The sequence below is a fragment of the Anolis carolinensis genome, chromosome 3, assembly GCF_035594765.1.
Source record: "Anolis carolinensis isolate JA03-04 chromosome 3, rAnoCar3.1.pri, whole genome shotgun sequence".
Classification (NCBI taxonomy): domain Eukaryota; kingdom Metazoa; phylum Chordata; class Lepidosauria; order Squamata; family Dactyloidae; genus Anolis; species Anolis carolinensis.
This window is the reverse complement of record NC_085843.1, coordinates 232059375-232131463: the sequence shown is the minus strand read 5'-3', so window position 1 is coordinate 232131463 and position 72089 is coordinate 232059375. Positions and strand designations below refer to the sequence as shown.

Here is a 72089-nt window from a genome sequence, read left to right as displayed (position 1 = left end):
ACAAAGGCAGAAGGGGGTTGGACTAAATGGCCCAAGGGGTCTCTTCCAACCCTCTTTATTATTATTATTATTATTATTATTATTATTATTATTATTATTGACAGAAGCACACAGTATAACACAGCAAACGAGATATATATGCTGGATTTTGTATCACAAAATCACAAGTTGAACACTTCCCAAGCATTTTCCTGTTTCTTGCAGGGGGTTGGACTGGATGACCCGTGAGGTCTCTTTCAACTCTACGATTCTATGAGTCTATGATTTAGGACTGTGTGATATATAATTATTATTAACAACATTGAGGCTGGGTGCTCTTGGTGCACAAAGGGAGAAGGGGGTTGGCCTAAATGACCCAAGGGGTCTCTTCCAACCCTCTTTATTATTTTTATTATGATTAGTAAAGGTAAAGATTTCCCCTGACGTTAAGTCCAGTCGTGACCGACTCTGGGGGTTGGTGCTCATCTCCATTTCTCAGCCAAAGAGTTGGCGTTGTCCGTAGACATCTCCAAGGTCATGTGGCCGGCATGACTGCATGGAGTGCCGTTACCTTCCTGCCGGAGCGATACCTATTGATCTACTCACATTGGCATGTTTTCAAACTGCTAGGTTGGCAGGAGCTGGAGCTAACAGCGGCCGCTCACGCCACTCCGGGGGTTTGAACCTGGGACCTTTCGGTCTCCAGCTCAGTGCTTTAATGCACTTCGCCACCGTTTAATGCACTTCGCCACCGGGGCTCCATCATTACAACAACATTATTGTTGTCAGGGTTCTCAGGGTTCTGTCCTAGGATGCTTCCAGGACAGAGCTAGGATGGATCCCCCCTGGAAGTAGCCCTGTGTCATGTGATGGGCTCCAATGGGCTCCTAGGATAGAACCCAAGCATCATGTGATGAGGTCCTAGAACACAGGCCAGGAGACTGTGGGATTCAATTTTGATATACTTTCTCTGTTTTCACATTAGGGACATTTTCACCAGGAATGTACTAGTACAACTTGGTTAGCTAGTGCAATTTTCCATCTTCCTGAGAGTACTGATAGTCTAATTTTGCTAAAGGCATTATTACGAAATTAATTAAGTCTCTTTCAATTGTTATTTTAAGGGCTTCGCCTTATCACTGTATTATAAAGAGTTTAATTTCCTTCACTCACTACAGACTGGCATTAACATACATACCCCTGCTGAGATGTAGCCACAAATCCCAGACTAAACCTGTGGAAGTTTTACTTAATGCTAAGGGGTGTGTTGGGTTGGTGCATCTATGTTTAGGAAGCAGGGTTAACAAGGAGGAAAAAGTAGATTGGGAAGATTGTGGTTTCAACCGGGCAAGGAGGCATGTGTTTTTCACTGATGAATATTATCAGTGAAGATAACCATTGCTTTCATCTTAAAGTGATGAAGTTATATAACTCAGAATATCAAGGCAGATAATCCACAATATCTGCTTTGAATTGGGTTATCTGGGTCCAACTCCATATAATCCAGTTCAATGTGGATTTTATACAGCAGTGTGGAAGGGGCCATAGTTTGAAATATATACCTCTCCAGCACTTTCTATACTACCATCTAAAATCCAGATTATCTGTTTTGAATTTATATGGCACTGTAGACTCATATAATCCAGTTCAAAACAGATAATCTGGATTCTCTACTTTGATCATGTGGCAGTGTATAAGGGGCCACCCAAACTCTGCTTCCAATAGAATATTGCAAAAATCGTACCACTAGGGCAAAGTACAGTTTGGCACAATTAATTCATATGAAACAGCAACTTTAAAAGGTTGTCCCTATTCTTAATTTCTCATGAAATATCTGATTTGTTTTCACTGTTACTGTGTTCCTTCTAATCATTTCTTACTTGTGGTGATCGGAAAATCACCATTGCCTTCCTTTGAGGCAGAAATAATGTAACTTGCTCAAGGCCACCCGGGGGTTCCCATGGTCAAGTGGGGATTCAGACCTTGGTCTCCCAGAGTATTAGTCCAACACTCAAACCACCACAGCAGATTAGAATATTAAAAGATTTTAAATATGTCAGTTCAAGACAAAGTAAATCCCATGTGTGTTTGGCTAGCATCTTCAGCAAGTTTTATTTTATTTATTTGCTTAATTTTTATTCCAGCTTTCTCCCAAGGTGACTAACAATACAAATTTTAGATTTTAATCACTGATGGAAAAATTGGAATAAGAAAAAAGAAAGAAAATATTAATTAAGGGCAATACATAAGATGTATGTGAACACTGGCTCTAGCTGCTCTGTATTATCTGATGAAATGAAGACTTCCCTTGTATTTTCTGAGAATGAAATCCTTTCACAGTTCATTTCTGACACAACAGGAGGTGGAGAACATTTAGCAATAGCTATCACTTGCCAGTAAAATATGCTGCATAATTAGGTCAACAACAAATGTTTCTTAAAGTATTACCATAACTAGCAATAGGATACTGCCATCTAGTGGGTTTAGCGAAGAACAACGACCAGGAAAGCCTTGCACTCCTAGTCACTTTCATACTACACAGTTGTAGTACAGAGTAACTACTTTATCTGTTATGGATGCATCCAACAGTATCCTCGGGATTGTGGTTTGATGAAGCACTACATTCTCTGGTAGAAAATTCTGAATATCTCATTGAACTGCAAACCCCAAGTTTCCATAGGATGTAGCTAGGGCAGTTAAAGTGGCGTTAAAGTGGTATAGTTTTGTAGTGGTATAATTTTGAGTGCTGCAAGTGCAGCATTTTCCCGAATGAAGCAGAGAGTGTTTGAGGATTGGGACATCCGTAGGAACACCAAAGTGCTTGTTTATAAAGCTATTGCCCTTCCAACCCTGTTATATACCTGTGAAACGTGGACCATCTACAGATGTCACACTCAACTCCTGGAAGGATTCCAATAGCGTTGCTTCTGAAAAATCCTGCAAATTTCTTGGGAAGACAGGCAGACATATGTCAGTGTGTTTGGAGAAGCAAAAACCACTAGCATTGAAGCAATGCTCTTATGCCATCAACTCCTCTGGACTGGCCACGTTGTCTGAATGCCCGATCACTATCTCCCAAAGCAGTTGCTATACTCCCAACTCAAGAACAGAAAATGGAATGTTGGTGAAAAGGAAAAGAGATTTAAAGATGGGCTTAAAGCTAATCTTAAAAACTGTGGCATAGACTGGCAAGCCCTTGAGCGCTCTAACTGGAGGTCAGCTGTGACCACCAGCAGTGCTGTGGAATGGAGGGCGAAAGGGAGAAACGTGCCAAGAGGAAAGCATGTCAATCCAACTCTTACCGGGACCACCTTCAACTTGGAAACCGATGTCCTCACTGTGGAAGAACATGTGGGTCAAGAATAGGGCTCTACAGTCACTTACGTACGCTGCCAAGACACTAATCTTGGAAGGCCATCAGACAACAAGGGATCGCCTAAGTAAGTAAGTAAGTAAGTAAGTAAGTAAGTAATAGTTTTGTAGTATAAAAGAGGTGTGTGTTAGAAACCTAAGACCTGTTGTCCAATAATGGTTGTGCATAGAATGAAAACTCATAACCACTGTCCAATGCCCTTTTGTTTAGTCTTTACATGAGTATAGGAAAATCAAGATATTTGAATTGTGTACATTGGTTCTAAAGCAAAGGACTCTGTGTAACAGTCTCTATCATTCTTGTTTAGTAATTTTGGAATGTGGAGCCTACAACCCAACCATTCCTAGTGTTAATCAGTTATTTGGGTTGACATTACACACACACCCATTCAACCCATTCAACCAGTTCAACCCAGTTATTTCAGGTGGTGGAGTTTGTGGAATGAATAATCTCATGTTTTCTAGCATGGGTAAACACAACATCTGGTCTGACTGCACCTCAATAGCCTTGAATCACCGGCCAGAAGAAATGAAAAAGGAGCTTACTGCTAACATTTGAACTACTCCAGCACCATGTCCAGGTGCTGGTGGCATAACTGTGTAATTTATTGTCAGAGGAGCTGCCAAGCAGCTCCTGCCAAAAGATTGCTTGCAATAGCTCTAGAGTTTATATCTAGCCCTCTGCTTCAGGAAGGATTTGCAGCCATGATTTGTACCCTGCCCAGCTCTATAAATACAGATTCCAACTTGTTATATACAGTGACAGCTCTACACCTCCCCTGATGATCTATCTCCTACCTATGCACTTGCTTGCAAATAATTTTGCTTTGAGCTGTATAGTGCTGTTGAGTACAAGGGATAAAACAGGAGTAGCCTGAGAGCAAGATAGCAGCATAAGCCACAGTTAAAGCTTGTGTAAACAAACCTTAGCTTGGATTGAGAGAAGCAAGTTGTCGGCTCTGAGATACATTGCAGTTTCCTGATAGTCCACTAGTTAAATAAGCTTTGCTAGTTAACAGCTGTCTCACTAGTGGACTAGCTCAAGATATTCTGAGGCTTGAGACAAAGGACAATATGGGTTCCTCTTCCTTATTCAATGTATAGAAGTTGTTTAGACTTCCAGGTAAATCTTACTTAAATGCCGACAATCTTCCAACCTATTCAATCAATTTCTGTGCTAATGCCTTTATGTCAAGCTGCTTTGAATCCCCTTTGGGGAGATAAAGCAAAGTATAAATAAAATAATAATAATACTAATAATAATAAATAAATAACTTACCTCAAAGCAAAAAATGAAGTGGTAGTCTCCAGTGGGTTTTGAAAAATCAGCTTTTAAAAAACGTTAGACAGTGTGGAAGGGGCACTGCAGTTTGTTTAGAAGGTGAATTGTCATGCCCGAGGACTTCAAGAATGCTCCCAAGAAATTGTATTGTCAGGAGTGACCATGTGTTTTGGAAGCTGTGGATGACATCCAAGGGTGATGAGGCAGAGTGACAGGCAGCTATTTCAGGCATCAGATGCTGGGGGTGCAGCATCAGATGACAATGATACTGACCTCTGACCATCCCTCCAAAGTCCCTGGTTCAGTCTCTTCTGTTGGAAACAGTGGTGTTGGGTTATCTAAGCAATCATGCATGCATTTTCAATGTGGGATGGTTTATGTAGTTAGTTATGTCTGTTGCTTAGTAACCTGAACAGAGCTGCATTCCAGAGTTGATGACACCATTAAGGGGGTTTTGCATATGAAATGGGAAATGGGTGTATCCTTTCTGGGGACACACAGGAAGTGATGTACAGATGCCTCTTCCTCTTTGCTCCTGACCATGCCATGCTGATGTTCCTGTATGTTAAGAGATATGTAGTTTCCTGAACTGTTTTTCTTTGGAACTAAGATGTTTTTGCCTGTATGACCATCATCATACAAGATTGTGAGTAAACATATTTTTGCTATTTTATTTGATGTCTCTGATGCTTATTTTATGCGCATGACTTTTAAAAGGGAAAGGGAGGCTGGATATTTTGTCTTATTGTTTATTTTCTTTTTACCTCTGCTCACATAAACCCCTAGTCTTCTGCGTTTTTACTGCTCTGCACGAATGTTTAACCATATTGGAATCATAATCTTAACAGGTTATGAAAATATATTCCTATTAGGTTATGGGCTCAGACACAAAAAGGGGATATATTTTTAAAAGAGCAATTTTAAGAGGTAATATTTTGTTTTGACTCTTTGTTTGGAGAGAAGTTTCAGAGCTTCTACAGTAAAGAGAGCTCACACATTGAGAAGGCATTTCCTGCTTCTTTTGTTGTGGCTGAGGCTTAAAGATTGCCTGAAGGCAAAGCCTTTTGTGTTTTAAATAGCCTGGCTGCATGGTCACCATTTGAATGTTTGCAGGCCTAGCCAGCCAGGAGGCTTGACTTTTAAAAAGGACACTTTTTTTCCCCTCCTCCTTTCTCCTGTGCATGTGCTTATCAGAGAACCATTTTGATTTTTCTTTTTGGCTCATTTTTCATTTTAAGCCAATATTTTGAGATTTTGATTTTGATCTTTCTTTCTTTTTGGAATTCCTATATATTTTTGATTGAAGATTTTTTGATTTTTGGAATTCTGTTTGAAAGATGGATGATAGAGAGAGAATGTATTTGTTGAGAGACGATTTGAACAGCCATAATTTTCATTATTGGCATGATAAAGTGTTGATACTCCTTGAGTATGAGCGAGTGTTGGATTGTAGTGAGAGAACATGTCCAGAGTCTAATGAGGAAGCTATTTCAGATTGGAAAGTGAAGGATGCAAAAGCCAGATATTTGATCACTTCTTCTCTGAAAACTAAGCAAATGATGTATGTAAGAGATTGTGTAACAGCCAAGGATATGCTGGATGCACTAAAACGCACATTTGGCCATATTTCAAAGCTGGCTGCTATTGGATTGTTGAAGAGACTTATGAAAACAGAGCTTAATGATAAGAAAGAGTGTGATAAACATTTAGAGAATTTTACAGAAATGCTTGATAAGTTAAAGATGTCTGGTTTTAACATTGAAGATTTTCATAAAGTTGGATTATTAATTGGCTCTTTGGGCAATATTTTTGACCCATTTATGTCTTCAATTGAGTCAAATCTAGATATAACTTTTAATTTGGCCGTTGCAAGGTTCAGAGACTTCTGCAATGATCAGCATAGAAGTTCACATGTGGATAGCCCCAAAGCAAATGAATCAAGTTACATGGCGTCAAGTCGCCACCCTCATAGGGGCGGAGCTTCAAGGGACAGCCCAAAAGGGAGTACATGTTTTAATTGTGGAAAATTTGGTCACATTGCTAGATTTTGTCGCCTACCAAAGAAAGATGATACGCCATCTGGTGGCAATAAGCAAGTAAGGCAAGAAAAGAAAGTTTTTACAAACAAGCCTGCTGGAAACAGACAATCACAAAGAGGCTTGATGGCTGCTCATTCTATTTTAACAATTAATGAGAACAAAGACAAAGAAGATGTTTGGATTGTTGATTCAGGTTGTACACAGCATAGCTCAAATAACTCTGAGAATTTTGTTGAACTGAATCAGGGAGTTAAAGGTGATTTGAGAATAGCTAATGGAGATTTATTGAAAATAAAAGGATCTGGAAAGTGTATTGTGAAATGTAGTTTGCCTGATGAGGTTGCTGTAACTGAGATTTCAGATGTTCTTTACATTGATTCACTTCAATGCAATATGCTAAGTGTTAGTTCCATGGACAAGAAGGGATTTGCAATTCATTTTGAGAATGGTCAATGTGATATTACAAAAGAAGGTGTTTTATATGCCAAAGCTATTGAAAAGAATGGAATGTATGAATTGTGTGTTTCATCTGAGCAAGCCAACATGGTTAAGACACATGTTGATGGAAAGAATCTTGAAATTTGGCATAGACGTTTTGGTCATAGAGATGCAAATGCAATTCTGCAGTTGCAGAAGGACAATTTGGCTACAAACCTTGAGATAAGCAATACAGTTTTTGATAAATGTGTAGTCTGTGTTCAACAGAAAGCAGTGAGTCCCTCTTTTCCAGTCAACACAGAAAAGAGATCTACTAAGATTCTAGATTTAATTCACAGTGATATTTGTGGTCCCTTTAAGACTTCATTTGGAAGAAATAATTATGCAGTTATTTTCTTAGATGATTTTTCAAAGTTTTGTGTTTCTTATATTCTGAAAGACAAATCTGAAGCTCAAGACATGTTGCAGAGATATGTTGCTATGGTGAAGACTAAGTTTGGATGCACACCAAAAGCTATTCAAACTGACTGTGGTAGTGAGTACACTTCACATAGCACACAAAGGTTCCTGGGAGAGAATGGAATTCAGCATATTAAGAGTGTTCCTTATACTCCTCAGCAAAATGGAGTGGCTGAAAGGAAGCTTAGGTCTCTAGTTGAGATGACAAGGTGTATGTTAAAAGATGTAAATCTTCCAGATTGCCTCTGGGGCGAAGCTTTTGCCACTGCTACTTTTCTTCAGAATAGTCTACCAACGAAAGGTGCTACTAAAACTCCTTTTGAGTTGTGGACTGGTAATGTGCCAAGTATGAAACGCATCAAAAAGTTTGGAAGTATAGCTTATGCTTACATTCCCAAGCAGAAAAGGCACAAGTTGGACTGTAGATCTGAACAAACTATTTTAGTTGGTTATGCACCTGCAAATAAAGGCTATAGAGTCATGAACTTAATGACTGGTGAAGTATCTACACGACATGTAGTGCATTTTGATGAACAGAGCAAAGTCAATCTAAAAGGGACTGTGCTAGATTTTTCAGATGAAGAAGAGAATACTACTTTACAGCTTACAGAGTCCATTGATGATGTACCAACAATTTCTTCAATTGACACACTGGAAATGTCACCGGAGTTCATCCAGAGAGGCAAGGAACGCACCACAGATGCTAGAGGCAGTACACAAACAGGAGGGCCAGAAGATGATGCTGGTGAGTTGTGTCCTGGAGTAGATGGATCTGCGGAGGTAGGTTGTCTTCCAGAACAAACTCACAGGTATTCATTGCGTCCTAACAGAGGTGTACCACCCTTGAGATTGTCTTACCTTGCAGAGTCAAAATTATCCAGTGAACCGTCTACTATAGAAGAAATTGAGATGCTACCTGCCACAGAAGCTGAACCGTGGAGGAAAGCTGCACAAGAAGAGATTGATGCTCTACACATGAATGGAACTTGGACATTAACTGAACTTCCACCTGGTAAGAAGCCAATTGGATGCAGATGGGTATTCACATTAAAGAGAGATGCAGAAGGAAGAATAGAGCGCTACAAAGCGAGACTAGTTGCTCAAGGATTTTCTCAGAAGTATGGAGTGGATTATGATGAAACTTTTGCACCTGTAGTGAAACACAGCACCATAAGACTACTTCTAAGTATTGCAGCTTCAAAGAAGATGACTGTACGACATCTAGATGTTAAGACTGCATTCCTGCATGGAAAGATTACGGAAAGTCTATTTATGAGACAACCACCTGGTTTTGAGGACAAGAGAAGACCTCACCTTGTTTGTAAACTTCACAAGGGTTTATATGGACTTCGTCAATCAGCAAAAGCCTGGAATGACAAATTAGATGAAATGCTGAAGCAATTGGGATTCAAGCAAGGAGAAGCAGATCAGTGTTTGTACACTAGAACCAAGAATGGACATTGTACTTTTATTCTGACCTATGTAGATGATCTTATTGTATCAACTGAATCAGATGGTGATTACACCGAGGTTGTACAACATTTGAGCAAACAAGTTGAATTGAAAGAACTTGGAGATGCTACGTACTATCTTGGAATACAAATCAAGAGAGAGGAAGATGGATCTTTTCTCTTGAGTCAGAAGCAAAAGATTATAGATTTGCTGGAAGTTTCTGGACTTCAAGATGCAAAAACAGTAGCTACACCAATGACTACAGATTTCGTGAGAAACAATGAAGAAAGTGAACTTTTGCCAAACAACAACCAGTATAGAACTGCTATAGGAAAGCTCCTATATTTAGCTACCAGTACCAGACCGGATATATCGTCTGCTGTTGGAATTCTAAGCAGAAAGGTCAGTGCACCTACTCAGAGAGATTAGATAGCTGTCAAGAGAGTTGTAAGATACCTGAAAGGAACAATGGACTTACAATTGAAGTTACCAGTAAGTGACAAACCAAGATTGATTTGTTACTCAGATGCTGACTGGGCTAGTGATTCTTCAGATTGTCAATCAACTAGCGGATATCTCTTTATGTACAGAAATGGTCCTATTGCTTGGGCCAGCCGGAAGCAAGAATTAGTGGCTAAATCCACTACTGAAGCAGAATACATAGCCATTTCCCTAGCATCAGATGAACTTTTGTGGCTTCATCAACTTCTGACTGACTTTGGAATTGATGAGCAGAAGCCTATTCAAGTGTTTGAGGACAACCAAAGTTGTATCAAGTTTGCCAAGTCTGAGAAGATGATGATGCGTACAAAGCATATTGGGATAAGGTACCATACTGTACGCAAACTTTCTCAAGATGGAATGGTTGAAATGACATACTGTCCAACAAAGGAGATGGTGGCGGACATTTTGACTAAACCGTTACCTAGAGATGGTTTCCAAGACCTCCGTGTCAAGATGGGACTAATTGTTTAAAATGCATGACAGATTGAGGAGGGCTGTTGGGTTATCTAAGCAATCATGCATGCATTTTCAATGTGGGATGGTTTATGTAGTTAGTTATGTCTGTTGCTTAGTAACCTGAACAGAGCTGCATTCCAGAGTTGATGACACTATTAAGGGGGTTTTGCATATGAAATGGGAAATGGGTGTATCCTTTATGGGGACACACAGGAAGTGATGTACAGATGCCTCTTCCTGTCTCTTCCTCTTTGCTCCTGACCATGCCATGCTGATGTTCCTGTATGTTAAGAGATATGTAGTTTCCTGAACTGTTTTTCTTTGGAACTAAGATGTTTTTGCCTGTATGACCATCATCATACAAGATTGTGAGTAAACATATTTTTGCTATTTTATTTGATGTCTCTGATGCTTATTTTATGCGCATGACTTTTAAAAGGGAAAGGGAGGCTGGATATTTTGTCTTATTGTTTATTTTCTTTTTACCTCTGCTCACATAAACCCCTAGTCTTCTGCGTTTTTACTGCTCTGCACGAATGTTTAACCATATTGGAATCATAATCTTAACAGTTTATGAAAATATATTCCTATTAAGTGGCAGTTGGTGGGTTATTGTGAGTGGTAAATCTGCTGCCATTTTGAATAGGATTAATGAATCAGAATCATAGTTAGAAGAGACCACAACAGCCATCTAGTCCAACCTTCTCCCATGCAGAAACACACAATCAAGGCACTCCTGGCGGATGGTCATCCAGCCTTGGTTTGAAAAACCCCACCACACTTGCAGGCAGGATATTCCACTGATGAACAGCTCTTACCATCAAGAAGTTCTTCCTAATGTTTAGGTGGGATCTCTTTTCCTGCAATTTGAATCCATTGCTCGGTGTCCTAGTTTCCAAAGCAGCAGAAAACAAGTTTGCCTCCTTCTCAATGTGACATCCTTTCAAATATTTAAGTTCCTCAAAGGGTTTAATCTATTTGGAGGGCAAGATTCAGGACCTTAGATAGCTCCTTTTGAGTCTCAACTAAATCTAGGGATAGACTCACCACCCTACTGATACCAGATCCACCAGCTACCACTGCTTGCAGAGTGGATCTGTGGATGCCACACAGGTATGTCTTACACCTGATACATGAGTACAGTGGTTACATGGTCTCATAAGCAGTGCTGTGGTGAAATTCATCTGACTATATAGTTCCCTTCTGTATAGGGCATGACTGGGGGAAGCAGGGAGAGGTTCAGACAACAAACCATCATGGGCTGATCCTGATGGGTCTATTTTAGTTGTAGAAAAAATGCATTTCCAAATACAGGCTGGTATGTCTCTTCTAATACTGGCCATAGCATATCTCCCAAATCAAGCCAACCTTACCCCACCCCCCCTAAATTGACAACTAGAACAATTTTGCATTTGACACAATTTGCAGGACATGAATATGGGAACAACAGGGGTCATCTTTCATCAACAAAGTTGTCTCTTCATTTATTACATGGATATCCTGCCTCTCTTCCAAACGCCTCAAGGTAGCCTACATCTCTGACCCATATTTATTCCAATGATAACAGTGAATGGCTCTAGGTCACTCAGAGACACTGAATGCTCAAGGTCACCCAGTGAATTTCATGTCTAAATGAGGAACTGAATCCAAATATCACTACTCTAGTCTTCTAACTTTCATGTAGAGGTGTATTGCCAGAAGATGCAGCTCTCTAGATAACAGGAAGGGAACTGCATCTCCGGGCAAAACTCTAGTACAGACTTTGTTCTGGTGTCACTTCAAGTTTTTCTCAAACAACAGCATCAGCAGTCGTCCCACTGAATGTATGCTTATTGGTTTTGTTCCTGGAATCATTCGTTTATTCATCTTTTATTGGGGAGATTGTAGTTTTGACACCTGTCTGCAATCAATGCCTGATTTGCTGCTTGTAGCTTTGCTGTTTTCCTATAAGGAATAAAAGAGCAGAGAAAGATTTGGGATCAGTACAGCACAACTCCTCCCAATATTGGGTCTCCAGATGTTAATCACATCTGTTCTAAATAAACATGATTTTTGCCCAATAAATGCCCTGTAGGCCTTAAATTGGCCTGGGAATGTGTGCAAAAGGTGGTGGGAATGCCCTCTACATGTCAAAGAGGTCCTTTGGGTACATTGTGGAACAATCAAATGTGTGTGAGCCACAAAAACATCATTAGAAAGTTGCTCTTGTTCTGCAGACCATACTTGGCTTAGCTGTATCTTATTGACTACTACCCTTGACTTAGCTGTATCTTAGAGATTTTAACCCAGATGTGCATCTAGCTGTGCTGCCCTAAATGGTTGTCGTCTTCAGGAGCTGAACTGAGTAGGAAGGTCCAAGCAGGCAATACGAAGACTTTGGCCTATCACTCTCTGGAGTTTGATGATTGCTGAAAGTCTACAGGAGCAAGGAGTTGCTTCTCTATCACCAGGACTTTGCATGTGGATTTGAAACTGGGCCCAAGAAGGTCTTCTCTGAGTACAGCCTCCAGATCCCCACAACAGCACGACTGGTCTGTGATGCCACTCAACAACAGTGACCAGTCAGCATGAAAAGGCCACTCAATCCTGCAGAAAAATTTCAAAGAGGACTTCCAGATGAAGTTTATCTTGGAAGTGGCTGATTCTCAGTAATTAATTGTGCATCGTTAATTATTTCTTCAAATATTCAATGCATAATTAAGTTGAAATACAATTGAGGCCCCTTCCACACAGCTGTATAAAATCCACATTAAACTGGATTATGTGGCAGTGAGGACTCAGATAACCAGTTCAAAGCAGATATTGTGGATTATCTGCCTTGATATTCTGGGCTATATTATTAGATATTGGACATGCTGATGCCTGGAAATTAAGACATTGCATGTAGCAGAGGAAAAAAATACGAAAGACTGGGGTTTAGAGCAGAGGTAAAAACAAGTATCCAGCCTCCCCTTCCCTTTTAAAGAATCATGTGCATAAAATAAACATCAGAGACACCAAGTCAAAATAGAAAAAGAGTTTACTCACAAAGCTTGCATGAGGTAGATTCATACAGGTAAAATCATCTTAGTTCCAAATATAGTTCGGGATACAGCAAAGCATATTAAAGCCGGAATCATGGAGGCCTATCTTCATCAGGAACTACGTCTCTCCAAAAACCAAAATGAAGGTAGAAAAGTGTGTAAAAACCTCGTATGGAGTTGTGTGTGAGAGCACAAAGAAATTCCCCCTTTTTATATCCAATTCCGGATGCCTACATGACTCCAAAGGATACTCCCCTTAGCCCACTTGCAAACCCCAAATTTATGCCATAAACTTTGGAATGCTACCTTTGGCTCAGGTTGCTAACAAACAAATCAAGTAACTACAGAAACCATCCCACTTTAAATGCATGCATGATTGCTAGAAATCCAAACATATATGGCAATTTGGAATGGCCCTCTAACTTCACAAAGGATAACTTTACTAATTTGGAGTCTAGCCTCATCTCTTTAGCTACTTTTATAGATAGAGAGGTCTGGCCTCACCAAATGATGGAGAAAAATATCATACAATTTGTGTGTACAATCACACTTTTTCATGCTTTGTTGTAGCTGTTGAAGTAATGATAAGGTAGAGGGGATAGGATATATACAGCAGGTCAACTTATTGTATCAATGTGTCTGTGTATCTAAGTAGAAAGTAACTAAATGCGAACTATTGTAGTCATGTTTGAGAAATGGAGAAGCCAAAATCACTTTGCAATTTACATTTTTAAAGGATCCATAATTGTAATTAACTACCTTTGGATGCATTTGAACTGTAACTAATTGCTTTTGTAAAAGCCAAGATTTTTAAAGCTCAGCAAATGCCCTGCAGCATCCACAGCAGGATCTCATTTGTTTTATTTTTCCACCAGATCTTTCACCCTTGTCTTGTAGCAGAAAAAAGACTCTCTTTAGGAAAGGAAAATATAATAGCTACAAAGTGTGTCGTGACTGGTTTGCCTGGAAGAACCCTGTAAATTACAGAACTCATGTTTGCTCTCTCCTGAGAAGAAGTAGCTTATAATGTTTTGAAAGAGGTTGGAGATAAAGGGTAAGAATAAAATGACAGCTGGACAGCAAACGGTGAGCGAGATTTCTGTATCATTATAAAACCTGGACAGTGAAGAAAGCTGAAGACAAACTCATTTGAAAGGAGAGTTCTACAAATAGGATGAACAGATTAAAAAGTCAAACAAATGGGTCCAAGAACAAAACAAACTTGAAATCTTACTAGACTTGCTAAAGTGACTAAGCTGAGGCTTTTGTACTTAAGTTAACTGGCAGAAAAGCCAGGACAAGGATGGATAATGTTGCGTACTCATATTCAAAAGCATGCTGACACCATAGCTGGAGATTCAGTCATCCTGGTGGCTAGTAGCCAAGGATAGCCATATATTTTCCTGATCATCTTTTCAAGCTATTTTAGCCCTTAGCCAAAGTGACTACAAATTCCATATAGTCCAAATATGCCTCCTAAATAACCAACTTACTCATTTACTTAATTCTTACTTATCTCACATGCCCTAAATTATTGGCTCTCAACCTTTTGCACACCACATGCTTTAGATTTTAACTACCATTATGCTTAACCAATGGTTATGTTGGCTGGGGCTTCTGGGCATTTGGCGTCCAAAACATCTAGGGAAGCAAAGGTCGAGAACAAAAGCATAGCAGAATCCCAAAAAGAACATAAAGTTTTTATTCCATCAGCATTATAATATCAACATTCCCTTGTTTCTTAAACAACACAAAGAAACTACTACAAGAACAACAAAAAAATAATGACAAAGAATTAGTTGTTTGTGAGAATGTATATAACAGAATTATCTGTCAAGAGTATGTCATACTGTCTTCTTATGATGCTTATCCTCACTGTTATTCCCACTGCTAAATATGTACACTCACTTGAAGGTTGGATTGCTGACCTGAAGGTTGCCGGTTTGAATCTGAGGAGGAATCTCCCTCTGTTAGCTCCAGCTTCCCATGTGTGGACATGAGAGAAGCCTCCCACAAGGATGATAAAAACCTCAAACATTTGGGCGTCCTCTGGGCAATGTCCTTGCAGACAGCCAATTCTCTCACACCAGAAGCAACTTACAATTTCTCAAGTTGTTCCTAACATGAAAAAAATATGACAAGTATTTATCAATTTTAAAAAGAGAATGGTTTGATAAGCAAAGAGCCAAATGCTGCTCTAAGCTATTGTCTCAGCCATTTATAATACTGGGATGCAAAAGCCGGATGTCTTGCTGCGTAAGTCTGAAACTCTTCTTTAAAATTCTTGTAATGCAAGCTTGTGCATTCGTTGGCATGAAAGTGATCAGCTATAGCAGAAGGTTTGTACTGCTGCTGAGCAAGAACATTTTAAATATAAAAACACATAATGGAGAGAAGGGGCAAAGGCAGACTGAGAATGTGGCATGGCTTTAAGTTTTCTAGCCTGCGGTAATATTGATCTAAATCATGGTATCAGCAGGAGCTTTCTTTCTGGTCCTTTCCACACAGCTGAATAAAATCCCACATTTTCTGCATTGAATTGGAATATGAGTGTGGACTCAGTTAACCCAGTTCAAAACAGATATTGTAGGTTATTCTGCTGTGATGAGACCTGGAATGGAAGAGACACCTCCTTCTCTGATGCCATGCTTCTAAGTGGTTCAGGACACCCAACAGTGACAAGCATGATTGAAATTACCTCTCCATCAAGACTATGGACTGAAGTGCCATGATATCGCCTCTTTTAATGGCCATGTTTTTACTTTGTTGAAGCTCTGTTATTGATCTACTGTGATTGTTATGTATTTTATACTGTTGTATTTTATATTGTGTATTTTATACTATTGTGATTGTTATGTAATTTATATTGTTGTATTTTATATTGTGTATTTTATACTGTTGTATTTTATTGTATGTTGTTGGGCTTGGCCCCATGTGAACCACCCCAAGTCCCTTCGGGGAGATGGGGCGGGATATAAAAATAAACATTATTATTATTATTATTATTATTATTATTATTATTATTATTATTAAGCTGACCTTGTGTATTTGTTTGTTTTAATTGTTAACAAATGACCTGAATAACACTACATCTAGCTTCTAGTTTTACCCTCAACCTAACCTTACTTGCATGGTTGTGGTGAAGACGAACCAGGTTTGCTCCCTTAAAGGAAATGTGAAATAGACATGTAATAAAGAAGCAAATCTATCTTCATTTTGCCATACTACTTTTTACTTTGTAAGAATCTCTTGTCCACACCCCAGTCTTTGGAAGAACACTGCATCATGGTAGTTAAAATCCAAAGCATGTGGTGTGCAAAGGGTTGAGAGCCAATAATTTAGGGGATGTGAGATAAGTAAGAATTAAGTAAATGAGTAAGTTGGTTATTTAGGAGGCATTATGCGAATTGGTTCTTCTGAGATACAAATTTATCCTCTCCTGAATGGAATATTACTTTTTTTTTGGACTGCAGTTCCCTGAATCCTCTAGATAGCATGGCTATTGATAATTCTGGGAGCTTTAGGCCAAAATTAGAACTTTTCCATGTTCTGATCACCACTTGAGATTTCCATATGTCATGTATATATAAAACAGTGCAGTTTTTATTGGTCAAAAGCAATTAGCATTATTTGATTTTATTCATGAAATCAGCCCATTTTGTGATTGCAGACTTCTTGTGATGTCCCTAGTCAGGCCTGCCCTGTGTTGTTTATTCAAATTTAATGTTGTAGCTTCAGCACAACTAACAAAATCTGGAGGAAGGGACTATACATTGGGCCCTAGATATCATTCTGGGGTTTGAGTCCAGAAGCATCCTTTGGATACCAAAATCTTATGGATGCACAAGTCCCTATACACACACACACACACTAGGTACCCGGCATTGGATATTTCAAAAAGTCAATTTTAATTGTACAAAATGCATAAGGTTGTAGATGAACTACAACTGACATCATTCCAGATTAACCCCGAGAAACTCCATCAGTATTTAAAGTTTGTTATGTTAGGTGAGTTTGCTCTAGATGCATCATTGGTGGGGTTCAGTGTGTTCTCTGGCTGTAGGGTAAATTTCAACTACCACTATGGTGAGTCAGTTCCCTCAAACCCTCCAGTAGGTTGTTAGTCATGAGGGTTCTGTGTGCCAAGTTTGGTCCAGGTCCATCATCGGTGGAGGTCACAGTTACCCTGGTTGTGGATGAACTACAACTCCCAGAAAGGAAGGTCGGTTCCCCACAAACCTCTACAGTAATCAAATTTTGGCATATCAGGTATGTGTGCCAAGTTTAGTTCAGATCCATTGGTGTTTGTTGGTCATTGGGGTTCTGTGTGCCAAGTGAGTTCCAGGTCCATTGTTGGTAGAGTTCAGAGTGCTTATTGCAGGTGAACTATACATCCCATTACCTACCTACAACTTCTATAAATCATAGTGAATTCTCCACAGACCGCTCTAGTATGTCCAGTTGCTAATTAATTCCTCTGTTTTCTGTGTGCCATAGAAAAGAATAGGATAGGATTATGGGAGAGGCAGTGGGGAGGTCATGCAAATTCCACACTAATAGAGAGAGTAACAAACACTGGGATGTTGCTGGTGGAGGAAAATCAGAAAATCTAGGATTCAGTTGTCCCCATATGAAAGCCTTCAGATGGTCGGTGGGCAGTATAGTGTTTGTGGAGGACATTGGCAGGGCTCTTGGACATGTTCACAGCGCTCTCTATAACCTGCAATGTCATTGGAGGGAGGGCCATTGGTGTCTCCTGAGCTGTGGGAGCTATAGCTATTTGTGGAAGTGGGAGCTTGTCTGTTTAAGTGGACACCCCAGCTCACACATACATGCATATTTTTACTTTTATTGTGTGTGTGTGTGTGTGTGTGTATGTGTGTGTATGTATATATATATATATATATATATATATATATATATATATATATATATATGTGGTATCCCTAATATAAAGTGGCAAAAACAAGGTATGTTTCTTGTTTTTTTATTATTATTATTCAAGTCATGGATGGTTGAATTCATGGATGCTGGACTGTACTGTAATTGTTTACTAATGATATGGCTGTGAGTTCACCAATGGCCACTAGAGGGAGTCATGACCCAATTTATTGAAATTATTGAAAGTACCATATAACTGAAGAACTGGAAGGAAATCAGAAACCTCAGGCTTATGCTTGGCAATTGCCTGGAGGAAGGTGCTGGTTACAGTAAAAGGTATAAAAATGAATTGTCTCCTTTCAACCTTACGTAAACAAACTAGAGATGAAGCATGGAGGATATTAAAGAGAGAGCTGTCTTTGCTACGTATATTTTTAATACACCAATATCTTCACACAACTACATACATCTCTAATGACTGAAAACATGTGTTGTTGAATGTTGCCCTAGCTTGCCTCTCACTGAAGAAAAGAATGATTTGTGTCTCCCCAAGGGCAAATAGAAAGTGGATCAAGATGATTTGGCTAGTGAAGTTTGTACTTGTTCAGATCAGGTAGGTAGACTAACATATGTCATAATTAATGCAGGTTTAAAATAATGCTGGTGGATTATTGCGGTTCCAAAGGTTTCTAGGAGACTAATGGGAAATCTCAGAAAATTCTGACTCTGACTTGATAAGTTTCAAGTCTACCGAAGTGATTCTTGTAAATGACAAGTTTTCACCCATTGTTTGCCAGTAAAGATAGTGGATACATTTGCACTGTAGAATTAATGGAGTTTGGCCTCATGGTTCAATGCTATGGCATCATGGGAGTTGTAGTTTTACTGGGTCTGTAGCCTTCTCTGCCAAATAGTACTGGTGCCTCCCCGAACGACAACTTCCATGATTCCCTAGCATTGAACTATGACTATATTCTACAATTCAGATGCACCCAATATTTGCTGTAAACTGGGTGTTATGGTGAAAAAAATCTTATGATGTGTCTGAGCATATTTAACATCAATTGGTCAATTTAAGAGACATGGGAACTTCAGTAAAGGGCCTTTTGCCATTCTCATTTCCTTTAGGTACCAAGAAATGGCAAGAATTGTGGATTCCTTTTTAGATACATGCCTTCTTTGTCTTTTCTGGGGTGTACAAACACATTTTATTATTCCAACAAACAATGGCAATAGTTAACATTGAAACAATGACAGAAGAAATTGGTCAAAATAAACAATAAAAGCATGCCCAGATACTTATGCACAAGGGCATTTAGTGTCTGACATATAAGTGAAGCTGTGATTCTGCTTTGGGTTTTAGAGCCAGTTTTAAAGGAGGCACTGAATCTGTTTTGAAACCAGGGTTCAGCACCTTGGATGGTTTGTTTACACTTTTGGTCTAAAGCTCAGAGTGGAGACTCACAGAGGATGCATTTACACTATAGAATTAATACAGTTTGGCACCACTTTAACTAAGTTACATTAAAACTATAATTAAACAAGGGCTTGCCCCTTTTGTGATGTAATTCTCATGGTGGTCTCAACAATGGGAGGAGTGTCATATTGCTCTTATCTTGTCTTTTGCTTTACATCAAATGTTCAGATATGGGCTTTGAGTAGACAGAAAAAACAGTACTTTTCACATCATAGGACAGCAGATTGAAACATTCAGATTTTTCAAAGTAACTACTAAGAACTGTGATAGTTATTTTTGGAAAGTGATGAAAAAAATAGCTACTTTAAAAATGTACCTGTAATACTTAATGGCTGCTTCTGGGTTCTTGGGGCAATAACGCTCAATAATTATATTTATTACATTTCTAAGCTCTAGAACAGCATGATGACTTTCAATATTTTAAAAAAACACACTGTGGCATTTTCTTTACAAATTTATTTCATGGGAGGCTGAGTTCCATGAAATTTTGGACTGGTGTGCTTACAGGAGAGCATGTAGAGTTGGATGTACTGAAAAAGGCAGTCTTAGGGGCTTGCATGAGGAGATTATGTTCCCTTTTAACATTTATATACATTTCGCAATCGGCTGGTGGCAGATTTTGCATTTTAAATCTTAAGCAGTCTTCTTTGTGGAAAAGCTGGAAGTTCATTAAATGCTGTGATTCTGATTGGCTGCTGCAGGCCATGGCAATGGTGGTTTTTGTCTCCTTCATTTTCCTGAAGTAAATAAAAAGAAGTGAACTGAAATAAATTGAATGCAGGTAAGACAAAAATACTTATGATAACTATAAACCTTTGGAACCCAAAGGAAAACACTTAATTCATGGCTTTCTTTGTGGTAAGTCAGATAAGCAGGGTTAAATCCCTAATAAGAATTAGACCCCTTAAATCAGTGGTTTCCAACCTTTTTTGACCAGGGACCACTCTGACCAGGGATCACTCTCCAACATTAGTATCAAAAGGGTTACAAATCAGTTTTTGGTCAAATTTTTATTTGGTTTGGTTATTTGGGGTGCTGATTCAGAAAATTGTATTGGGTAGACCACATCAGCTCTAGTTTCTGATACAGAACATATGCCATCTAGTAGTAGCCATCTGCTCACCCACAGAAAACTATATTCAATTATCTAGAGCTGATGAGGTCTATCCAATGTAATTTTCTGAATCAGCACACCAACTAACCCCAGGAACAGGCCGAAAAATAAAGACACCAAAGCGCCTCCACTTCCAGGCACCACATGGAACGGCTCTGCTTTAGTGGAAGGGAGGTGGAGGAGAAGCAGCAGTCAGGAGACTTGTTGTCGCGCCTTTTGTGGGTAGTCAGCCTCTCCCTTCCTGACATCTCCTTTGCCTCTAAGAGGGTTTCGCGAGGCCAGTCACTCTCATTGCAATGGTGTAGTAGTAACTGTGAGACTGCGGACCATATTTTGATTCTTAGGGATCACTGGTAATCCACGGACCACAGGTTGGGAACCACTGCCCCAAATCGTTAGTTGGATAGTGAATCATCACTGGTAAATCTCCTTGATTCAGTGAGTCAGCTCTAGTTGAGACTAAGATTTGGGCTAAACATTTTAGGTCAGCCTTTACCAATCCAGTGTCCTGCATATGTGTTGGTCTATATCTCTTAATCATGACATGACTTCTCATTGACTGAGTACAAATGTTGCAGAGAGGTGTTTTTGGGTTTTTTTTTTTTTTCTCGGTAGGTGACAAAATCGAGCAGCTAGAGCCTTAAAGCACCTTGCCTTTATATGTTGATGTGTACTATTTCCACTTACTGTGATGTTTGGTAAGCCAGAGACTGTGTTTGGACACCTCATTTTATTCTGCTGCTTGAAGACATGGACTCTTGGCCTACAATTTCTGCCCTGATAAAATCACTGTGGGAGAAAAGTAATGGAAAGCATTTTACCTGTGACAGTTCTGCACTTTAGACCGTGGAGAAAGGTGCTGGTGCAGGATCTGTGCCAGGAAGCCAACTATACAATATGGCAAGCAGTTCCATATTTGCTCTAAGGGCAAATGAGCTTAACAGAAGTTTATGTGTGCTTAAACATTATGCCTAGGTGAATCCTGAACATGGTGCTTTGATGGTTGGAACTTTTTGGTAGCTAGATTTTTTGGACAATTAAACATCGTTGTTATGTGACAAAGGCTCCTCTCACACTATACACTTATAACACTATGATTCCACTTTAACTGCCATTGCTACATGTTATGGCATCATGGGATTTGCAGATTAGGCAGGATCATTTAGAATCCAGAGTCAGTGAAACATAGTACCTCCCCAAATGTTATAACTCAATCCACATTGTTGGATAGCAACTCCTAGCCTAATGACTGGCTGTGGGGATTGGGTCTGATTTGAACTTATGGTTCCATAGCATCTTGAGAAAGTCACAATGTTCTTGTCCCTGTTTTAGAAAGCAGCATCTCAGATTTTTCTTTACTTTACAGTACCTTTTAAAAACCCACTAAAGAATTAATAAGACAATGGCATAAAATCTGAAAAATTCCTTTCGAATTCTCCCATGCCCTTTAAAAAGATAGTACTTGGTAGTTTCATTCTCATTTCCTCAATTACGTTTGAAATGCAATCTATTACATTCTAATTACACAAAAAAGCAAGTTGTTTTATTTGCTACAACTGGTTAATATCTATTGCCTTTCTGTTACTGTAACTTAGTACTTCAGAGGTTTGGTCTTCATCACTCTTGTCACCTCTCTCTTTTCTTCTTACATCTAGAGAAGGTTTGGATGCTTTTGGACTTCCATTCACATTACAAAATTATCATGCTATGACCCCACTTTAACCTCATGGCTTCATCTTATGGAATCCTGGGCTTTACAGTTTGTTAGGACATTAGAGAATTCTGGGTGAAAATTCAAGGTATCCCTCCTTGCATTAAAAATACCAGGATTCCATAGGATGTTGCCATGCTATAATTGTGTAGTGTTGAAAGAGTCCCTGAACTTGCAGAAGGTTTTTGCAATAATGCCCACTTGCACATGAATATTAAACCCAGAAGGCAAGTATGTTATTTACAAAAGAAATATATATATATATATATCTTTAAAGCACTCAAGAATTTTTCCCTCCTGGGGATGTGGTACTTTCTTCCATGTTTTGATAAATGCCTGTTTCTGACACTCTCATATCAACCAAATATACATATGTGTGTGCACATATAGTGGTACCCTCTTTCCTGCCCCATTTGAATCTTCAAATATTTTGGTCCTTATTTTTGTTTTGTTTTGTCTCGAACAACCTCTGTGAGACAGATAAGGATAACAGCAACTCTGCCCTAGTGACAAGGGATTGACACATTCTTGAGTAGGCCAGTTAGAGCAAGTTGGCTCCAGACCATAGCTGTCACCAATGCAAACCTGAGGCAATGGGAAGGCCCCAAGACAGAACCTGGCTCTATTGTTGCTGTCTGTTTCTCAAAATAAGGTGTGAAGTGGCTTACATTCACCTAGATTCTCCAAACAGGAGAATATAACTGTTACAAAAATTAAGTGGCCCAAAACTAAGAAAATAAATAAGAAGAGTAGCACCTAACACATGCATTTTAGGAGGATTTTTTTCATGTCAGGAGCCACTTGAGAAACTGCAAGTCACTTCTGGTGTGAGAGGGATGTTTTGATGTTTTTATCATTCTTGTGGGAGGCTTCCCCCAAAATTGATGTTTTAATTAACTGTTTTTAATTGTATTGTTTTTATAACTGTTTATTTTTGGCATCTGATGACTGCCAGTTGCGAAGCCACTCTGAGTCCGTCCTGTCCCGTCCCCCCGGGGGTGAGAAGGACGGGATACAAATGTATGAAATAAATAAATAAATGTCCCCACATGGAGTTGGAGCTGATAGAGGGAGCTCATTTGTGGATTGGATTTGAACCAGCAACCTTCAGGTCAGCAACCCAACCTTCAAGTCATCAGTCCTGCCAGCACAAGGGTTTAACCCACTGTCTACCAGGGGCTCCTATTTTAGGAGAAAAGATGCCCTTTCATCTCAGGGTTCTTGGGACTTCTTTACAAAAGGGTCTTGGGCATCAGTAGTGCTTGGTACAACATTTAGATTACTTTTCTGTATTATTCCTCTTCCTACATGCTCAGGAGAGAATCACAATGTTTGAGCAACACATGATAAAACTACGGGTAAAGCTGCAGCTGTCGTCTTCTTGACTGGGCCAGGTCAAGACATTTTACTTTTTGGGCTGAAACATACTGACTGAACTGGCTTCTGGGTCTTACCTCAATGCTAGTAAAGTCAATATCTCATCTAAGGTTTTTTTTTCATGTCAGGAGTGACTTGAGAAACTGCAAGTCACTTCTGGTGTGACAGAATTGGCCATCTGCAAGGATGTTGCCCATGGGACACCCAGATATTTTCCCATCCTGTGGGAGGCTTCTTTCATGTCCTTGCATGGGAAGCTGGAGCTGACAGACGGGGCTCACCCTACTCCCCGCATTCGAACAGCTGACCTTTTGGTCGGCTGTCCTGCCAGCACAAGAGTTTAACCTATTGCGCCACCAGGGGCTCCATATCTAAGGATAACAGGATAGTTTATGGTATAGGAGGTAGGCTACCCAGGACACAAAACTCTATCTTCCATTGAATTGCACTGGTCACCATTAAATGCATCCATTAAAACCATTAAATGCATCTAGTTTAGTATTGTTTAAAACAGGACCAGGGAACTTGTGGACCTCCAATGGTCATTGGAGTCTAAGGGCCCTTCCACACAGACATATAACCTAGAATATCAAGTCAGATAATCCACAATATCTTTTTTGAACTGGATTATTGGAGTCCACCCTGCCATATAATCCAGTTCAATGTGGATTTTATACAGCTGTGTGGAAGGGGCCTTATCTCTATCAGCCCCAGATGGCTTCATGAAGAATGATGGTATTCCAACATGAAGTGGAGACCCACAGGTTCACTCACTTTAGTTTACACTGACTAGCAGTCACAAGTTTGTAGGGTATCATGTAGAAGCCAAATCTAGAGATGCCATTGATTGAACTTGACACCTTGTACATGTAAAGTACATGTTGTCCCACTAATCCACTGGCAACTGTACCATTAATATTTGTTACATGTTTTTAACTGGGAAATGGTTAAAAACTATTTGAAGGAAGAGGAATACAAGGTGATTATCTAACCAAATTGTATTAGAAGATAAAGTCTGCAAAGCAACTGAGAATGTAAATAAAAGGCAATATGCAATATAGAGACACTAGATAGAGATGGTTGAGAAAAAGATTAGAAAACTGTTTTCATATAAGATACTGTGCAAAAGATGGAAGTCAATTTTATGCCAATTTTTTTTGTTTTGTTTTGGATTTTTTTCCTCCTTTTTTGTATTATTATTATTATTATTATTATTATTATTATTATTATTATTAATTTTGGTTTTTCTTCTCTTTCTCCTCCTCCCTTACCTTCCTGTCACGGACATTTTGTAAAAGTTTGTATATGTTTTTATATATGTTTTTCATATGGTTTTTTCCCCCCTTTCTTTTCCCTCCTCCCTTCTTTCCTTATGTTATATTTCGGTCCTACTTTAATTTTATGTTGAAAAGCATTAATAAAAATTTATTTTATATATATATATGTGTGTGTGTGTGTGTGTGTGTGTGTGTGTGTGTGTTACGTGAAAAGATGATATCCAGAGACCCTATGCAGTACATAAAAACAATTCTGAACCAAGTCCGCAAAAAGAAAAAGAATAAAGAAGTTGTCTATATACAAGAATAGAGGCTTTAAAAAAAACCAGTACCATGGGACTCAATATTTGTATTAAGATGAGGCACTTATCCCACCCTTAATTTCCCCATATATGCTGGATTCTGTTTCTCCCACCCACTACCCTGGCCCTCCTGCTGGCTGAGGGATCTGAAAGATAAAAGTCCAAAAGAAGTTGGGGTGGTTGTATGTTTTCCGGACTGTATGGCCATGTTCCAGAAGTATTCTCTCCTGATGTTTCGCCCACATCTATGGTAGGCATCCTCAGAGGTTCTGAAGATGCCTACCATAGATGTGAGTGAAACGTCAGGAGAGAATACTTCTGGAACATGGCCATACAGCCCGGAAAACATACAACCACCCTGTGATTCCAGCTATGAAAGCCCTCGGCAACAGTCCAGAAGAAGTTGTTTTCCTAACTGTATCTTTCAGTTCCCAACCTGACTATGTACATTTGAAGCAGACCTGTGCCCAGGTTCAACCCAAGTAGAACTCTTCTTCAAAATGTAGTGCACACAATGACAAGGAACTGAAGAGAAGAGCAGGTCCTATGGGGACATTTGCAATGGAGCAAGTATGTATGACTCCATTCTTATATGTTGAGGTTGTTGCCTTTGAAGAGCCAAAAGGATATTGGCTCTCCACATATTTATCCATTCTAGATTGCACTTCCCACTCCCCACCATGAAACTACAAGCAACCAAAAGGTCGTTACTCATTTTAAAAAACCTTGGGAAAGTGCTGAAACCAGATGTTGTCAGATTCCCTATTAGAGGAAAACAGCACTTCCTACATAGGGACTGCACAACCTGTGCCGCCCCCCACCCCACCCCATTTCCTATGCACACTGCACATATCCTACTTGTAGTGCAAAAAAAATGAAAGAACAATACAATATTTGAAATGAAGAAAAGGGTTAACTAATATAAACTTACCAGTATTTCAATGGCAAATGTGGGCCTGCTTTTGGCTGATGAGATGGTCATGGAATCACTTGTGGGCCATCCAGTCCAACCCCCTGACAAGCAGGAAAATCGCATTCAAAGCACCTCCGACAAATGGCCATCCGGCCTCTGCTTAAAAGCATCCGAAGACAGAGCCTCCACCCTCCAGGGCAGAGAGTTCCACTGCTGAACAGCTCTCACAGTTAGGAAGTTCTTCCTAATGTTTAGGTGGAATCTCCTTTCCTGTAGTTTGAAGCCATTGTTCCCTGTCCTAGTTTCCAAGGCAGCAGAAAACAAGCTTGTTCCCTCCTCCCTATGACTTCTCCTCATATATTTATACATGGCCATCATGTCTCCTCTCAGCCTTCTCTTCTGCAGGCTAAACATGCCCAGCTCTTCAAGCCACTCCTCATAGGGCTTGTTTTCCAGACCCTTGATCATTTTATTTGCCCTCCTCTGGACATATTCCAGCTTGTCAACATCTCCCTTCAATTGCAGTGCCCAAAACTGGACACAGTATTCTAGGTGTGATCTGATCAAGTTAATTGAATTAGAATTGTTGTTGTTGTGTGCCTTCAAGTCGTTTCAGATTTAGGGTGTCCCTAAGTCTAAACTTCAGGGCAGGGGCCGGGTAAATGACCTTGGAGGGCAGCATTTGGCCTGTGGGCCTTAGTTTGGGGATGCCTATCTTAGTGCATGAACCAGTGGAAAGGGGAGGCTGAGGACTGAATCACTTTCTCTACCTGCTTTTATCCTCCCACTCTGCTGTATACTTGTACGAAGAGGCTCACACCATATTTTCTTAACAGATTTGATTAACTGGTCAAACAACTAGTTATATCCCAATAAAAGTAACTTGTCCAAACTCTGTCTTACTTATGCACATTGCAGCCAATGTACATAACTAATTGAAGATGGGAAATCAGAGTTCAAAATGAATGCATATTCCTACAGATTGGTGAACGTGTATTTCTCTCCCCATTTATATTTCAGTAAGAACCTTGCAAGCAGTTTCTAAATAGTCTCTGAGACTATGCCCCTCCAAAACAAAAAACCCCAAAAGGGAAATTTAAAAAAAACCTTTCAGTGATATGGACTGATTTTTCCCTTTTATTCATTTTTCCACATAAATTACACAAACACTTTAGAAAATGAATATACACAAAAATGAAACCATCTTATAAGTGCATAACTTAAAAAGAAACCAAAGGATGTAGTTCAAAAACTCGGTAAAAATATTATTTTCTGATATATAATTGGCTGTGTGTGTGTGCGTATCACCTGATTTTAAACGGCAGTGATGCTTAGGTTAAACATATCTGGAAATTATATACCGTAGATATCTTTATATAGTCTCAGAGTTTGCTATAAGAAGTGCTTAAATTAATATCAAGCTTTTCCTTAACACAATGAAAAGAAATGTGTGGAATTGCTGGTCAGGATATGGGAAGGCAGGATGTTGGTCTCCACATTGCAACAATCCCCCCCCCCCCCCATTGCAAAGCTGACTTCTCAAGCAAAATAAAATAAAATATTGAACAATATCATAAACCATACCAAAATATCCATCAAGTGAAACTGCATTACCCCTGCAAAAATGCTACAGATGCCTCAGAGTTATTAAAATATAAGTTGATCAATGCAGAGTCTCTGGTAGCCTGGGAAACTGAGCACAGCTTTCACACAGTGGTTTGCTATGTGATGTTTACATTCAACAATCATCCCAGTTTCATTCCTTCAGCAGGGAGAAAATAAGTAAGAGAAGAGCGGCCCAGGTTACATCTTTGAAGATTTAAAAAAATGAGACTGCGATTTCTTGTTTGTTGAATCTAAACGTCTTTCAGGGGTTCTTTGAAGGTTTTTCCAATTCTCTACTCAAATTTGAATAAGTTTTTTCTTTTTTACCAAAAAAAGAATCAGTCTAAAATGTGTATATCGGGAAGCAAATCTTAATACCTTCTGCAAGCTGAGTAACATGAATCTTGGGAAAGTTGGAAAAACACAAGAGCTTGTTCTCTCCCTACAAATGTCTTTTGGAGACCTGGTATGGTTGTTCAAAATCTGGTTTTAGAAACTCAAAGACAAGGATGATGATGAATTAAAAATATTAAAGTGAGGAGGGCCTTAATACTCCAACAAGTGATTGTAGGGGCACGTTCGTCACGCAGACAACACTGGCTTGCCCAGGGCATTGTCTGGTTGCTGGTCCATTCCTTTTCTAGGCAATGTTATCTTCTCCCAGTGCTGTCAAAGAAGGCCAGCTGTCTTGTAACACAATAGGTCCATGCATAGGCAAAATCCAGGCTTCACTCACAGGCTGATGCTACAGACGTAACGCTGGTGATCTTAGAAGAGTCATCTGACCATGGCTGGAGGTTCTGGAGGGCAAAGAGGGAGGAGTTGTGAACACAGATGGGGTCTGCTTGGATGGGCTGGTTGATGGTTTTCTGAAAGGCCTCTTGCTGAAGCTGCATGAGGATGCGATTGGCTTGCTGCCTCTCGGCTTCCCTCTCCTCTGCAGTCTGTCGCCTGGGAGAAACATGCACACATATCATATCTGGATGATACCAAAACAAATGGAAAAAAAATAGAATTTCTAGCTACCCGCTGCTCATTAAGACTTAAGTTGTTCTTCATTTCAATACGTCAAATCTCATTTCATACAGTAATATTCCATGTATTTATGGAATGCCCTTCAGCCCAAGAGAACCTTAGTTCCTTTGTGACTAGCCAGGTTAGCCTGATCTCCAGCCCCACCTCAAGACTCTAGAAATAAAATGGGTTTGTTTGTCAATGCTTTCGTCTCTCTTTTGATATGGTCTGCAATAACTTTCCCCAATCTGACACCTTGGCAGTCTGTTGTACCCCAAAAAAAACCCTCCCCCCATACAAACCAAGCTATCACCCGTAACCACTAGCCACATTGGCTGATGGCAATGGAAACTGTTATCCAGTATAGAGTCCACAATGGGGGCATGGGATAGGTTGTTGCATGAACACTCCAGGAAGGATTCTGCCATTTTGAAATTGAAGCATTTCAGTGAAGTATTTCAGTTAGTGAATATAATTTATCTTTCTTGTAATATGGCTTCACATTTCTCCATTTTCTTATTCTGGTTCATTCATTGATTGTAAGAAGTCTGTTCTTTACATTTGGGCTGCTTAAGTTTTGCCATTTAGCTAGAAGATATGAACTTGTTCATTCTTTGGTTAGTTGTTCTACAGAGTTCCAAGTTATGATGTGGCAAACATGAATAACCAGACAAAGTTTGGCTGGTAGAGACTGAAGGGCTTGAAGGGCACAATTTCCCTACTTGAATGAACACCTATAGTTCCCAAGTGCCTCTGCATTGGAAAATCCCAGAGGTGGTAGCAAAGATAGAGTGTAAAATGAGTGCACCTACACCGAGATTGCTTCCCTGTTTGTCACATAACTTAGGAAAATTAGTAACTTTTACTGCAACTTCCAGAATCCCTCATCGATCGTACCACTCTCACATGACATGTTCTGGTTTGTCATAGTGTACAAGCAGGTCTACCAGTCTCCTTCTGATCTGTTTAACCAATGATGTCTACAGAGGTAAAGAACCAAAAAGGCAAGAGGAATGAGACAGAACCATTCTCTGGGTTTCGAAATAAGGAAAATGTGCAGAGTTTAAGACCGGGTCATATCAACAGCTAGGAGACCACTCACATCTCCCCACATTCATCCTGTATTTACTAACAATGAATTATATTGGGTGGCCCTGAATTCCAGGATTTTAAGAGAAGGCGTCAAGGGTTTATCATCTCTAGGAGGCATTCTGTTAGGGTGGCTCCCAACTTTTTTTTTTTAACCAGAGACCACTTTGACCAGGGACCACTTGAACAGGGACCACTCTCCAACATTGGTACTAAAAGGGTTACAAATCAATTTTGGTCAACTTTAGATTTGGTTTGGTTATTTAGGGTGCTGATTCAGAAAAATGCATCAAATAGATCACATTAACTCTAGTTTCTGATACAGAACATATGCCATCCAGAAGATGCCATCTGCTCACCCACAGAAAACCATAATTAATAATTGAGTGCTGATGTGGTCTATCCAATGTAATTTTCAGAATCGGCACCCCAAATAACCCCAGGAATAGGCCTAAAAATGAAGACACCAAGAAAAAAAAGTTGTTGGTTGGGCTGTGTTATTATCAGTGTTAAACTCATGTTAAAAAAAACAAGGGGAGGGGGCTGAGATTGAAAAAATACAAAAAGGACTCAAAAACTGTCCCTATCAGCCTACAATGCTTCTAGTACCTATCTATCCCTCCCTCTTTTGCAGAAGAAACTAAACACATTGAAGGTAAAATGGCTGTCATAAAATATCATAAGTCAATGAGAATTCGTGTCATTAAAATAGAGATCAGGTTCATTTCAGGTTAAGTCTGTTCTCATGTGGTGTTAAATATCCACAAAAAGCCACATGAAAAGGGACCAGCATAGACTGCAGATTTTGACAGTCATGAAAAGGCAAAAGATTATTTAATTTCATATATTTTTAATGCAAGGAGCAGTACTTGGGAGTTTTTTTGCCTCAAGGTTGAAAAAAGACTTGGCTGGTCAAGGGCCCCTTGACTTTGGGCATGTGTCGTGTGTGCACATGCACCCACACATACACATATGTCAATGCATACACTGGAAGGAGATGCCATTTGCTGCTTGATCTCAAAGTGATGTGGGACTGCACACAGAAGGCCACTGCTACCGATAACACCCTCAAAGTCAAATAAATGAACGAAAGCTTTGAATGATTACTTTAAAAAATATCCTGTAGTCCATATCACTGGGAATTATAGACCAAAAATGGAATTTTTGCAAGCTCTGAAAGAAACACATCATACGGAAGCCTTGGTCATTCCTTAGTAGATTGTGTGTGTGTATGTGTGTGTGTATGTGTGTGTGGAGCAACTTGAGAAACTGCAAGTCACTTCTGGTGTGAGATAACTGACCATATGCAAGGATGTTGTGCAGGGGACGCCCCGATGTTTGATGTTTTTACCATCCTTGTAGGAGGCTTCTCTCATGTCCCTGCATGGGGAGCTGGAACTGATAAAGGGAGCTCACCCGCTCTCCCCAAATTTGAACCATCAACCTGTCAGTCAGCAGTCCTACTGACACAAGAGTTTAACCCATTGCACCATACCGGGGGGGGGGGGGGAGTCCTCCTAAGTAGATGGCATTCCTGGATGGCAGTCTATATCAATACAGTATGGCAATCTGTATTAGTACAGGAATTTATCTCCTTTTTAAAAAACAGTTGTGCTTGTGTGTCAATGATCTTTGGAAAACTACTCCTGCCAAATAAAACACATTGTATTCAAGTTGGGCATTCCATGTGGATGGTTTAAGAGCATCTGAACTAGAGAGCAACTGAGAAAAAGACTCAACATAAGCTAAATCAATGGCATAAAACAAAATATCTATAACCACTAGTTCTCGTGAGTCTCATAAATCCAAATTAATACTTTAATCCCAAATATAAATTTCCAATGGATTTATTTCCAGTAGCCATGCAAACTCAAGCTACTCAGAATTATGTACCACAGAGAGGAATGGGACTTCAAAATAAGTAAATAGAAGACTGCAGATATAAACAACAATCCAATATAGGCATTGTGGAAACGGCTTGGCAAAGTTGCTTTTTAAACTCTATCTCCAACAATCCCAATGATAGCAACAGATGCAATATGCTAGAAGTACATTATTCACACTCAATTTTCATCTGCTACTCACTAGCAATGATGTTCTTTAGAATATGGCTGAGCAAATGTATAATGGAATTGTTAAAGATGATGAGCTCTTTCTAAATAGATAAATTGTCTCTCAGTTATAAATGATTTTGTTTATCAGGCATCTAAAATGCCCCAGATGTACTATGATGACAGAAGGAACTTTGTGGTATCTCCTTTTGAGCTTAAGAATTCTTCTCCCCTCAAGCAATTTCTACAAAGAGAGGCATGCTAGTCTATTACAACAAAAACAAGTTGTCTTGGAGCACTTTAAAGATTAATAAGTATAGTATGGAATAAAATTTCATTGGCTGTAGCCCATTTAATCGGATGTTTGTGATGCCTTCTCTTGCCAGATAGACAGATAGATTCATCCTCACTCTGTGTGAGTGTGCATACCTACGAGTGTGTATGTGGAGAGAGAGAGATTCAAAGATAGTTTTCATCCTTCTGTTGTGTGGATTCCAGTCCTTGAAATTCATACCACCATACATCAGTTAATCTTTCAGAAGTCATGAGAATCTATATTGTCTTCTTTTCCAAAAGATCTGGGTCCAATTAATGTGTTTGCAAGTTGCCCTTGCTAAAATATGCTTTCCTTTAGAATCAACACAGTATAGAGTCTGTCAGACATCTTCACCTAGACAACCAGGTTTGGGAAAGAGGGAAAGTAAGATATTGGGAAGTAGTCTAACAAAGGATTCTCCAGTCAGGAAGCAGCCAGGCTTTGAAGCTGCTAAGCTATTCAATGCTAATCAACCTGGCCAATTATAACATTCACACTTGCCTCAAACAGACAAGAGTTCTTTCTCCTGCCCTGGACTTTCCACAGATATATAAACCCCACTTGCCTAGTTTCCAACAGACCTCACAACCTCTGAGGATGCCTGCCATAGATGTGGGCGAAACATCACAAGAGAATATTTATGGAACATGGCCATACAGCCTTGAAAACTTACAGCAACCCAGTAGCCTATCTGTCTGCAAGCAATGATCTGCCTGAGGTTGCCAACTTAATCCAATTTTTTAAAACAGACTGGTTAGATTTACAGATAATGAGGCAATCAATGGCTGTTAGTCAGGATGGCCATCTGGCATTTCCATTATCAAAGGCAGTGTGCCTCTATGTATTGATCCCCAGTGAACATGAGATGGAAATTTGGCTGGTAGCCTTCACATATAGACCTGACTGACCATTGTGCAAACATAATATTGGTGCAGAGATGCTCTTAGATGCCCTGGAGGACCAAAAGTTCCCAACCTTTGGTCCTCTAAGTGATTGGAACTTCAACTCCCAGAAGTCCCAGTCAGCTTGGGCAACTGTCAGGAATTCTAGGATCTGAAGTCCAAAAGAATTGGAGGATCTAAGGTTGGAATCCACTGCTCTAGTCTGATCCAACATGGCTCTTCTTATGGTCTTACGATACATCTAATCCCATCTTCTTTCAGAAGGTATGAAATGTCTGGAATCTCCAAACAGGACCAGTAAAAATATGTCTGAAATTCTGAAGAGCCACGGCTAGTCAGTTGACAATACAGTAGAGTCTCACTTATCCAGCATAAATGGGCCGGCAGAATGTTGGATAAGCGAATATGTTGGATAATAAGGAGAGATTAAGAAAAAGCCTATTAAACATCAAAATAGGTTATGATTTTACAAATTAAGCACCAAAACATCATGTTATACAACAAATTTGACAGAAAAAGTAGTTCAATACGCAGTAATGTTATGCTGTAATTACTGTATTTACAAAATTAGCACCAAAATATCACGTTATATTGAAAACATTGACTACAAAAATGCATTGGATAATCCAGAACGTTGGATAAGCGAGTGTTGGATAAGTGAGATTCTACTGTATTGGTTTCTGCAAGTCCATGCATGAATCAGGGTAAGGTTGTTTTCTGTGTTCCTGTGGTTCTTTCCTATATATCCTTGCTGCTTCTTCCCATTATCTAAACCAGTGATTCTCAACCTGTGTGTCCCCAGGTGTTTTGACCTACAACTCCCAGAAATCCCAGCAAGTTTACCAGCTGTTAGGATTTCTGGGAGTTGAGGGTCAAAACATCTGGGGACCTACAAGTTGAGAACCACTGATCTAAGCCATGAGAAACATACATCTTCACTTTGCCTAATGATAGGGACAGCAGTGAAGCCAAACTTTACAACTGTAAGTAACATTTATTCTAATCTGAAACCGACAGAACTACAAATAGGAAGGTTACAGGACATCTATACCTGTTATGTATTAATCCTCATTCAAAAATCCCCAGCCCCCAGTCCTCTGATTTTCTCTTTCAACTTCTTATCATGTTCTTCTGATAGGGATTACAAAGCTGTCTATCCTCTATCAATTCCCTCCCATTCTGTCCCACTTGGTAATAAATTGTTCTGAAACTCAGTTTGTAATGAAACAATAGACAACACCATTTTATTATCTTCATTGGTATTGATCCCTTCACTATGCTTCAGCTCATAAACCATTAGAGGTCTGGTAATAATATAAAACAGTTACTGTCTGCCATGTTCTTTTAACTGGAGTGAGAATACATCAAACTGAGAATGTACACAGTCGATATGATCCAAAAACATGGATACTAAATTAACAGTGGCTCATTTACAGCATATATTTTAGCTTCTCTCGAGCACAATTATGTTTTGAACAGATCAATTCTGTTCTGAAACCTTAGACAATTTTTTTCAAGATATTTGGGGAAAAGAGAAATGCAGTGCATCCAGCACCAATTCTTGGAGAGTTTTTTTTTAATGAGATTTGATATGGCCCCATTCAAAGTTAAGCAGCTGTCAAGATTTATGATCACACTTGGGCCTGAAAAAACATTAACATGAAAATGTAAGTCCCTCTGAATTCAAATGTACTTATTGTACATATTATGGATGAGCATTTAAAGGCAGATAATACATTTACATACAAATACTGTGTGTATAGTTCAACCATTCTAAAGAGCACATTCAAGTACTGTTGGGTATCTAATGCCAGGCCTGTAGGGAGGGGGTGGTTTTAGGGGTTCAACCCCCCCCCCCCCGAAATTTTTCAAGTTATAAAAAAAATCTGGTTTACTCATGAATTTTAACTGGTTAACCAAATCCCCATGCTAAGTCTATGAGATGCAAAACATTAAGAGTCCCTCCAGGCACTATCTCAAGCAGATATTGACAGGTTTGTAGCGGGGAGGGGTGTGTGCTAGGGGTTCAACCCCCCCCCCCAAAATTTTCAAAACCCCTCCCGAAATTTTTTTCTGGCTACGGCCCTGTCTAATGCATATGTTGTAATTCTTAACTGTGGTCTGGTGACCAGCACAGAATGTAGTCAGAGCAAGTTTGTTGAATAAGAGGATGTTCTCAAGGTGTGGCGCTGTGTGTAGCCATGGCATCTAGTGGTTGGCCCTGGGCATGTAATACTGTAGTTACAGCATTGCTAGCATAGCACAAATGACAAAGCTCAGCAAACAATACAGGTCATGAAAGGACTTCATCTATTGTCAAAACGGAGTTGACTGGGTTCACTAAAACAGATCAGCATACAGCTGAATCTTTAATTCTTATTTTACACCAACAATACCACAACAGTTCAATGGTGAGATTCAATTGTTTGAAATTGCTGTGTTTACATTATTCTGATGTAAACACTGCTAACTGAACATAGACTGATAGGTTAATGGTAAAGGTTTTCCCCTGAAATTAAGTATAGTCGTGTCCAACTCTGGGAGTTGGTGCTCATCTCCCTTTCTAAGCCGAAAAACGGGCGTTGTTTGTAGACTTCTCCAAGGTCATGTGGTTGGCATGACTGAGTGGAGCACCGTTGCCTTCCAGCCAGAGCTGTACCTATTGATCTACTCGCATTGCATGTTTTCGAACTGCTAGGTTGGCAGAAACTGGGGCTAACAGCGGGAGCTCACTCCACTCCCCTGGTTTGAAGCGCTGACCTTTCGGTCAGCAAAGTCAGCAGCTCATCCTCCTGTACCACCGGGGGCTCCATAGACTGATAGCATAGGTAAAGGTAAAGGTTTTCCCCTGATATTAAGTCTAGGCATGCCCGACTCTAGGGATTGGTGCTCATCTCCATTTCTAAGCTGAAGAGCCAGCATTGTCCATAGATGCCTCCAAGGTCATGTGGCCGGCATGACTGCATGGAGCACTGTTACCTTCCCACTGAAGCGGTATCTATTGATCTATACACATTTACATGTTTTCGAACTGCTAGGTTGGCAGAAACTGGGCCTGACAGCAGGAGCTCATCCTGCTCCCCGAATTCAAAATGCTGACCTTTTGGTCAGCAAGTTCAGCAGCTCAGCTGTGCCACCAGTTGCACACACTGATAGCATCTATTGCTGAAGTAATGGATGTACAAGAAAAAACCATTTTCCGTGAGTCATTACAGGCTTCTCTTCAAAAATACATCTAGAAGCCCAGTTCCCAGTAGACTGATGCAAAGAAGAGCTTTTTGAAAACACATACATGCTGGTCCTATATTCATTAGCTTTTAACTGTTTTTATGCTAGTTTTTACCTATGGGTCTCTTATCATTCCACTTAGATGAATAAGATAACACAGCAGATTAGCTCTGAATTCATTCAAAAATCCCAGGGCCATGTCTCTGAAAAACAGCCTGAGTCCCAATGCCAAGAAGAAGGGACATCCCTCGATGACCTAGGACAAGCAGTTGACACTCCCATTGTTGAATACAGTGGGATACATTAATGTATAGTTAGCATCCAAGGATTTCACCATCCATGGAATGAAAACATCCAAAACAAAATTTCAAAAGACAAACCTTGATCTTGCCATTTTATATAAGTGCAACCATTTACACCATTGTATACAATGGGATTTGAGCATGCAATAATTTTTATATCCATGGGGGTGTCTTGTATCCAAACCTCAGCAGATACAAAGGGACTCACTGTGCTCCATAACTCTTTCAAGGTTATGTTTCTTATGCTGTGGTATTACACAACTGATTCCCTTAACCTGCCCCATTGAACATGTGGCCCTTCCACACAACTATATAACCCAGAATATCAAGGCAGAAAATCCCACAATATCTGAGTCCATAGTGCCATATATTCCAGTCCAAAGCAGAAAATGTGGGGGTTTTATTCAGCTGTGTGGAAGAGGTCTTAGTGGGTCTCAATCTCTGGAAAAAAATGAATAGGAGTCTGCTTTCAAGACTGAGATAAGCGACAGGCAATGATGATCATGTTTTTGGCTTATGATTTTCATCACCCCTGAACAGCCAATAATGAGAAGTTCATGGAGCTGAAGTTCAGAAAACTTGAAGGGCTGCAGTTCCTCATCAACGTGTACATTCGATAAGATAATTTGATCCTCCAGTTGCTACTAGACTAGAAGTCAGCCTAAGTCAATGTGAAGGATGATGGAAACTGTGGTCAATAATGTGTACAGGATCACATGTTTACCTCTGAGTCCACAAGGGTAAAAGTTTGGAAGATTTCAGCCTATAAGAGAGCTGGCTAAGCCTGCTCTGCACACAACACACTACAAGCCTTAAATGGGATGTTCTGGGGAGGCAACACTAAAACAGTCTTCCAGTGATTCTCTGACCAAAAAAAAAAAAAGAATGCCATGAATAATGCAGTTTTTTTCCTTCCTGATGCATATTTAATAATGTTTTGACTTAGAAAAGAAATTAATGCAACCCAGCATCCTTAAAAAAACTAATAATTAGTGGAAACAGATTATTAATTTTGGTATTGGATATTTTTCTCAGTTAGCAGCCCCACTGAGTGGAAGGAGTTATTTGTCAAAGAAAGAGAGAAACACAACCCATATTTCACAGAAAGAATAAAAAATGATGTCACGTATCTCAGCCCAATTTATTTCAGGAATAAAGCAGAAAACAAACAAGCTTAGTTACAGCTATCTCGCAAAACTTCCTTCACCTTAATTGCAAATATGCAAATTCAAGCAGGCTTTCCTAGAACCAATATTAAAGGTCCCATGGGAGAAATCCTATCTCAACTGCACAGGGAACTGTGGAAATATGTTCATATTCCTATCACTGCTTTTCTCTTACAGACCAGACAGAAAACTAACTTCTCGGTGTCAATCTCTCCTGTCCTACCCAGATGTGGCTGTTGTTATGTTCAGTGGGATTTAACTCCCCACTAAGTGATGGGATTATAAGTGGGCCATGGTTTAAAATGCCCATGCAAGTACATGTTAATCAAAAAAAGCTGCAATCTTCCTTAAGAGTGAGTCTTTCAGAGTGGCTGATTTCCAAGTGCAGACTGTTTCACAATGCAAAATTATTGCATTATATTTCTCCTTCAACTACTATGGCTACACTGTATGCATTCCTGGGGTTTGTAGTTTGCAGAGGCATTGAAATTCTTTGTCAGAATATTCTAGTCACTTCTTCCTAATCAAGTCTACCAGAATTTTATATGATGAAAGGAATCGTAGTTTGTATGGATGGGCCCCTAGGTCTCTGCAGTAAGAAGCCTCATATTCTAGGTGCTCTTACTCTGCCCAGCATCAACCCAGCAATACCAGTCCACAGTCAATTGTCCAATGGATGAGGTGGCAAGCTTTCTATTTTCACTGGACTACAACTTCCAATATCCACATTTCCATTCATTGTATGCCTGATATGACCTATTTATTCATTGATTGATTTATTGTGTAAGAAGCGAACCAAGGGTACAGTTGTAATGTATATGAAAACACAAACAAAGTTAAAAACTTGGTGTTATACTAAATGTCCTTTGACCAGTAGCTGGCCAGCTGGAGTGCCTCTGGTGTTGCTGTAAGAAGGTCCTCCATTGTGCATGTGGCAGGGCTGAGAATGCATTGTCATAGGTGGTCTGTAGTTTGCTCTTCTCCGCACTCGCATGTCATGGACTCCATTTTGTAACTCCATTTCTTAAGGTTGGCTCTGCATCTTGTGTTGCCAGCTCCTGCCAAATCGCCCAGTCTTTTGTGTGCCCAGGAGGAAGTCTCTCATTCGGTATCAGCCATGGGTTGAGGTTCTGAGTTTTAGCCTGCCACTTTTGGACTCTCACTTGCTGAGGTGTTTTGCAAGTATCTCTGTAGATCTTAGAAAACTATTGCTTGATTTAAGGCATTGGCATTCTGGCTTATATCCAAACAGGGGATGGGCTGGAGATGTCACTGTCTTGGTCTGAAGACCAGTGAGATCTGGAAAGCCTACAGGTTCCCTGCCACTGTTCCATCAGATCACTTCATTTCCCAGCTGCAGTACAATATGGCTCTTCCCGTTAACACAGGATACTTTTTTTTTTTTTGTAATGACTGCGGGATGTAGTTAAAATGATGGCTGTGAAAATACTTTCCCTTGGCTTCCGCCCCTCACTAAATACCATACTTACTGCTCCAGGGAAAGAACCCTAAACGCTTTGCTCTGTTTGAAATCTGGAGAAGAAGGACGCAACGTATCCCACCCATTTCCAGAAACTGAAACCCTCCATAGGCCTAGTAAAAATCCCTTCCATAACACTTTCTTTTCTTTTCTCACCATTCTGCATCAAATGTATTGTTTCAGTTTCAGAAGCACATTCAGCTTCAAAGTATACTGTTATCCCTTCTGTTATATACAAAATAGTCAAAGGATCTTTTTGATTTAACATTTTGATTAAACATAAATACACCAGAAAGGAGTTAAATGAATTTCTCCAAATTTTCACCTGCCCATCATTCATCAACTAAAAGATCTCAGAGCTACAAGGGAAAAAAACCTGTTTTTCCTCTGTTAGAAAACTGGTATGCACATTATCCCTGCACAGATATAGCACTATGATCCCAATGCCAAGGCTGCTTCCTATGAAATCCTGGGATTTGTAACTTAGGAAAGCACTAGACCCCTCTTTAAGCTGGAGTTCTCAGGATTTCATAGGATGGAATCATGACAGTTAAAGTGGAATCATAGTTCTATATTTGTCTAGTGCGAGCACACATAGTGCAGTTGTAAACTAAACACAATTACAGTGGATCCTGGGCTTAGTTCCGGGGACTTCCTATGGAAACCAACATCCATGGATTCTCAAGTCTTACTATATGCAATTTTACAGTAAAATGGTGCCCTTTATATAAAATCAATGTTTGTTTTGAGGTTGTTTTTTATTCAAGCTGCAGATAGTATAATCCGTGAATACAGAATCTGGGGATACAGAAAGCCAAAGGGACTGAGGAGTAATCCAAACCAGACAGAATGGAATCCCTTATGGGTCAACATGAATACTTGGCTCTTTTCTCCATGTGTGATGCTCTCCTAGGCCCCTTCTACACTGCCATATGAAATCCCGATTATCTGCGTTGAACTGGATTATATAGATCCAGCCTCAAAGGGCCTTTCCACACAGCCGTATTACTCATAATATCAAGGCAGAAAATCCCACAATATCAGCTTTGAATTGGGTTGTCTGAGTCCACATTGCTATATATTCCAGTTCAAGGCCCTTCGGGTGTTCATTTAAAAACTGAATCTTTGAGAGGGCAACCTTCTTGAATTCGAAGTATAATTTGATTTATTTACTTGGTCTTGAATTAATGTTGTATCCTATTGCTTTATGATACTTTGATTAAACCTTTTTTCAGGAAAGCATGGCACTTTTCTTAAAGCACTAAATGAGTAATTTAGAGCCCTTCCACACAGCCATATAAACCCAGAAGACCGAGGCAGATAATCCACAATATCTGCTATGAACTGGGTTATCTGAGTCCACACTGCCATATAATCCAGTTCACAGCAAATAATGTGGGATTTTATACAGCTGTGCGGAAGGCGCCTTAGTTGGTCTTTTTGTTTGCAATACTACCTACTGTATTTACCTTCAGGTGAGTTACTGCCGCAGATGTAGTTCAGAAGCAAATATTTTAATATGACCCTGAACAGAGGATACAGATACAGAGGATAAATCCCACTAAGCTTTTCAAAGAAAAATGAGATAGTAGCCCCATTCATCTTTGGAGACTTACTCCCGGGTAAGGAGTTGGAGAACTGAAATTTTTAATTTGATTTCTGGGGCACTTCGGAATTATAAGGCATCTTACAATTGTTAGAACAACCAAGGAACCAAAATAAACAAGAGCACGTTCAGATTCAATTAATTGCTGTTAAATGATAATTACACTGCAATTACACTTTTTTTGTTCTGGCACTTTTAATATGAGTGAAGAAAGATGACTCTTCCTCCCTGTCTTTCATTCTCCTCTCCTTTTCTAACTCTCTCAATTCAATTCCAACATTCATGTTAAGCAAGCACTTTTATAATGTCAAACTAAAAAAGTGTAAAATACATTGAAGCAGTGCACTTCAGGTTTGACTAAGGGCCCTTCCACACAGTCATATAATCCAGAATATAAAGGCAGAAAATCCCACAATACCTGCTTTGAAATGGGTTATCTGAGTCCACACTGCCATATATTCCAGTTCAAAACAGATGTTCCACCACATTCAGAGAAGTCAGCCATAGCAGAGCACTTCATGAACCAACCTGGACAGAGAAATGCTGGACCACTCTAACAACCACCAGGTCAGACTACACAGAGAAGTCATTGAAACGCACAAGCATGTGGACAATTTCGACAGAAAGGAGGAAACCATGAAAATGAACAAAAAACTGGCTAGTAGCTACCAGTATTAAAAAAAAACTCTAAAATTGGGACAATAAATAAAGAACAACATTCAGAAAACAGGGAAGTCCAGACAAGAAACAATCATGGCCAGCTAACACCAACAAAAGATTCCTCCAGGCAAGAAGCAAGCAGGCTTTGAAGCTGCCAGGCCATTCAATGCTAATCAAGGTGGCCAATTGAAACATTCACACTTGCCTCAGACAGACAAGAGTTCTTTCTCCCACCCTGGACTTTCCACAGATATATAAACCCCACTTGCCTAGTTTCCAACAGACCTCACAACCTCTGAGGATGCCTGCCATAGATGTGGGCGAAACGTCACAAGAGAATGTTTATGGAATACGGCCATACAGCCCAGAAAACTCACAGCAACCTGGTATGGTATTGCTCTCCATCTGAAATAGTTTCAATTGTAATAACAGAACAATTTCAAAAGCAGTGTGTGACAGGCTATTTACTGTCTTTCAGCTTTGGTAAGCCATGAAAATTGTTTCTATTTAAGCGGTGACATGAACTTTAATTCAATTCTTTTTTAATTTCCTCTTTTGTGGTGCATATTTATTTGGAAATGATTCCCAATGGGTTCAGATGGGCTCTCTCCCTGATAAGAGGGCAGAGGACTGTAACCCTCAGGATTAGTAAAAAGGAAAGAAGAGCTTTCTTTCCCTTCATAGAATTCCTGGAGTACATGCCCTCCTCTTTCATTTACGTTAGCCTTGTTTAAAGCCTTTTTTAAAAAAAAAAAAAAAATCTGAACCTCCTGGCATTTTTTACCCTTCTTGGTTTTCAAGTCATAGTTTCCATATGTACATTTTAGGACCCAGTCTTCCAGAAATGAAAAGGATAGCAACACGGGAAAAAAAATCTGTATTAGGGAAATCATCTTTTTTTATATAGCTGTATTGAAAATAATCTGTTCTTGGGAAATCATTCATACACACATACATATCCTATTGGAAAATAATCTGTTTTTGGGAAATCGGTATAACCTGTACTTGGAAAATCATCTTTTTATATATACCCGTTTTGAAAAGAAAGTTTATTGCCTATCCCACAGGTCTAAAAATCTGGAAGTGCAAAGGGCAGTATACAAAGTTGGTTTCTGTATTAGCAACATTTCCTTGTGCCTGAAACTTGCTTGCCTCTCCAAAGTTGAGTAGGAAAGATTCAAGAAGGGCATGATTATTAACCCAGGACATGCTTACTCAGACATCCCATCACGTTCAACAGTAATTATTCTTGGGCAACACAATGTATTCTTTGGGGTTTATTTTTGGATTGACATACTCTCAGTCTAGACAGTCTTCTATTTGGAGGTGCTCCCAGTATGCTCCCTGCGATTCTCGCGATTGTATTTTTTGCTCGTGCAAATTTTATATGAGTCCACACTGCCATATAATCCAATTCAATGTGGATTTTATACAGCTGTGTGGAAGGGGCCTAAATTTACTATACGGTGTTTCATAGTATTTAGAAATTCATGCATTCAAGGGGAGCAAAAGCCTTGATCCAATTGCCACGTTTTTGCACATACAAGGGGAACCTGTACAGCTGGCTTCTCCAATGCCTCACTTTTTCAAATAATCCAGACCACCGCAAAAATGAGGAAGAGCAGAAACTAGATCCAGTTACCCCTCCAAGAATATTAATAAAGATTCCAAGAAGCTTTAGGTTTTTTCATACATACTATACAATTAGAGCACTATCATTCCACTTTAACTGCTATGTCTACTTTCTATGGAATCCTGGTATTTGTAATTGGAGGAAGGATTCCTCTGTCTAAGAATTCTATCTGTCCTTCCTTAAATTGCAAAATCTGGAATTGGATAGGCTGTTTTGAGTTGGTAATTAAAGGGAAGTCAAAACATTATAATTGTGCAGGGTGTTCTAACTTGGGAATAAATTTACTTTCCTTTGAACTCGTGCTGCACAATAACACTTTGGGTAACACTTTGATCTTACTTTCCATTGCTGTAGCCTATGGAATTTGTATCCTAGAGGGAAGTATTTCATACATATCCTTGGGTTTGTAGTTTGGTCTGAAAAACTAGAGGAGTTATCTGATTATACACCCCCTCTTTAAACTGGGAAACCCAGAAATCTCTAAGATAAAACCTCCATCTATAACATGGATTCTATAAAAGGATATGAACTATTTGTCTATATATTGTGATGACACTAGGCCAGCCTGGTTTGAGCACTGGAGACCTGGGTTCAAATTGCCTATCAGCTATGAAAACCTACTGGATCAGCCATAAAAACCCACTGAGCAAGTCACACACTTTCACCCCCATAAAACCCCTGTGTCAAAAGTCAGAAACTACCATACTTGAAAGTTTACAACAACAATGACAACAACAATAACTGTAAGCAATTAAAACTTAAGTTGAACTCATGAGATGGAAACATGTTAGTTACAGTGACACCATAGCATTAAAACTAGATAGTGTCTAGTTTTAATTTGGGAAGATGACACCCAAGCCTCACATAAGCCAGGTCACAAAGCCCAAGGTGCATTTACACTGCAGAAGTAATATATATGACTCTGCTTTAACAACCAAGGAGCAGTGCAATGGAATCATGGGAGTTATAGTTTGACAAGCTGTGTAACTTTCTGTAACAAAGATATCTAGTGGTGCCTCAAAACTGCAACCCCCATGATTCCCTAGCATTGAGCAATGGCAGTTTAAAAGGTGGCAGAACTGCTTTAATTCTACAGTGACCCGAACTCTAGTCATCCAGGTGTCTGGACTTCAAATCCTAGCAGCCTCAATTATTAAAAATTCTAGGAGCTGAAATCCAAAACATGATTGCGTTGTAATAGCTATATGCTCTATGACACAAAAAAGTTCTTTGTATTTTTTTATTTTCACATTTTAATGCATTGGCTTGGATTTAAATTGTATTGTGCCATGTTTGCTATTTTGAGTCCCTATTTCGGAGAAAGAAAAGCAGGATAAAAATAAATAAATAAATACACACTTAGAAAACCAGAGTTTGGGAAACACTGGTGTAGATGCACACCAAGAAATATAGGGGAGTTTAGGTATATAATGGCAACATGATACAATTACACAAAAGGTTTTGAGTTTTACTAACCACTCTGCTGATATTGTTGGACAGATTCATCTGTATGCTGCTGACCTGTTTTAGCTAGTCAAATTAACACCATTTTAACAATAGCTGGCATTACCATCTTGTGAATGACTGAGGCTAGGAGCTGTTTTTGCACTGGGAGAAGCATATAGTGGTAATAATTTTAAACACCCTTTCACATAGGAGTTTCATTCACAGGTTTCAGAAATATACCCTATTTATTCTAATCTAATGCTCAACCTTTTTGGCTACATGACCTTGCCAAAATCTGGGTGTGCATTCAATTGGTGCAATATGATCAGCTTAGTGCTCAGTCAAAGTGAAAGGGAAAGTTGTTTCAGGAGTTTCACCTGGATCCCCCATTTGAGGACCATCATCTCTAATTTCATGGCTATGGCTCAAAGCTATGCCATCCTGTGATTTGTAGTTTGGTGAGACATCAGAATCCTTTGTTGAAGGATTCTGATGTCTCACCAAACTACAAATCCCAGGTCCTTTGTTGAAGGACCAAGACCTTGACAAACTACAGCCCCATGATTCCATAGCTTTGATCCAAAACAATTTAAATGGGTTCATTCTGCAGGAATAGATGCACCCCAAGGTTTTCCTTTCAATCACTGGAAACTTTGTTATCCTAACACTTTTGTTTTTAAAGAAGCAGGCACCTTTTGGGGTCAAATTACAAAGTGCACTTTTTGACATTTGGCAACAAATATTTTTGTGGTTTCAGGGTTTTGAAAATGGAGGTGCGTATTAGATTTGAAAGTGTATTAGACGTTTGTAAATGTTGATAATAGCAACCTCCCATGCCTTTCATTATTTGTTAATGTATATATTTGCTAACCTTATATGTTGATTTGCCAGTTTGACTGTACCTCTTTGGTGTAGGAGGGGTTATAGACATATGATTGTACTGAGCATGTTCATACTCAAAACTCCATTTTGTAGTCAGTCTGCTTTACACCTCAGTGGAGGTGGATGCATGTTGATGTTTGGACTTCAATATAGAAGTATGTTTATGGACTTTAGTAAGTACAAGTATACTTAAAGATGATGGACTATTGATACCCTGGGTATTCAACACAGAGAGAAGCTACATCCTATCTGTAACTAAACTTCAATGAGAAATGTACCTGTATGGTGAATTAATACAAGATGTTTGTGAGTAAACAAAATATTTTTAAGACTTTGGTTTTTTTAAATCTCTGAGTGCATATTTTAAACTAAAAGTTTTCAAGGGAGTGTATATCTTCTGGGCAACTACAATTTCACCTTCAAAGAAACAACCATCCTCTGCTAACGAAATATATTTCGTGGTGGCATGTCTTTGTCTTTGGCAGGACAAAGATATGGTTCTTCAGTTTAACAGCTGAGTTACCTGTGTGCCATTACATGAATTCTTGTGAGTATCACTTGTTCAAAGGGTTGACTTCTAACAAGGTCATACTTTTCTTGAAGAGTGGTTATCAAAAGATGGTCTCCACACAGGGCTGTGGGGGGGGGGGGTAGGGATTCAACCCCCCCCCCCCCAAAAAAATCTCAGGTAAAAAAATCCCTGCTTTACTCATGAGTGTCCACTGAAGTTTATCTGTCTTGAGTGTCCGCTGAAGATTATTGATGGAGCCTGATTTCTAAATTATTTTGCATTATTGAACTACTCTTCATGATTTGCTAAAAAAAAGTTTCACCCCTCCCCTGAAATTTTTTTCTGGCTATGGCCCTGTCTCCACATATTCATGGGGATTCACATTTGCCAAAAAGATAAGTGCCCAGAGACTGGGTGCAGGTATTTCCCAATAGGCAAGGCATGGGAATCCTTGAATCCTTCAGCAGAGAAGGCGCAAGACCTTGTCAAACTACAGCCCCATGATTCCATAGCTTTGAACCAACACAATTTCGGAGCCCCCAGTGGAGTAGTGGGTTAAAGCCTTTTGACTTGAAGGTTGGGTTGCTGACCTGAAGGCTGCCAGGTTCGAATCCCACCCGGGGAGAGTGCAGATGAGCTCCCTCTATCAGCTCCAGCTCCATGCAGGGACATGAGAGAAGCCTCCCACAAGGATGGTAAAAATATCAAAACATCCAGGCGTCCCCTGGGCAACGTCCTTGCAGACGGCCAATTCTCTCACACCAGAAGCGACTCGGGTTGCTCCTGACATAAAAAAAAACCAACGCAATTGAAATGCTTTCATTCTGCAGGAATAGATGCACCCCAAGGTTTTCCTTTCCATCACTTGGAAACCTTATTATCCTAACACTTTTGTTTTTATAGAAGCAGGCACCTTTTGGGTTAAAATTACAAAGCGTGCACTTTTTGACTTTTGGCACCAAATATTTTTGTGGTTTCGGGGTTTTGAAAATTGAGGTGTGCATTAGATTGGCTGGCGTATTAGACTGGAATAAATGCAGTAGCGATTTCAATTTGGGTGCATCTTTTGGAAGCATTGTGTAGTGTGTACCTCTTCCCTCCTCACACATACATACACACAGTCACTCACTCCCTGGGGTCTCTCTCTCTCTCTCTCTCTCTCTCTCTCACCTCCACTTGGTCCTCCTGTTCTGGAACCAGGTCTTGACCTGGGCGTCGGTCATCTTCAGGGCCTTGGCCAAGGCGGCCCTCTCGGCGGAGGCCAGGTACTTCTGCCGGTGGAAGCGCTTCTCCAACTCGCAGATCTGGAGGCGGGTGAAGGAGGTGCGGGGCTTCTTCTTCTTGGGCGGCGTCCGGTTCTGGTAGGGGTGACCTATACGGCGTGTTACAGTGAACGGTGAGAGGGCCACTGGAGAGGCAGGGCAGGGTTTGAGGGGTGGGGTGGGATTGGGGGAGAGGCCAGGGAGCGAAGGTGGAAGGATGGAAGGAGAGGAGAGAGAGAGAGAGAGAGGAAGGAAGGAAGGAAGCAAGCGGCGACATGGTCAGGAAGGAGCTCCAGAGGAAAGGCGAGGAAGACACGCGAGACAGTGGGAGAGCCGTGGCGTGGGGAGAACGGAAAACATGGAGTGCTCAAGTCACACTTCCAGCCACCAACATACATAAACACGCACAGATTCAAAACATACATGGGGTATTGTGTGGTTTCCGGACTGTAGCCACACCACTCGCAACATTTTCTCCTGACGTTTCGCCTGAATAGTTGTGGAAACTCTTCCCGGAAGGGGGACATGGAAATATTTTCTCAATGCAGCACACAGGGGAAGGGAAACGACAGCTAAGTCTGGGATTTTTACTCCGTTGAAGTCGCTTCTCCCTTCGCTCTGCAAAAATCTTCCCGTCTGGAGACTGAAATTGCGATTCATGAAAATGAAAATGAACAAAATATAGCTACCGGTATTTTTAAAAGCTCTAAAATCAGGACAGTAAATAAAGAACAACACTCAAAAACAGGGGAATTCCAGACAAGAAACAATCAGGGCCAACAAAGGATTCCCCCAGGCAGGGAGCAGCCAAGCTTTGAAGCTGCAAGGCTATTCAATGCTAATCAATGTGATCATTTGCAACATTCAAACTGACAAGAATTCTTTCTCGCACCCTGGACTTTCCACAGATATAAAAACCCCACTTGCCTAGCTTCCAACAAACCTCACAACCTCTGAGAATGCCTGCCATAGATGTGGGCGAAACGTCAGGAGAGAATGCTTCCGCAACATACAGCCTAGAAAACTCCCATCAACGTATATATATATATATATATATATATATATATACACACACACACACACACACACACACACACACACACACTATGTATACACACACACACACACACTTTTTAGTTCGCCTCTCTCACAACCCTATCTCCCTTTGGGGAAGCGGCTAGGAAAGTGGGATGTTTTCTTGTAGGTACACACCACAGTCTTATGAGAAGGGGGAAAATCTATTCCGTTTGTTTTTTCGCTAAGTTTCCACCCACGAAGGTGGGATTCCTGTTCAAAGCAGGTTTTCAGTGGATTTATCCACGCGCAAAACAAAGCGACAGAGGATTGTGGTGGGTTCACTTCCTCCCTCACAAAAATACAAAATACTGGGAAAGAAACGTTGGGCTTTTCTTGTATGTTTTATAGGCACTAGGGCCCTTCCACACAGCCAAATAACCCAGAATATCAAGGCAGAAAATTCCACAATATTTACTTTGATCTGGGTTATCTGAGTCCACACTGCCATATATTCCAATTCAAAGCGGAAAATGTGGGATTTTATTCAGTTGTGTGGAAGGGCCCTCAGAGGATGACTGTTTACTAATAGAATACATTCTAAATTTTGCGACTATACTGTCTGAAAGTTGCCTAGGCCCCATCTATACTGACCACTTAGATTCGGCCCGGATTATATAGGTCGGTGTAGATTCGCCCTTGGAAGAAACGAGTAGCAAAACTCACTCGATTTTAAAAGTCACACACACAGTTAGTCAGGGAAAGCTATTCGAATTTATAAATGTCTCACCACATTCCTATTTCTCTCGCAAGCTTTGGATTCCCTGGCAAAATATTTTTTCGAGGGAAAAAGGAATAGAAGATGTTATATTGGGTTTTCGATTCGTTTCCGATTTGAGGAGATCCGAAGGCGAGTTTTGTTCGAAGGGGGTTCTATTTGCCCACCTCGGAAGCTGAGACAGTATGACCTGCCCAAGGCTGAAGTTGGGGGGGGGGGGGGTCCGAACCCTAGTCTACACGGCCATATAATCCAGTTCAACGCAGATAATTTAGATTTCATATGGCATTGTAGATAGGACCTAGAATATTAATTGTAATATTATAGTAATATTGATGGTAAGGCAGTAAGCAGCCAAACCTTGAAGCTGAAAGGCTAATCAATGCTAATCAAGGTGGCCAATAGCAACATTCACACTTGCCTCAAACAGACAAGTTATTTCTCCCAACCTGGACTTTCCACAGATATATAAACCCCGCTTGCCTAGTTTCCCACAGACCTCACAACCTCTGAGGATGCCTGCCATAGATGTCGGCGAAACGTCAGGAGAAAATGCTTCTGGGACATGGCCATACCGCCCAGAAAACTCACAGCAACCCAATAACTGTCACGGCTGAATGCTGTGGATCATGAGAATTGTAGTTTTACAACAACGTCTTCAGCCTTCTCTGCCAAAGAGAGCAGACTACAACTCCCAGCATTCCATAGCATTGAGCCAGTTAAAGTGGTATCAAACAGCATTAATTCTACAGTGTATATTTACCCAGGACACCAATCTGGCTCTCGAAGAATGAGATAGACTTACTAGGTGGGAAAGTGATCCCTTTCAGGCCATTGTGGTCTTGATATAGCTGTCCCATATGTTAAGTCTATCTCGGTATTCCTGGGCGATGTTTCCTAACATCCTAATAAATCATTGAAATCCACAAGCATGTGGATAATTTCAACAGAAAGGAGGAAAAACCATGAAAATGAACAAAATCTAGCTACCAGTACAGTAGAGTCTCACTTATCCAACATAAACGGGCCGGCAGAACGTTGGATAAGCGAATATGTTGGATAATAAGGAGAGATTAAGGAGAAGCCTATTAAACATCAAAATAGGTTATGATTTTACAAATTAAGCACCAAAATATCATGTTATACAACAAATTTGACAGAAAAAGTAATTCAATACGCAGTAATGCTATGTAGTAATTACTGTATTTACGAATTTAGCACCAAAATATCATGATATATTGAAAACATTGACTACAAAAATGCGTTGGATAATCCAGAATGTTGGATAAGCGAGTGTTGGATAAGTAAGACTCTACTGTATTTAAAAAACTCTAAAATCAGGACAGTAAATAAAGACCAACACTCTGAAAACAGAGGAATTCCAGACATAAAACAATCAGGGCCAGATAACACCACCCAACAAAGGATTCCCCAGCAGTAAACAGTAAACAGCAGTAAACCTTGGAACTGAAAGGCTATTCGATGTTAACCAAGGTGGCCAGTTGAAACATTCACACCTGCCTCAAACGCAAGGGTTTTTTCTCCCACCCTGGAATTTCCACAGATATATAAACCCCACTTGTATAATTTTCCAACAGACCTCACAACCTCTGAGGATGCCTGTCGTAGATGCAGGCGAAACGTCAGGAGAGAGTGCTTCTGGAATATGGCCATACAGCCCGTATGATTCCGGCTGTGATTCCCAGTGATTCCGGCCATGAAAGCCTTCGACAATACATTTCCTAATATCAGTGGACACGAGTCATAGCTATTAATTCAGTGCTTGTTGAAAATACGCCAATATGTATGGGTATGTATATGTCTGTGATACATATACCCACCATACACACACGCACACAATATCTTCAGGGTTGTAAATTAGAAAGCTGAGTAAATCTTTCCAACACTGTTGTAGTAGTGGTGGTCATCACCTTTTTAAGGAAAAGGATCGGATCCGAACTGGGTTGCATCGATTTATTTGCTCTTCTTCTGAATTCCCCCTTTATTTATGGGTTTAATTTCAAACCGACGTCATCCAAGCCTTTAACAGGAGGTATGGGCACTAAGATGTCATTATCCCCTTTGTATGGTTCTGTAACAATGCAATAAGCGAATAATATACCGAGGTTAATATTTTGTGGTGTCCTCGGTGGGGGAGAATCCCAATAATAAGAACAAAATAATATATTTTCCCCAAGTGTATTTTAAAAAAGGATTTCAGGAAATACCTGTTAGGGTAACTACTAATAGGGTAATATCACGCCAATCAAAAATGTCATAAAACAGTGCACATTTTTAGATTTCCTAATTTGGACACCATTTGTTGTGATTTTTGGTTACTCTAAGGAAGGCATCATAGAACCATAGAACTCGGAGAATCGTCCTCTCTGAGACTGGTTCTCCCTCCTCCTCAGTCCCTTCAGAACAATAGGGATAGTTCCAGGATTACATACCAAATTATTTTCCAGAATATTTATACAGTAGAGTCTCACTTATCCAACATAAACGGACCGGCAGAATGTTGGATAAGCGAATATGTTGGATAATAAGGAGAGTTTAAGGAAAAGCCTATTAAATATCAAATTAGGTTATGATTTTACAAATTAAGCACCAAAACATCATGTTATACAACAAATTTGACAGAAAAAATAGTTCAATACTCAGTAATGCTATGTAGTAATTACTGTATTTACGAATTTATCACCAAAATATCACGATGTATTGAAAACACTGACTACAAAAATGCATTGGATAATCCAGAACGTTGGATAAGCGAGTGTTGGATAAGTGAAACTCTAATGTACTTGGAACTCTGCAAACGAAGCCGTTCTTTCATCAAAAATCCCACGCAGATTTTTAATATTAATATTATTAATTTAATATTAATCTTAAATTGTGCTTCTGATTTTAGATTTGACTATACAGAATTTACGTCAATGGCGTCGTGTACCCTTTGATTTTTGTTTTCCAACCACCCTTTTATTTACAATATGGCGCTTAAGGGTTGCCAGAAACATACTTTCACACAGAGGGGCAATTCTGAATAAGAGAGAAAGAATTTTTAAAAATTGGCCAAATCCAATTTGTATATACTAGTGTGCGTGTGCGTGTGCGTGTGCGTGTGTGTGTATATATATGTGTGTGTGTATAAATATAAAATAGTGTGTGTGTGTATACACTGTTCAAACTATATATGTGTGTGTACACACACACATATATACACACATATATGTATACGTGTATATATGTGTGCATATATATGTATATATGTGTGTATATATACACACACAAATTAATATATATATATATATATATATATATATATATATATAAACTATTCAAACTATATATACGTGTACATAAATATGTGTGTGTATACACACAAACTATTATATAGATATATTATAAACTATATTTACCTACATATTCAAATACACATACTCATATATAGGTAAAGATAAAGGTTTCCACCTGACAGTCCTGCCCAACTCGGACACCTCCAAGGCCATGACTACCTGGAGCTCCTTTGCCTTCCCACTGGAGCGGTACCAACTGATCTACTCACATTTGCATGTTTTCGAACTGCCAGGTTGGAAGAAGCTGGGGCTAACAGCTGGAGCTCACCCCGCTCCCCAGATTAAGCAGCTCAGCGGTTTAACTGCTGGGCCACCGGGGACCACATGTATATATATGTGAGTGTTTGTGTGTATATGTGTGTGTGTATCTATTTACACACACACATATATGAAAGACAGAGGACAACAATATTCAGATCAAATGTGGCCAATTTTTTCATGCTTTCCTTATTCTCCCTTATTAATGAATGCTCATACTTTAAAATACCACATTGAATGGAAAAAATATAGAACATTTTCAAACTATTGTGACTTGTGATACCTTTAAAAACATATTTTATTAGGCTTCAATCTTTAATCCTATCCACTTTTTACCTGGAGTAAATCACACCGAACACAGTAGGCCCTACATCTCGGCAAACATACACAATACTGCATTGTTTATAGACAGAGTTTTAAACCTTCTGTCCAATGAATGGAAAGGGGGAAGGCTTTCTACTAATTTTATTTGACAGTGTTAAGATTTTCTGTATATGAGGGCTTTTTAATACAAGGTTTTCTGTATCTCAGCGGTTTGAAACTACATCTGGACTTGCACGCCAATAATATAGCCGTTCGGTTTAACTCAGGAAGGTAAATAATAAATTATAATAATCGCGCATTTTCCTCATACCAGAGACATTCAGGTAGACATAGTCCTCTCTTGCCAGAAGGAATGATATCTCAACTCCAAACCACAGCTGTACCCAAGTTCTCTCATTTAGAAAACAACACAAAATAACCCGAGGGCAGTGGGGTTGTTTTTAGTCTTAATTCAAAACCGCACTGCCTTTGATCCCCCAGCCGCATTTCCAGGGAAATAAATACAATCCAGAGTCATTCCCGGCTTTAACCTTGTTGAAAAACAGAGACTGTAGGAGAAATAATACAGTAGAGAACATCTGCCGTTCTGTTAAAGGGGGCATCAGGAAGAAATAACAATCTTTTCGGGTCCTGTTTATTGTCGAGCAACAAGAGCAAAGTCTCGGAGAACACGAGGCGGGGAATTCCTCTCCTTCAAGCCCCAAGGCGTTGGGTTTGGGCAACGAGGCCTCCCTTCGCTTGTCTCCTCGGAAGGAAGGCAGATGGAAGCCTTTGGGGTTGAAGCCGAATCGTCCCTCTCCTGACACCGATCCCGACCGGCTTTTCGGCCCGAGGTTTCCGTTCCCACCCTTTGCTTGGCTCTCCCCGCTTGGACTTTGTAGCCCCCCCCCCCCACTCCGGAGGCAGGTGAGAGACCCTTTTCTAGAAGTCAGAGAATAACAGGGACTCGATTCATGAAGCTCAGGTTTGGATTTACAAGGCAAATCGGATTGCCGCCCTGAAAAAGGCAGGGTGTTTTTCTTCTCCTGTTGGATCAGTCTTTAATTTGTCATTCCCACTTTGTATTTGTATATAATGCGAATGTGGGAATACACATCCCCAGCACACATCAGAGACAGGAGTGTTTTGTCCTCAGGACCAAGCTGTCAGACCTTTTTCCCTCTTCCCTGCCTGCTCTGGATTCCGCCTTTTCATTGTTTATATTACCCTGCCATAGTGTCCATTTTGAACTACATTATATAAGTCTACACTGACCCATCTACAGGTAGTCTCAGAGTTACAAACATCCGACTAAGGAATGGGGTGAGACAACGTAAGTGAGAGAGATCTACCCCTCAGAAGGGAAACTCGCGCCTGGAAGAGTTCTTATCATGGGGGAAAGGGGGTTTCCACTGAAGCTTTCTCACCAGTCATTGCTTCCACAACCAGCCAAATTTTTTAAGATCCAATTATCACAGGAACAGAAAGTGAAGGGAAATTCTTCTGACCAGGGGCACAGATAGCAAAACAAACACCAAGGGGTGTTCACCCTTCCTTATGCTATTCAAAGCTTTATATACACATGCACATCTATCTATCTTTCTATCTGTTAATGTGTATGTGTGTGTGTTTTGTCTTATGTCCTGAAAGACTGACTGGATGTTCCAGCCCTAGTGCCCAGCCATATATCTATCTATCTAGATAGAGATATAGATATATAGATATCGAAAGACACAGATAGATAGAAATATATAGATTGATGTGTATGTGTATAAGTATACACACACACACACACATGTATATGTATATAAGAGTGTGTTATATATGTGTTTTATCTTATGTCGTGTCTTGTGTCCTGAAAGATTGACTGGATGTTCCAGCCCTAGTGCCCAGCCATATATCTATCTATCTAGATAGAGATATAGATATATAGATATCGAGAGACACAGATAGATAGAAATATATAGATTGATGTGTATGTGTATAAGTATACACACACACACACACACACATGTATATGTATATGTATATAAGAGTGTGTTATATATGTGTTTTATCTTATGTCGTGTCTTGTGTCCTGAAAGATTGACTGGATGTTCCAGTTCTAGTGCCCAGATCTATCTATCTACCTAGATTTTTTTTCGTGTCAACTTAAGACCAAACCTACAGAGCCTATCTTGTTCCTAACTTGGGGGCTGCCTGTATATACATTATATGGCAGTGTAGCTCCACTCACAGTTCAGCATCATATAATATGAGAGAAGAAACGAAAGACAGAGAGCTACTCGTCTAACATAAACACACAAAGGTACGCAAAATATACATTTGAATCTTTCTAAATGTGCAGTATACATATTAATTTCTTGCTCTCTCACAGACATACGTGCATTTATGAAATCTTGGTCTGCAGCAGTGTGTCCTCCATCATTTCAAAATATTATCCTGATCTTAGGTGGGAGGACTGTCTCGGAACATTCAACTCCTTTCTGTACTGTGATTACATACTAGCGTTGACAAATGAGGATATATATTCTTCAAGAACCAATTAAGAATTCTTATAATTTTCTCCGATTGTACTTCTGGTTGTGGCGATGGCTGAAGTCGTGTTTATAATTCTTTTGATTCACTGGTCGGGTCTTTCCAAGAAGGGCGAAGCCATGGCCCATCTGTTTTCCCCTTCTTCTCGGGAAAGGCAATGCCTCTTCATTAAAGAGATCAAGTCTGATTATTAAAGTACTGCTTTTTGTGGGCCGCAGACTGGAACACCCAGTCAATCTTCGAAAACATAAGACACTTCTCTTGAATCAAAATCTATGGAACCGGAACCCGCCTTTCTTGGCAGCGAAGCTGGATAAACGAGTTGCATCTCAATTCAGTTTTTAAGAGCAGTTTTGAAAAGCTCCAGGGAATGACGTCTCAACCTTTTAATGGCAGTTTCAGGGAATGTAAAGCCTCGCGTTAACAGCCCAGTTTGGATCTCGCGTCAGGGCCACAAAATATCGCCAATTTCGTGAGGATGATTAGATAGACGGGAATCCTGTAAGGCCTTCCGAGGCTCAAAATACATTTACAACCTGAGCTTTCCGGGATTTCCCTCCACTAAGGATACTAAGGATCATTTGCTTGCTTAACAAGATGGGGACCTTCTATACAAATGGTATTATTATTATTTACCATAACTACATCGACTCCCTGTTCCAGATCTGTACACATAATCAGTCATCTGTTGCTTTATAGCCACTCCATAAATACATAGTAATAATACTTATTATTAATAATAATACTAATGATAATTGCTATGTATCTAGATCTGTACACATAATCATCTGTTGCTTTATAGTGACTCCATAAATGCATAGTAATAATATTTATTATTAATAATACTAATAATAATTGCTATGCATCCAGACCTGTGCGCATAATCATCTGCCGCTTTACAACGACTCTATAAATGCATAGTAAAACTACTACTACTATTAATATTAATAAATACATATAATGCATAGTAAAACTACTACTAATAATATTAATATTATTATTAGTAGTAGTAGTTTTACTATGTATTTATAGAGTCGCTGTAAAGCAGCAGATGATTATGTGCACAGATCTGTATGCACAGCAATTATTATTAGTATTATTGTTAATAATAAATATTATTATTCATAACACTAATTATAATAATTTATATTATATTTATGATTGTAATAGGGTTTTTATTGGGGACATCAATCTTAGAACACATCTACACTGATCACTTATAATGAAAGGCAGGTAAATCAGCTTGGTGGCAAATTAAGCCCCATTTAATGCAGTACCAAACCTGCATCGAAGTGTGCAGATGATCACATAGGAAATCCGAAAACCAGTTTGAAGCCTGGATGGGGAGAACACAAACCACATAGTTCTGAAGTTCATAAAGGGTTTTCTTTTGCACGTTTTTGTGAGAGCTTATTTATGTTTGTTTGAAGCTAGCTTGGAACTGCATTAAAAGGTTAGCATGGATGTGGCTGGATCTACACACTGCTGTATAATGCAGCCTGAATTGCATTATATGGTCAGTGTGTCATATATAACGCAGTTCAATCCATTTCAAACTATATTAAATGGCAGTGTAGATCCAGCAAAAAATAATGCAGTTCACGCTGCATCGTTTTGACAGCATAAATCCAGGTGGTATTTATATATTTATTTTTAATTTGTTTTATCAGGGTTTTATATTTTATTATGTTTTTAATTTTATATATATATATAATTATTTTATTTATTCATTCATTTTTAGTCATTTTATTTGTCGCCATTTTGATTATTAAATTACAGTTATGTTGTTTATATTGTCTAATATGTCTGGTCTTGATTATACTGTTTGTATGGTTTTCTTTAGGCATTGTATAGTTGCCCTATGTTGGAAACACCCTGAGTCCCTTTGAGGAGATAGGGCGGTCTATAAATAATAACAATTATTATTATTATTATTATTATTTATTATTATTATTATTATTATTATTATTATTATTATTATTATTATTATTATTATCACAGGCCAACGCTGCTTAACATGGCCTTGAAGGGCATTAACCCAAGTGGTGGATTGCTCCAAATTCTGCCCAAGAATCCAAAGTGAAGCTTGGGCCCATGTAAACAAATGGAACGGTCCCAAAACGAATGTATAACAATTATGTGCATCAGCACACTAGAGCATGAATCCACTTTATATCCGGTTTCTGCCTCCTGCAGAATTTGGGGGTTTGTAGTTTGGTGAGTCCCAGGACTTGTCTGGCTGAGCTGTTTAAAGCCCCCTCCCTAAAGTGGATTTAAAGTGGATCCAAACTCTAGTGTGATGAGATCCTATATAACAAGCTGCCACCAATTATGTTGAATTGGTTGAGACTGGGATGAGATATTCATTGAAAAGCTATAGCAAAACGTTCTGCAGAAAACAAAGTTTTTGCCATTTAATACACTTTCCCCATGTTTTTGTGATAGAATCAATCAAGAAATGACATTTCGAGAAAAAGCATTGCATAAATAAGTATAAAACTGTTAAAAATAGAGCGAACACAGCTGGCTAATAATTTCTGACCAAAAACGGACAACAGTGACCAGCATTGTCTGTAGCTTTCAAGAATTCTTCCTCTGTACATGAGGCAGGGCATTATGGTCAAGCAACCAGCCGCTTTCTGACCCTGGATATAGAATGCAGCTTCAGGAAGGTTAACCTCATTGGAGTGGATTATATGGCAGTGTAGATGAGGTCCTTGTTTCCAGGAAGAGAAAAGGGGCAAGATAAGGGCCACTCACTCTCTCATGCACTCACTCACTCACCTGTGAAGCGGTCCTTGGTGTAGCGCCGGTTGCTCTCCATCCAGGGGAAGGTCAGCCCGGTGAGGTTGTTGACGGAGGGCACGGTGGGCATGGCGGTGGCCAGGGCCTGCGGGTGGACGCCGCCCGCGAGGGGCCGGTGCGCCGGGACCCGGATGACGCCCCCACCCGCTGCCCCGTTCATGGCCCCGACCCCGAGGTTCATGTTGTAGGAGCCCGACAGAGAGGCCGCCATGCTGCAAGGCCCTCCGGGCTGCGGGTACGCCGAGGAGGAGGAGGAAGAGGAGGAAGCGGAGCCGTTGTTGCCGCCCCCGTTGCCCGAGCCGTAGTGGCCAGCCATGGGGTTGTAAGGGCCGCCGCATCCCGCCAAGCCGTACTCCGCCGCCGCCTCTTGCAGCCGCGCGTTGGAGATCATGCAGCTCCCTTGGTCCGGGTTGTTGAGGATCTGGTCGATCCCGAAGCTGATGGGCTCGGCGTGGCTCTGGTGGAGGTGGTGAGCCCCTAAGTGATCCATGCTGGGGCCCAGCAGGGCGAGCTCCACTCCTCCTCCTCCTCCTCCTCCTCCTGCTCTTCTTCCTCGATCTTCGCTGTAAACTCCAAGCTGGAGAGGTTTGAAAAACACACTCTGCTTCTCTCGCCTGAGAAGGAAAGGGGGGGGGGCGTTTGGAAGAAGAGCAAGGAAGGAATAAAGGGGGGAGGGAGGGAAGACGGGTTGCGGGGACCAAGGCGCCCCTCGCTTGGCTCTCCGGCTCCCGTTTCCTCCGGCTCGCCTGGCTACAAGGGCATCGACCAGGGTCGCCCCAAATCCGGCGCCTCCATTGGCCGCGGCCAGAAGAAGGCGGATGAGTGACAGCCTGAAAGGGAAGGAGGGAGGGAAGGAGGGAGGGAGGGAGGAAGAAAAGGGAGGGGGTGGGTGGGGGACACGAAGGAGTTTCTCTCCGCGTCCAAGCCAAGCGGAAGAGCCCCCGCGGATGCCAGCCGGGCTCCTTATAAAGTCAAGTCCTCCAAGCGAAGGAAGAAGAAGGGCCCCGAAGATGAGGAGGGAAGGAAGGGTGGGGGGTATGGCCTCTCTTTCCCCTCCTCCCGCCGTGGAAGCGACCCACTCCGTTGTCAATCTGTGGACTGTGTCGTTAAGAAGGAACGGTAGAGAGGGGTTCTTTCACTCCTCGAAACACCCAACGGGTTGTTTTTGTGTTAGGTGTGCTTTCAGATTACTTCCCATTGACCCAAAGGCCAACCCATCACTAGGTTTTTCTTAGCAAAGTTTGTTGGGAAAGGGTGAGAGTGAGGCTGAGAGTGTATGACTTGGAGGTTGTAGTTTTACAAGGTCTTTCCTCTTCCCTGCAAAGAATGCCTCACCAAACTGCAACTCCTAGGATTTCATTGCATTGAGCCATAGCAGTTCAAGGAGCGTCAAACTGCATTCATCCCCCAGTGTAGATCCACATGGGGTCAAATATGAAAAGCATTGAAAAACCATTGAGCTGTTTCTTTCTTCAGCCTCCATCTACACTAGGTTAAGCATAGACTCACATAATACAGTTATTATAGACGGGGCATTCCTAAAATGCTACCTTCCTTTAATAAATGAGGGGAAAGCCCAGAAAGGAAAGTCCCAAAGAACTCTCCTGATTTAATTGAAGCTGGAATTGACTCTTTGGCCCCATCTATACTGTCAGTTCAAAGCAGATAATCTGGCGGCGTAGAAAGGGGCCTTTATACCCACTTCCTTATTTGGAAGATACTTCTTTGCAAGAACTGCCTCTTTGTAGAAGACAGGGGTGCATCCCCACTGTAGAACATTACTTTAACTGCCAGGGCTCCCTGCTAGGGAATCCTGTGAGCTGTAGTTTTACAAGAGTTTTAGCCGTATCTGCAAAATAGTCCTAGAGCATCAGCAAACTATAACTCCCCTGATTTCATAGCATTGAGCCCTGACAGTTAAGTTCTTTCGCATTCAGAGCTAAATTCTGCATTTTGATTTCACTCTAGTACACCTTAAACTACAGGTATTCTTTTTGTTTGTTTGTTTTGTAAAACTTTCCTAAATTCGAGTTTTCCCCATCAGCTGTAGTTGTTGAGAACATATGGCATATACCATTCTTCACTCTGCTTTGCCCATAGACAACCATGATAACCATTTCTAAGAAACTAAAACTGATGCAGTGCATCTAATGCAATTTTCTGAATCAGATCCTCAAATGACCCCAAAACAGGCCAAAAAAACCGGAGACATTAAGATTTTTTTTATTGTGTAGAGCAGGGGTCCTCAAACTTTTAAAGCAGAGGGCCGGTCCACAATCCTTCAGACTGTTGAGGGGCCGAATTATCATTTGGGGGAAAAAACCGAACAAATTCCTATGCACACTGCACATATCTTATTTGTAGTGCAAAACAACAACAATAACAATGAAAGAACAATACAATATTTAAAAATGAAAATAATTTTAACCAACATAAACCTATCAGGATTTCAATAGGAAGTGTGGGCTTGCTTCTGGCCAATGAGATAGTCAAGTTAATTAGGATTATTGTTGTTGTTGTTGTGTGTCCTCAAGTCATTTCAGATTTTGGGCGAGCCTAAGTCCAGAATTATTTATTTAAGTCCAAAATCATTTACTACATTTATTTACTACATTTATATCCCACCCTTCTCACCCCGAAGGGAACTCAGAGCAGCTGTATGTACATACAATATATTATATTATTAGCATAGCACAATATTAGCATTATACTATATTGAACTATACCACTATACTGTAATATTATATGTAATATATAACATATAATTAATATTATTATATGATATTATTGTTAGTATTGTATTGTATAAAATGATAACATTATCAGTATTATATGTATATACAATATATTATATTATTAAAACGGATATAAAAATATTATATTATAAATGAGGGCAAGGGCCAGGTAAATAACCTTGGAGGGCCGCATCCGGCCCCCGGGCCTTAGTTTGGGGACCCCTGGTGTAGAGAATACCTATGAAGAAAAAGGATAGGGAGAGAGCAAAAGGAAGGCAGACATACTCAGGTACTTATACCTGAAGTTACATAATCTCAGTGATATCACCTGATCCTTCCCTGCCTAAAACTCCAAACAAACACACAATGTAATTGAAGCTGTAAACAAATAAATAGTGTGTAAGAGATTCCCCATCTCCAGGGCAGTTGCTGTCTCAATTCCCCCTTGAACCCCCGGGGCAGATGCACTTTTATATACCTCCCACATCTAACCTTGTTCTGCCAATCATAGCCATTCTCTTGGTTTTTTTCTCCAACCCAAAGGGGGGAATTATCAGCCAGATCCATTAATATCATCATTATTGTGAAGAGTGAACCTGGTGCATGAGTCGAACTCCCTTGAAGTCAGTAGTCCCAGGAGGTCACTTCCCAGACCATTGGCTGAAAGAGCTCCATAGACTCATAAAGCTGGAGGAGACCCTAAGGGCCATCTAGTCCAACCTCTATCATGCAGGAATACATAACACGATATAATGCAATTTTTGTTCCTGGGTTATAAATGTAATGTTATAAATAACATGGGGAAAGTTTATTAAACTACAAAAAGACTTTGTTTTTAAGGGACATCCTGCAGCACATTTTGCTATAGTTGTTCAATGAACAATCTCATAGAGTCTCAACCAATTCAGCATAGGGTTGCTGTGAGTTTTCCGGAATGTATGGCCATGTTCCAGAAGCATTTTCTTCTGACGTTTGGACTGCAGGCATCTTCAGAGGTTGCGAAGTCTGCTGGAAACTAGGCAAATGAGGTTTATATATCTGTGGAAGGTCCAAGGTGGGAGAAAGAACTCTTGTCTGTTTGAGGTAGGTGTGAATGTTACAATTGGCCATCTTGATTAGCATTGAATAGCCTTGCAGCTTCAAGGTCTGGCTGCTTCCTGCCTGGGGGATCCTTTGTTGGGAGGTGTTATCTGGCCCTGATTGATTCCTGTCTGGAATTTCCCTGTTTTCAGAGTGATGTTCTTTATTTGCTGTTCTAATTTTAGAGTTTTTAAAATACTGGTAGCCAGGTTTTGTTCGTTTTCATGGTTTTCTCCTTTTTGTTGAAATTGTCTACATGTTTGTGGATTTCAAGTAGAAAGGTAGTCAAGCATTATCTATAATTTTCCAACCCACGACGTGGGCACCTTGCATACGAGCCGTCTAATTTTACTGCCTGAGCGAATCCAGACTTTATCAATAACGATTCTTGGCTAGAGCAGACCAATTGATTGACTCAATGAAATTTACAGAACTGTTGATTCCAGCAATTTCGTGTATTTACTTTGTGAGGAGTTGCAGTGAGGCTATTGAGTTGACCTACTTCTGCTATCTGGAATGTAAATAGTGGATTCCAGCCCAAAAAAAGTATGGATGTGATCGTTTAGGAGTAATGTTTGGGTTATGAAATTTAGTTTTAGAAGTGATGGGGCTGATGAACCATATTCAATGTACTGAGGATTGTCAATGTACATAATTTCATGTGAAACTGTTGGTCGTTCCTCCTTTTATGTGGTGGTGTTGCCTAGAGTTTTTCTAATTCAGTTTTCAGTTACCACTTTTTCTGGGTTTTGTTCAAAAATGTCTGACACCTCTTTCAACCCCTTTGCCACCCCTCTTCTTACTTGTCTTCTCCTGGGAGGTATCCCATTCATCCTTTTATATCTACACTGAAGTAATTTCATCCCAGGAAACATGGAGTATATGTTTGATATTTTTATAGATCAGAACACTTATATTTACAAATTCTCATACATACACATAAGCACAGGGGTCCCCAAACTTTTTAAACAGGGGGCCGGTTCACGATCCTTCGGACCGTTGGAGGGCCGGACTATAGTTGGCCACCAAGCAATAATAATAATAATAATTAATATTAATAATAATAACAACAACAACAACAACAACAATAATAAAAAAGAGGGTTGGAAGAGACCCTTTGGGCCATTGAGTCCAATGCCCTTCTGCCTTTGTGCATTGAAAGCACAAGCAAAGCACCCCTGACAGATGGCCAAGCAGACTCAATGTTAATAATAATAATAATAATAATAATAATAATAATAATAATAATAATACAGGGTTTTGGAACACAATACTCCTGACCTCACAATCGTGTTAAAAAACAAAGTAATGATTGCTGATGTTGCAATACCAGGTGACAGCAAGATTGAGGAGAAACAACTGGAAAAGCTGACACGATATGAGGATTTAAAGATCGAATTACAAAGACTCTGGCACAAGCCAGTCAAGGTGGTCCCAGTGGTGATCGGCACACTGGGTGCAGTGCCTAAAGACCTTGGCCTGCACTTAAACACAATCGGCGCTGACAAAATACCCACCTGCCAGCTGCAGAAGGCCACCTTACTGGGACCTGCATGTATTATTCGCTGATACATCACATAGTCCTAGACACTTGGGAAGTGTCCGGAATATGATCCAGTACAACAGCCAGCAGAGTGTCTGCTGTGGACTCATATTGTTGTGTTTCTAATAATAATAATAATAATAATAATAATAATAATAATAATAATAATGCCATTGGGTCATTTAGCCCAACCCCCTTCTGCCCTTGTGCCATGGGGGCCGGATAAATGGCTTCGATGGGCCGCATTCGGCCCCCGGGCCTTAGTTTGGGGACCCCTGCATAAGCACATACATACATATAGATATATACACACACATATATACACACTTTTATCTATGAACATACATATATATAAACATACACACACAAACTCATACACACACCCCTATCTATCCATCCAAACACACATACATATATACACACACACCTATAGACACACACATATATACACTTATATACATACATATATATAAATATAAACACACACACACACACAAACATACATACATCTATCTATCCATCCAAACACACATACATACACACACACATATATGCACACACCTATGTATATATACAAAAACATATCTATGTATCAACACACATACATATAAGCACATCTATACACACATCTCTCTATATACAAAGACATATGTATGTGTATATATCCATACACACATATAACCACACACTTACATATACAAATTCTCATACAAACACAGAAACATATACTATATATATATATACACAGATTAACACACACACACACACACACACACACACACACACACACACACAAATATTTATACAAACGCATACACACATGGAAAGGGCGGAGCTATACAGACTGGAATTCTGGATTCCAGATCACAAAAGAAACCAAGTATTTTTCAGACATGATAAAAATGATTTTGTACTGGATAATTAATGTAGTTTGGCTCCACTTTAATTGACATAGCTCAATACTAACCTGGGAGTTGTAGCCTGGTAAGACACCAAGACTATTTGGCAACGAAAGCTAAAAATCTTGTCAAACTACAACTCTCATGGTCCCATTAAGCCATGGCATTTAAAGTGGTGTCGAAGTGCATTAATTCTATAATGTAGCTAGACCCAAGGTCGGAAAGCTCTTTTGGGAGGAGATCGAATAATTAATCTCAACTAGAGGATACCCTTAAATCAATTTCGGTCATTTATTGGCTGCGTCCCTAAATCATTCAGGATGACAACAAGAACAATAATAGTATTGTGGAGTTTGTTAAAACAGCTTAATGTCTGAGATATAATAATACCACATTCTCTGCCCGGTGGTTTCAGTCTAGGTAAAGAGCCTTCTCACCATCAATCCTAATCATTCTCGCTTTTCACTATGACCAGTCAGAGGTCTCATGCAATTTCAAATTATTTATTCGTCTATTAAGTCTCTTTCTGGAAATCGATTAATTTATTTGTTTCAGTCAGTGCCTGGGGAATATTTTAACAGAGATCATAGCACGGGGAAACCACAAGTGATACTCCTTATGAAAAAGAAACTTCATTACTGGTGTAACCTCAGTTGGGGGGGACGCTGTTACTGAATTGAGTGGGATTACTTTGGAATAGATGTCTCTGGGATTCTGCTGCACAAACCTGAAGAGATGTTCAGACTGATTCCCCCAAGATTCCTGAAGATATCAGCAATATTGAAAAAGTTACAACATTTGCACACAGCCACATAGAAATTGCAGTCTACATCCAGCAGGTTCAATGAGTGAATCGAGTATCTATTATTATTATTATTATTATTATTATTATTATTATTATTATTATTATTATTATTATTATTATTAGGTTGCTGTGAGTTTTCCTAACTGTATGGCTATGTTCCAGGAGCATTTTTTCCTAACGTTTCGCCTGCATCTATGACAGGCATCCTCAGAGGTTGTGAGGTCTGTTGGAAACTAGGCAAGTGGGGTTTAAATATCTGTGGGATGTCCAGAGTGGGAGAAAGAACTCTTGTCTATTTGAGGCAGGTGTGAATGTTGCAGTTGGCCACCTTGATAAGCATCGAATAGCCTTACAGCTTCAAGGTCTGACTGCTTCCTGCCTGGGGGAATCCTTTGTTCTGAGGTGTTAGCTGGCCCTGATAGATTCAAGTCTGGAATTCCCCTGTCTTCTGAGTGTTGTTCTTTATTTGCTGTCCTAATTTTAGAGGGTTTTTAAATATATATATATACTGGTAGCCAGATTTTGTTCATTTTCATGGTTTCCTGCTTTCTGTTGAAATTGTCCACATGCTTGTGGATTTTAGTGACTTCTCTGTGTAGTCGGACATGGTAGTTGTTAGAGGGGTCCAGCATTTCTGTGTTCTCAGATAACATGCTGTGTCCAGGTTGGTTCAACAAAGGATTCCCCCAGGCAGTAATACAATAATGTAACACTCTGAAAACAGGGGAATTCCACATATGAAACAATCAGGGCCAGCTAACACCTCCCAACAAAGGATCCCCCAGGCAGGAATCAGCCAGGCTTTGAAGCTGCAAGGCTTTTCAATGCTAATCAATGTGATTAATTGCAACATTCACACCTGCCTCCAACAGACAACAGTTCTTTTCCCCGCCCTGGACCTTCCACAGATATATAAACTTCACATCCCTAGTTTCCAACAGACTTAACAACCTCTGAGGATGCCTGCCATAGATGCAGGCGAAACGTCAGGAGAGAATGCTTCTGGAACATGTCCATACAGCTCGGAAAATTCACAGCAATCCAGTGATTCCCGCGATGAAAGCCTTCGACAACACATTATTATTATTATTATTATTATTATTATTATTATTATTATTATTACTATTATTCACCTCTCTTAATAATGCTCTTGTGACTATTAAATTGTTTTCTGCCATATCTCACAATGCGTTCACCATTGGAATGGTAATGCAACCCATCAAGGAAAATAACTGTTCTGATTTGAAATAGATCAGATTCCGTTTGATTCTTCTCTGGATGAATGCTGGCCATAAGATGCTGAAGGATTCCCGGAGCAGACATGATCCAGTTGTAAAAGCCTGGGTATAAAATGTGTTCATTTCTTTTACATAGGATTACATGAATACAGGATAAACTTTATCCCACAAACCTCCAACTTTCCATTTTCCTCCCCTCCCCCAATATCTGCTTTTCCTTCATCACAACTCAGAGGATGTTTGCCATAGATGTGGGTGAAACGACAGGAGAGAATGCTTCCGGAATATGGCTATACAGCCCGGAAAACTCACCGTAACCCAATAATACACTTTATTTATATTCCGCTTTCTCTTCCCAGAGGGACTCACAGCGGATAACAGTATACAGATATAATGCAAACACTCAATTCCTTAAACGAATTTTTTACACTCCCATTTCAAAATAAAAAAAAATAACGCTGAGACCAACAATTATTCAGTTCTTTATTTAGCATACACAGAGAAGAATCTCTATCCCCTAGTCCCCAAACTTTTTTGTTGTCTTTTGAGATCTTCGTTTCCTTTCTCTCTCGATCTCAGGTTCTGCCTAAAAAAAGAAATGTTTCCATTCCCATTTCAAAACAAAGACATCATGCTAAGTTTTTTTTAAATCCAAATAATAAATAAATCGGTATCGTTTTGAATAAATATTGAAATAAATATGAAAATAACGTTGACATAAACATAAAATCATTCACATTTGTAAAAATATATATTAAAATTACTTTAAAATAAAAATTGACATCACTTTAAAAATACAAATACAATAATTTAACACTCTGAAAACGGGAATTCCACATATGAAACAATCAGGGCCAGCTAACACCTCCCAACAAAGGATTCCCCCAGGCAGGAATCAGCCAGGCTTTGAAGCTGCAAGGCTTTTCAATGCTAATCAGGGTGATTAATTGCAACATTCATATCTGCCTCCATCAGACAAGAGTCCTTTCTCCCACCCTGGACCTTCCACAGATATATAAACCTCACTTGCCTAGTTTACAACAGACCTCACAACCTCTGAGGATACCTGCCATAGATGTGGGTGAAACGTCAGGAGAGAATGCTTCTGGAACATGGCCACACAGCCCGGAAAACTGACAGCAACCTAGTGATTCCGGCCACGAAAGCCTTGGACAACACAATAAACGAATCTATATCATTTTGAATAAAAATAAAAACAGTGCTAAAATAAATATCATAAAAATAAAATTATTCATATTTGTAAAAAAAAACATCAAATGTACTCTAAAATGAAAATGGACATCACTTTAAAGAGACGAATACAAAAGTTTTAAATTAAAAATCAAAACACTTAAATAAATGTAGACATGAGTTTAAAATTAAATCAAAATATTTTCAGTTTTGAAATCAAAATAATCTGAAATAAATATTAACATTATTTTATTAAAAAAAATTAAAAATATTATTTAAAATACACATCACACATTGGGACTGATGGTTGGTTCCAATCACCTACTTCAAAGCTGGGAGTTAGAAAAGGATGAGCGCTCTGCCTCTTCCCTTCCCCCGAGTTTTCTCCCCTCGTGGGGCGGGTGCCTGCCTCTCCCTCCGCCCCACTGCATGTCTATGTCTGTGGGAGCCTGGCCCGGGGCTCTGCCTCCTCTCTCTGACCTGGGAGGCGAGCCTTTCTTTCTGGTGAATTATTTACCTGTGGGGGAAAGTGCTACTTTCCTTTCCCCCTTCCCCCAACTTCCCAGCTAATGGTCGCTGCTCCAGGAGGGGACTGGCGGATCTTCCAAAGCTGGCCAGCAGATCGTGTCATTAAAGTTTCATGTCCCTCCATTGCCCGCCCTACAGAGGAAAAAAATACACACATATATATACAGACTCGGATCCCTTCTAAAATATTAATACTTTAATGCTGGCTGTTAAATAAGCCAGGCCCCCGAGCGCCCCAAATCAATTCGCCATAATGCACTCCTCCTTTGGCTACCGGCGCGGAGACATTTGTCTTACGCGGTTATTAACTTGGGTCAATTGCTCACCCAATTAGTGCTGGCGAGAAGAAGGGGAGGCTTCGAGAGAGAGAGAGAGAGAGAGCCCCGGTTCGTGTGAAAGCCAACAACACCCACAGCCAAGCAAAACGCGAATTGAACAGAGGCAGGCGCTCAGAGAAAGGGGAAGATTGAGAAGGCACATTCAGTGTAATGCCTCCCTGGAAACCGCAGTTCAGATGAGCCATTTTGAAGGACTAGAGCTCTCAGAATCCCCTGGTTTCTGGATGCTGGGGGGCCTTGGTCCAAAACGCCTCCAGTCCTGATCAACACCTGAAAAAGATCAACACTAGCGTCTGGTCTCTTTTGGAAATGGCCACAGGGAGACTGGATAGATCAGGCCTCACAAGGCTCTGCAACTTTTCTACAGCTATACACAAAAAGCAGGTCTTGTTTGGAATTTGTTGGGAGCCATGGGATACAAATAAAAATAACAATAACAACAACAACCTGTCCATCCAAACCCCTCCCCCAACCCATCAATCCAACTGCTGCTCTGTACATAGCAATTCAATAGAGTGACTTTCTTGTACTGCAAAACCCAACATTCCCCTTGACTGATGTATTAAAAATTATATTAATGTATTGCTTTCATGGCCGGATTCACTGGGTTGCTGTGAGTCTTTCAGGCTGTATGGCCATGTTCCAGAAGTTTTCCAGAACGACTGGAACATGGCCATACAGCCTGAAAGGCCCACAGCAACACACTTATTCTATTAATTCCAACATCTGATACTTTGAGTTGCTGTGATTTGTTTTTCAGGCTGTATGGTCATGTTCCAGAAGTATTCTCTCCTGAGGTTTTGCTCACATCTATAGCAGGCATCCTCAGAGGTTGTGAGGTCTGTTGGAAACTAAGCAAGTGGGGTTTATATACCAGTATTTAAAAAGTCTAAAATCAGGACAGTAAATAAAGAACAACACTCAGAAGGCAGGGGAGTTCCAGACATGAAACAATCAGGACCAGATATCACCTCAAAACAAAGAATTCCCCCAGGCAGGAAACAGCCAGGCCTTGAAGCTGTTTGAGGCAAGTGTGAATGTTGCAATTGGCCAGCTTGATTAGCATTGAATGACCTTGCAGCTTCAAGGCCTGGCTGCTTCCTACCTGAGGGAATCCTTTGTTGGGAAGTGTTAGCTGGCCCTGATTGTTTCCTGTCTGGAATTCCCCTATTTTCTGAGTGTTGTTCTTTATTTACTGTCCTGGTTTTAGACTTTTTAAATACTGGTAGCCAGATTTTGTTCGTTTTCATGGTTTCCTCTTTTCTGTTAAAATTGTCCCCATGCTTATGGATTTCAGTGTCTTCGCTGTGTAGTCTGAGAGGGTGGTTGTTGGAGTGGTTCAGCATTTCTGTGTGCTCAAATAATATGCTGCGGTTCATCAAGTGCTGATTGAACCTCTGAGGATGCCTGTCATAGATGTCAGGAGAGAATACTTCTAGAACAAGGTCATACAGCACAGAAAACTCACAGCAATCCAATGATCCCAACCATGAAAGCCTTCAACAATACTCTTGATACTTTCTTTTCCTTCATCTATTCCTCTCAGGATCTGATTTTCCGACCTATGGAAACCTTAAGACTGTGGTTCTCAACCTGTGGGTCCCCAGGTGCTTTGGCCTACAGCAGTTTACCAGCTGTTAGGATTTCTCCGAGTTGAAGGTCAAAACATTTGGGGGCCTACAGGTTGAGAACCACTGCCTTAGGAAGAACCTATTAGGGTTCTGAGATGGTTTACTACTGCCTTCCTCTGCGACTGAGGGTGCAATGCTGTAGAATGACTGCATTTGAACACTACTTTAACTGCCATAGCTCAATGTTATGGAATCTTGGGATCTGTGGTTTGGTCAGGCACCAACCTTTTATTTTTGGCAGGAAAAACTAAATCAAAACTTTATAAAACTACAGCTGCCATGGACTAGAACTCCCATGATTCCAAAGCATTGAGCCATGGCAGTTAAAGTGGTGTCAGTATCACACACGTGGCCAAGGCTAAAACTAAATATTTGTTGCTTTCAGTGAAGCAAGAAACATGGAACTGTTCTGCATCACTGAACTTTACAAGTGTGCAGTTTTGAAGCAGTCTTGTCCAATTCGCTGTAAAAGAGGGCTCATTGTGCTTTTCGTGGAAACAGAGAAAGGGGGGATGCAAACGGATGTTTTCTTGTTTCTAGTGTTCCAATAGCAGCACTCCCTACTGAAGTTCTCTCTTCTGTAAAACCTTTAAATTTTTGCCTTAATACACCGTATATAATAATGGAATTATATACAGTGTATATTATATATATAGTATACATCTTATATAATATAAAGGAGGTGACTTTTGGTAAACAGGTCAATTGCTTCCACACTTCAACACTGAAGAGCTCTATCAACTTATGCTAGTGGTTCCCAACCTGTGGGTCTCCAGGTGTTTTGACCTACAACTCCCAGAAATCCCAGCCAGTTTACCAGCTGTTAGGATCTCTGGGAGTAGAAGGCCAAAACATCTGGGGACCCACAGGTTGAGAACCACTGCCTTATGCAGCCCTTAGGGCAAGGGTCATGGGGTGCATCTATACTGTAAAATTAATGCAAATTGACCCACTTTAATTGGCATCACTCAATGCTATGGGATCCTGGGAGATGTAGACAACTACATTGCATGGAAAAGCCTTCCTTTTCAAAGAATAATTGTGCCTCGCCAAACTACAACTCCCAAAATCTTGTAAAACTCCAAATCACATGATTCCAGAGCATCAAACCATGACAGTTAAAGGGGTGTCCAGATGTATTAACTCCACAGTCCAACACACACACACAAATCTTGGTGCCTCAGTTTTTAGGCCTGTTCCTGGGATTATTTAGGGCCCTGATTCAGAAAATTGCATTGGATTATGTTTTTGACAATTGACTGTTTTGTATACATGTTGGAAACAGCCCTAAGTCCTCTGAGGAGATAGAGCGGTATATAAATAAAGTTTTATTATTATTATTATTATTATTATTATTATTATTATTATTATTATTATTTATTGGATGGACTGCATCAGCTCTAGTTTCTTAAATATGGTCCTCATGATTTTCTATGGGCGAGCAGATGGCGACTGGTAGATGGCATATGTCCTGTATCTCAAAAACTAGAGCTGATGAGGGAAATTGTTTTTGGAATCCACAGGTCAAATACACAGTCTAACGGTTGAGGCACCAACATGTGTGTTGGCCAGTGTTCCATAGTGTAGATGTACCCAGAAATCTTAGCACCCTAAACAGAAGCTTTTTTTTCACCATCCAAGTCATGTCACCAATTCCTTAGTTTTCTTAATATTTCATTTTTTTAAAAAAAACTCGTCCACTACCACATCTCCCAATGTAATAGAGGAAGTAATTTAATTACATTGAATTATTTTTTATCATCCAGTCAGTAACTAGATCCTCTCCTCCTGGCTTAGTTTGTTGGCCTTCAGAAGAGATTTATCCCCCCCCCCCCTCTAA

The 72089-nt window shown here is 40.1% G+C and overlaps 1 protein-coding gene across 2 annotated transcripts; it reads right to left on the bottom strand.

Annotated features, from left to right (window-relative positions):
• Positions 1-27173: 27173 nt before the first annotated feature.
• tlx1 (T cell leukemia homeobox 1) lies at positions 27174-59045 on the bottom strand. 2 transcript variants are annotated; one of them, XM_008116050.2, is made up of 3 exons: positions 58241-59045; positions 47118-47355; positions 27174-28612 (listed from the first exon to the last, which is right to left on the bottom strand). In XM_008116050.2, exons 1-3 carry the CDS (start codon positions 58749-58751, stop codon positions 28390-28392), a joined length of 972 nt encoding a protein of 323 aa, XP_008114257.1. In that variant the 5' UTR covers positions 58752-59045; the 3' UTR covers positions 27174-28389. The 2 variants fall into 2 exon arrangements, with proteins under 2 accessions (XP_008114257.1, XP_003224289.1); XM_003224241.3 differs by having other exon boundaries at positions 47118-47319.
• Positions 59046-72089: the final 13044 nt, after the last annotated feature.

What these genes read in the sequence shown, in the direction of transcription:
- tlx1 (XM_008116050.2), bottom strand. Translation starts at nt 58,751, where the DNA reads ATGGATCACTTAGGGGCTCACCACCTCCACCAGAGCCACGCCGAGCCC. An exon ending in CACCAAGGACCGCTTCACAG is followed by an intron (nt 47,356 to 58,240) that starts GTGAGTGAGTGA and finishes CTGCCTCTCCAG; the next exon opens with TGGCCCTCTCACCGTTCACT. An exon ending in AACAGGAGGACCAAGTGGAG is followed by an intron (nt 28,613 to 47,117) that starts GTGAGAGAGAGA and finishes TGTTTCTCCCAG; the next exon opens with GCGACAGACTGCAGAGGAGA.